Below are 71920 nucleotides of genomic sequence, written 5' to 3'. Positions count from 1 at the left end.
TGGAACCAGTTGAAGTAGGAGCTCCGTGACGCGCCCACGCTGGAATCGAACTGGTCTGCACCCAGGGCCTCCGAGCACGGCTTGTGGAAGCCCTGCGCCAGCGCTAGCAGGTAGAGCGCGGTGTAGAAGAAGCCGAGCTGAGCGGGTGACGATGACGTCGAGGGCGGCGGCGAGCAGGTGGTGGTCGTGCCATGGCAGTCGGCGGGACGAAGTTGTTGCGTTTGCAGCATGGATGATACCGTCAGCATTCCCAGGCTCTGCTCATCATGAGACATCAACATTAGTACACGGGAAGTCAAATATGCACGCGAAAACGTTACAAACGACTGTACAAATTGCAACAGCTTAAAAGTCAAAGGCAAGACATCTCTAGCCGAACCCTTAAATTAATACTTTGAGGAGTTAATCATGTCTAGCCGAACACTCAAATGGTTAACTATTCAAAAAAAAAAAAACTCACAAACCCAGCTCAACTCTCTCATTTTAAGTGGCCGCAAACGTCTCTCCTTAAAAAAAATGTTCCTTCTCCTCTGCTGTGTGTGTGACGCCTCCTCCAATTCCGGGTCGCCGAAACCCACGGCGCTCCGTTCGCCACCCTGGACTGACCGAGAAAATAAAATCTCCACCACCCCCACACCTCCGCCCGCTACGAATTTGGGTGATTCTTGGTTCATGGGACAAACTTGGGTGAATCAATTCCGTGATGACGATTGAAGCAGTCCTTGCCAGAATCAATTCATCGCGCGAAATTCTTCGGTAGTGTAAATCATAGCCATCTCCACCACACAACTATCTACCGCGCAATGGCAATGGAATCAAGGCACGTCGTGGGTATGAATATGATGCTTCAAACAGATGAGGGAGAGGAGTTTGTGCTAGTACTGACCAGCAGGTAGAGCACGCCCGCGAGCAGGACCGCCCGGTAGCGCCCGAGGCGCGAGTCGGCGGCGAGCGCGCCGACGAGCGGCAGCACCAGCACGGTCCCGGACCAGGCGTTCACGCTGGCGGCGCCGGCCGCGGTGGACATGCCCAGCGGGCCGGTCAGGTACGTGATCAGGTTGCCCTCCACGCCGATGAACCCGATGCGCTCCAAGAAGCCGACGACTGCACGCACGGCGCAGACATGATAGCTCAGACTTCACACATCAGGGGCAAGTCAACGCGGCGAATGACCGGCAAGATTACCGACGATGAAGAGCGCGGCGCGCCAGCCGCCGCGGCCGTCCCGCGGGTCCGAACTCGGGAGTGGCTGGCCTGACTCCATCGCTTCGCGCCTTGGCTACCGGCCGGAGGTGGTGCCGGTGCGTGATCTATTCAGTTTGTCCCGTCTGCGGGGCGTACCTGCTGGGCTAGATATTACAGCTGCCCATGGTCGTAGTACGTATATTTATTAGCACCATGTGGCTCGCGTGATTAAGATGGGCCTGTCTAAATCAAATCGGTAACTATTTTTGTATTATTAGAATGAAGTACAGATCAAGAAATGTTCCGCGAAGTGAAGCATGAGATGCATTTCTACGTTACAAGGTCGCGTTTGTTAGTGTAGACGTATCTCCTGGAAAAATAGAAGAAAACGAGCACCTCCAGAGCAGCGACCCCGGCCAGAGCCCAGTAGAAGTAGTCGAGGTGGGCGCGGTTGAGGTTGTCCGAGAACCAGCTCTCCCCCGTGCGCCTCGTCGCCCAGTCGATCGCCGACACGAGCACGCCGCTGGCATAGCTCCCCACGCCCATGATGCTCATGCAGAGCGCGAGCCCGACGCTCCGGAGCGCGTCGGGCACCTGGTCGTAGAAGAACTCCTCCAGCCCCACGATGGTGAACACGTTGGCGAGGCCCAGCAGCACGTACTGCGGCACCATCCACCACAGGCTCATCGGCACCGCCACCCCCGGACGGTCCACCAGGCTGGCGTCCCTGGCCTCGCGGAGGCGCGCGGCCTCCACGAGCCCCGCGACGGCCATGGCGACGGTCGCGATGGCCATGCCGGCGCCGATGCGCTGGAGCATGGTGATCCCGGAGGGGTGCTTGGTCACGCGCCTCGCGAGGGGCACGAACGCGCGGTCGTAGACCGGGACGGACGCGATGATGGCCAGGCCCACGAAGCTCTGCAGCGCCGTCGGGGGCACGACTAGGCCTGTGGTCGCGCCGATGCGCCGGTCCATGGTGCTGCCCTGCTTGGTGAACAGAGTGGACACCTGCACGATCACCATTGCGTACACGACGCTGGTCATCCATATCGGAAGCAGCTTCACCATGACCCCCTTGCCTTCCTGCTCTTTTGGCCTCAGCAAACTGCACTGGCATAAGCGTAGGTTAATCACAGTAATGACATCTCCAGCGTGGCAGCATATAATAAACACAGTTCGAACTTGCCATTCATCGTCCATGGCGGCGCTGCGACGAAAGACCATGTCTGTCCATGTACGCGCCGTAGCTGCAAACGTTCTCGTGAGCCTCGCGAGAGCACGCCGGTCGCGTGGCTGCTCGGCGACACGATACATGCCCGTGCCGAGCAAGAACAAGGACATGGACGCGAGCATCATGGCCCAGGATGCCCCGAACACGGCATCCCAGCCGACGTTGTCCTGCACGTAGCTCAGCCCGACGACGGCGACAATGAACCCCCACCACATGGCGAAGTGGAGCCAGTTGAAGAAAGAGCTGCGGGACGCGATGCTGTCCGGGGAGCTCCGGGGGAACTGGTCCGCGCCGAGGGCCTGCGCATTGGGCTTGTGGAAGCCCTGCGCCAGCGCCACCATGTAGATCGTGGCGTAGAAGAACGCCGCGCGGGAAGGGGATCCCCCAGGTTGAGGTTGACGTGGTGGCACCATGGATGACACCGTCAGCATCCCAAAGCTCTGTCCATAACGTACGTAATTTTTACTGTTTTGAGCTGCTGGTAGGTACTCCCTCTGTTCAGAAATACTTGTCATTAAAATAGATGTATCTTAAACTAAAATACATCTAGATATATCCATTTCAATGTACCTACCGTCCGGAAATACTTGTCATCAAAATGGATGAAAACCGATGTATTTATAACTAAAATACATCTAGATACATCCATGACAAGTATTTCCGGACGAAGGGAGTACAATTATTCACTGAACTGTAAGAACTGAATAACTAGGTTCAGACAATGTCGATTTCAGGACAAGCGTATGTTTTTGTCATTTTAGGCCTAAAATGTTAGGAACAGATCCAATCTCGTCATATAAAGATGCCACCCTGATCCTAAATTCCTAGTGTAAAGTTCCAATTCGACAACACAAATGATTAGCATCACAGTCGCGCATAAAAGCGACGTAGCAGTGATGTCACACGCACTGGAAATTAAGAAAACGATCCTAAACCTACGGTTCAATCCTACTCCTTATAATATTTCGAAAATGAAACAGACGGCAAATGGACGTCGTGGAGTGGAGAGAGCTAAAGGACACACAAAATGTCATAAACCGAGAGCAGGTTCACCAACCAACCACGAGGTAGAGGACGCCGGCGGCCACGATGGCCCGGTACCGGCCGATCCACGAGTCGGCGGCGAGCGCGCCGAGGAGCGGCAGCATCGACCTCTATGGATTATGAATTTTGCAGACGGAGGTCTCCATGGAGCTCGGCCCCCAAAAGCTATCTATATAAGTCATTCCAACAGAAAGGTGGGTATACCTTCAGTGTTAGCCATTGGTAAAAAATGTCACATCCATATGGGATTTTGTGAGGAAGAAGAAAATTCAAGGAGTTTGTCAAAAAAATCAGGCCACATGCCCCTTTTCCCGGTCCCGTGGCTGACAGCTTGCCTCACGTGCCTAGTCAGTACAGATTTTCTGTATACAAACACTATAAGCAAAGTATTTGCACGTCCGAGCCAAGATTTTACCACTTCGATGTATACTGTAACTTGTGAAACTAAAAGATGTAGATTAAATTGGCTCACCAGGAACGGCGGCCTAGAGCTCATATATATACTCAGCCAACTAGGGCTACTTCGGTGCCGGATATACATCAAGGTTGTTACAAGGGATATGATAAACCCTAGATACTAACAACTATCTTATCCTAACAATATTCGGTTTAACATTCCCCCTCAATCTGAACTACCTACAAGAAGATTCAGATTGTCGATTTAAAACAAATGAACTCTCGGCTAGCGGCTTTGTGAAAATGTCAGCCACTTCTTCCTTGGAGGATATAAACCGAACATCAAGTGCCTTGGCAGCAACGCGTTCTCGTACAAAATGAAAGCTCACTTCTATATGCTTTGTTCTGGCATGAAACACCGGATTTGCAGATAGATAGGTGGCTCCAAGATTGTCACACCACAGAACAGGAGCGCGTGACAAGAATACACCAAGCTCGCCAAGGACTGACTGTATCCAGATTAACTCCGCTGTTCCATTTGCAAGAGCCTTATACTCAGACTCCGTGCTTGACCGTGAGACCGCAGCTTGCTTTCTTAAACTCCAAGATACGAGCTTTGCTCCGGCGAGCTCCGGCGCCCCCGCAGCCCCCCACCAGCTCCCCTGGTTGCGGACGACGACGGGCTACGCCCCGGGGGTCTTTGCGCGACCAAACGCCGCTTGTAGCGCAAGTCCGGCGAGTCGCCGCCGCGCTATTGGTCGCCGCCGGCCAGAACTCCGGCGGGCTGACGTGGCTTTGTTAATTAGGCACTAATCCCCACCTACTGACGCTGACCAGTGGGCCCCAGGGCTTAGTCAAAGCTAATCAGCCCAGGTTTGACTCGGGGTTAATCCCAGTGTCACTGACGTGTGGACCCCACACGTCAGGTTTGACCCCAGTCAGCCGCAGTTGACTGCTAACGTCGTGTTGACGTCATGCTGGCGCAATATATATTTTCTGAAATTAAAATAATTCAGGAAATTCCAGAAATTGATTTAAACTTCAAAAATTCATATCAATTCAACCGTAGCTCAGATTAAAATAATTTATATGTGAAAAATTATCAGAAAAATGCAATATTTCCATCTCTACTAGTCTCATGCATGACAAACCAACTTATACATGCTGTTTATGGGAAAACACATTATGGCATATATAAGAGACTTAATTTAGAATTGCATTTGAGCTTTGGTTCAAATGGACTTCAAACCAAATGAGTACTAGTTGCATTAGCACAATCAGCATCACATCTTCATGCCATGTCCATGCATCAGTGTTGCATATGCTTGTGTTTTGATTGTTGGCACCGTTCCTTCTCGATAGGTCCTGCTCCGGAGACGTTCCAGAGTACCTGTCTGTGAAGCAGTGTCTTCCTTGTTGATTTACCAGGCAAGCAAACCCCCTTGTTCATTCCGATACAATCCTACTCTCTCGCTCCTGCTCTCAGTTATTGCATTAGGACAACAATGATTCACCTGCTACTTTGTGATGCGGTAGTTGAACCCATTCCTCTGCATGACCTGTCATTGCCACAGTAAATAGTTGAAACCCACTAGCATGTGTAGGAGTTGATTGAGCCATGTTGTGTTCCTACCATGCTATGCCTGCTATTGCTTAGAGTTGTGTCAGGTCTGGTTCATTGGGAATGAATTGGAGTGTTACGATATGTTCTGATGCTGAGAGTGAAGTGTGTGAACACGATTTGGTAAAGGTAGTGGTGAGAGGCCATGTAGGAGTACATGGTGGGTTGTCTCACTGGAACCGTCCTTAAGCACTGAGTTCTATGTATGTTGTCCAATGACTCGATACTACCACACATTGGAATGCTTAAGTGCCCCTCTCGACTTATTAACCAACTTGACCTCTGTCCAGGAGTCGCAACTAGTTTCTGGTGTTTGTAGGTAGTGCTATTTTTCTACCAAGTGGCACCCGGCAGGGTGGGCTTGGGACAGACTAGGCACAGGTGGCACGGTGTACCAAGTGGCACCCGGATGGTGGGCTTGGGAACCCTGCTCACATCGTTTGGGGCCGTGAGCGACACCCCGGCCGGATCTCCTTGCGGATGGAACCCGAATAGGCGATAAACCTGGATTAGAGTCTTGTGTGGTTAGTCAGGTCGTGGCCGACACCCTCGCCAGGCTTCCGCTTGAAGGTTGCCGAGATACATGACGTGTACATGGCGGTAAGTGGCGAGAGCGTGTGTGAAGAAGTACACCCCTGCAGGGTTAACATGATCTATTCGAATAGTCGGGTCCGCGGTTATGGACTTCTTGGATGCTTACATGGTACATAGACAACTTGAAGTGGATACTCTAAAAGGCTCAAGACAAGTGTGAGTGCTATGGATGGCCTTCTCGTAGGGAGACGGGGATGAATCCATAGTAGTGTATTGTGTGGTGATTAGTGGACTCGTGTACGTTGTCTCACCTCAAGAGTTTCTGGTAGTCGTAGAACAGGATAGCCACAGAGTCAAAGCTGGCTTGCTGCAACTAAACCCCACATTACCCTCTTGATACCAATGCATGTATGATAGGATCTGATGTAAGTCTTGCTGAGTACATTTGTACTCATGTTGCTTTATTTATGTTTTCGCAGCGGAGACTTCGGTCTTATTAGTGTTCTCGTGGTCTTCGACGAGTAGCTTGTACCTCAGCTACGATCTTGATCGGACGTTGTAGATAGTCAGGCTTTCAGCCTTTTTCATTTATAGATGTTTGTACTCAGACATGTAATGCTTCCGTTTGTTGCTGGAGTGCTCTGAATGTTGGGTCATGTGACCCCTGGTTGTAATAATGCTATGATGGCTCTTCTGAGCCTTTATCTATATGAGTTGTTGAGTTATGCTGTGATGCCATGTTGTACAGCACATACTTGCATGTTATGCGTACGTGTAATGTGTATTGCTATGTGTGGGATCTGACTATCTAGTTGTTTATCCTTAGTAGCCTCTCTTACCGGGAAATGTCTCCTAGTGCTTCCACTGAGCCCTGGTAGCTTGCTACTGCTCCGGAACACCTAGGCTGGCCGGCGTGTGTCCTTCTTCGATCCTGTGTCTGTCCCTTCGGGGAAATGTCACGCGATGAATATCGGAGTCCTGTTAGCCCGCTACAGCCCGGTTCACCGGAGTCCTGTTAGCCCAGTGCTATAGCCTGGATTCACTCGTTGATGACCGACACGTTCGATGCTGGGTCATGGATGCCTGTCCCTGTAAGTTAGTGCCACTTTGGGTTTACGACTAGCCATGTCAGCCCGGGCTCTTTATCATAGGGATGCTAGCGACACCATCATATACGTGTGCCAAAAGGCACAAACGGTCCCGGGCAAAGGTAAGGCGACACCCGTGGGGATACCGTGCGTGAGGCCGCAGAGTGATATGAGGTGTTACATGCTAGATCGATGTGGCATTGAGTCGGGGTCCTGACAGAGGTCCTCCTCCTGGGAGTTCAGCGCGGCCTGGTGCTGGGTTCGAGTGGCCTCGGCTGCGGCGGCCAAGTTCTCCGTCGTCTCCTGGGCCTTCTCGATGTCGGCCCGCTTCATGGTGAGCTCCACGTCGTGCTTGGCCAGCTCACCCTGGGCGACCTTCAGCTCCTCGCAATCCTGGCGGAACCAAGTCTGCATCTCGGCGATGCGCGCCCTGAGGTTCGCCTCCGCCTTGTCCACTATTGCCATCCTGGACTTGGCCTTGTCCAGGCGGGCGCGGTGGAGCGCCTGGAGCTTCCGGAAATTGGCGTCCATGGCCTAAAGAAGCCGCTCCTCCTGAGAACCATTGCCACCAGTTCTCGGTTCGTCAACAACCTCGAGCCTGGTGGCGGCAAGCACCTCCTCGTCGAACACCTCTCCCTCCACGGGCGCCCTGGAGCTCGACGACCCTGGGAGGTGGAAGAAGAGGTCGTCACTCACCCTCAGATACCTGCCGGAGCCAGAGGCAACGGAGGAGGAAGGTTGGTCATCAACCACCACCTCCTCGGCAGCGGCCTTGCCGGACTCCCCGGCGGGCCCCTTGGCAGCCTCCTCGGCAGCAATCTTCTCGGCCTCCGCTGCGGCGTCCTTGGCGACATCCTCGATGACGGTGTCGACGTCCTCTGGGTCCACCGAGGGGAAGTCTAGATACCGAGAAGGGGATGAGGCGAGGCCAAGATCAAAAAAAAGAAAACAGGGACGGGAGGCAAGTGGCTTACCCGTGCCGGGCTGGGAAGCAAAGATCCCCTCCCCGCCAATGTTTGGCACCGAGGCAAAGCCACCGGCGCCCGAGTTCGCCTCCTCCTCCTCCTCCTCCGTGTGCATGGGCTCGGTGCATGGCGCCCTTGCCAGGGACGCCCCTCGGGACGGCGTGGTCGATGGGGACGGCGTGTTGGGGGTGGCCCTCTGGCTGCTCCTACTGTTGTCCCCCTCCTGCAAACGCGGCAAGGTTAGCACCAAGGGACCGTCCCCCCAACACACGTTGATGAGGGGCGAGCGATGGACTTGCGCTGGGGGCTCTGCCGAGGGCTGATGTCTGGACTACTCAACACCACCAGCGGCGCGCCAGCAGCGCCCGTCGGGTGCCGGCCGCCCGCCGAAGCCTTGGCCCTCTTCACCCTTTGGGCTAGCATCTCCGCATCCCTGCAAAAATGAAGACGAGTCGAGATAAGTGGCACGGTCTGAGGAGGGTGGAGATGACAGAAAGGAACAATACTTACTCATCCTCCACCTTCTCCTCCTCTACTGCTTTCCTCTTCCTCCTTGGGCTGAGGGACCCGAAGTCGAAGGTGACCCATGCGTCGTCATCTGCCGGAGGAGGGGAAGCTGATGGAGTCCGAGGGTGTTTCGACGAAGAAGAGGCGGTCGCTCTCTTCTTCGCCACCGCGGCCTTCACCGACTTCTTCGCCGCCACGGCCCTCGTCTGGCGCCCGGGCCCCTCCTGGGCTTGCCGTGGTTGTACGGCCCTGCCGGGCCGAACCAGCTCGCCAGAGGTGGCCCGCCACATAACCCGCCCGCTCCCCGTGGCCGAAGGATTGACAGCCTCGGCCTCCATCTCCGGCGACTCGTCGACCACATCTTCGACGAGCGGAGCCCTGGTGCCGGCGCTGCTGGCCTTCCTAGCGGCCTCCGCCCACTGGGCGAGCTCCTTCTCCTCTGCCTCCACCGTGGCCTTGTCCTCCACGCCGCCGGTGTTGCCGGCCTCCTTGGCGAGCTCCGCCTCCATCGCCCTGGTGGTGATGTAGTCCAGCTCCGCCTGGGTGGTGTCTTGGACGAGCCGCGGCTCGGCGGCGACGTACCCCTCATGCAAGGTGTCGAAGAACTCATGCACTTGAATTTCCTCTGGCTCAACCTAGCTCGGGTCGAGACCATGCGCGTGTTGGGGAACGTAGTAATTTCAAAAAAAATCCTACGCACACGCAAGATCATGGTGATGGCATAGCAACGAGAGGGGAGAGTGTTGTCCACGTACCCTCGTAGACCGTAAGCGGAAGCGTTGTGACAACATGGTTGATGTAGTCGTACGTCTTCACGATCCGATCGATCCAAGTACCGAACGTACGGCACCTCCGAGTTCAGCACACGTTCAGCTCGATGACGATCCCCGGGCTCCGATCCAGCAAAGCTTCGGGGATGAGTTCCGTCAGTACGACGGCGTGGTGACGATGATGATGTTCTACTGGCGCAGGGCTTCGCCTAAACTCCGCGACGATATGACCGAGGTGGAATATGGTGGAGGGGGGCACCGCACACAGCTAAGGAACGATCCGTAGATCAACTTGTGTGTCTAGAGGTGCCCCCCTCCTCCGTATATAAAGAGGGAGAGGAGGAGGGGGCCGGCCAAGGGGAGAGGCGCGCCCTAGGGGGGGCAATCCTACTCCAGGTAGGTTTGGCCCCCCTTTCCTATTAGGAGTAGGAGAGGGAAGGAAGAGAGGGGAGGGAAGAAGGAAAGGGGGGCCGGCCACCCTCCCAATTTGGATTGGGCTTGGGGGGGCGGCGCCCCCTCCTTTGCTCCTTCTCCCTCCTTTCCAATAAGGCCCATATACTTACCGGGGGGTTCCGGTAACCTCCCGGAGTTCCGGTATAGTCCCAATCTCATCTGGAACCTTTCCGGTGTCCAAATATATCCGTCCAATATATCAATCTTTATGTCTCGACCATTTCGAGACTCCTCGTCATGTCCGTGATCACATCCGGAACTCCGAACAACCTTCGGTACATCAAAACTTATAAACTCATAATAAAACTGTCATCATAACGTTAAGCGTGCGGACCCTACGGGTTCGAGAACTATGTAGACATGACATTGAACTATTCTCGGTCAATAACCAATAGCGGAACCTGGATGCTCATATTGGCTCCTACATATTCTTATGAAGATCTTTATCGGTCTAACCGCATAACAACATACGTTGTTCCCTTTGTCATCGGTATGTTACTTTCCCGAGATTCGATCGTCGGTATCCAATACCTAGTTCAATCTCGTTACCGGCAAGTCCCTTTACTCGTTACGTAATGCATCATTTCGTAACTAACTCATTAGCTACATTGCTTGCAAGGCTTATAGTAATGTGCATTACCGAGTGGTCCCAGAGATACCTCTCCAACAATCGGAGTGACAAAACCTAATCTCGAAATACGCCAACCCAACGTGTACCTTTGGAGACACCTGTAGAACTCCTTTATAATCACCCAGTTACGTTGTGAAGTTTGGTAGTACCCAAAGTGTTCCTCCGGTAAACGGGAGTTGCATAATCTCATAGTTACAGGAACATGTATAAGTCATGAAGAAAGCAATAGCAATATACTAAACGATCAAGTGCTAGGCTAACGGAATGGGTCATGTCAATCACATCATTCTCCTAATGATGTGATCCCATTAATCAAATGACAACACATGTCTATGGTTAGGAAACATAACCATCTTTGATCAACGAGCAAGTCAAGTAGAGGCATACTAGTGACACTATGTTTGTCTATGTATTCAGACATGTATTATGTTTCCGGTTAATACAATTCTAGCATGAATAATAAATATTTATCATGATATAAGGAAATAAATAATAACTTTATTATTGCCTCTAGGGCATATTTCCTTCAGTCTCCCACTTGCACTAGAGTTAATAATCTAGTTCACATCGACATGTGATTTAACACTAATATTCACATATGTATGTGATTAATACCCATAGTTCACATCGTCATGTGATCAACACCCAAAGGGTTTACTAGAGTTAATAATCTAGTTCACATCGCTATGTGATTAACACCCAAAGAGTACTAAGGTATGATCATGTTTTGCTTGTGAGAGAAGCTCAATCAACGGGTCTGTCACATTCAGAGCCATATGTATTTTGCAAATATTCTATGTCTACAATGCTCTGCACAGAGCTACTCTAGCTAATTGCTCCCACTTTCAGTATGTATCCAGACTGAGACTTAGAGTCATCTAGATCAGTGTGAAAGCTTGCACCGATGTAACTCTTTACGACGGGCTCTTTTATCACCTCCATAATCGAGAAATGTTTCCTTAGTCCTCACTAAGGATATTCTTGACCAATGTCCAGTGATCTACTCCTAGATCGCTATTGTACTCCCTTGCCAAATAAAGAGCAAGGTATACAATTGGTCTGGTACATAGCATAGCATACTTCATAGAACCTATGACTGAGGCATAGGGAATGACTTTTCATTCTCTTTGTATTTTCTGCTATGGTCGGGTCTTAAGTCTTACTCAACTTCACACCTTTGCATCACAGGCAAGAACTCCTTCTTTGACTGTTCTATTTTGAACTATTTCAAAATTTTATCAAGGTATGTACTCATTGAAAAATCTTATCAAGCGTCTTGATCTATCTATATAGATCTTGACGCTCAATGTGTAAGCAGCTTCACCGAGGTCTTTCTTTGAAAAACTCTTATTCAAGTATCCTTTCATGCTATCCAGAATTTCTATATCACTTCCAATCAACAATATGTCATCCACATATAATATTAGAAATGCTACAGAGCTCCCACTCACTTTCTTGTAAATACAGGCTTCTCAAAAAGTCTGTATAAAACCATATGCTTTGATCAACTCATCAAAGCGTATATTCCAACTCCGAGAGGCTTGCACCAGTCCATAGCTGGATTGCTGGAGCTTGCACACTTTGTTAGCACCTTTAGGATTGACAAAACCTTCTGGTTGCATCATATACAATTCTTCTTAAGAAAACCATTAAGGAATGCAGTTTTTGACATCCTTTTGCCAGATTTCATAAAGTGTGGCAATTGCTAACATTATTCGGACAGACTTAAGCATCGATATGAGTGAGAAAATCTCATCGTATTCAACACCTTGAACTTGTTGAAAACCTTTTGTGACAATTCTAGCTTTGTAGATAGTAACACTATCAACGTCCGTCTTCCTCTTGAAGATCCATTTATTTTCTATGGCTTGCTGATCATCGGGCAACTCCACCAAAGTGCACACTTTGTTCTCATACATGGATCTCATCTCAGATTTCATGGCCTCAAGCCATTTCGCGGAATCTAGGCTCATCATCGCTTCCTCATAGTTCGTAGGTTTATCATGGTCTAGTAACATGACTTTCAGAATAGGATTACCGTACCACTCTGGTGCGAACCATACTCTGGAAGACCTACGAGGTTCTGTAGTAACTTGATCTGAAGTTTCATGATCATCATCATTAGCTTCTTCACTAATTGGTGTAGGAATCACTGAAACTGATTTCTGTGATGAACTACTTTCCAATTCGGGAGCAGGTACAGTTATCTCATTAAGTTCTACTTTCCTCCCACTCACTTCTTTCGAGAGAAACTCCTTCTCTAGAAAGGATCCATTCTTAGCAACGAATGTCTTGCCTTCGGATCTGTGATAGAAGGTGTACCCAACAGTTTCCTTTGGGTATTCTATGAAGACACACTTCTCCAATTTGGGTTTAAGCTTATCAGGATGAAACTTTTTCACATAAGCATCACAACCCCAAACTTTAAGAAACGACAACTTGGGTTTCTTGCAGTTTCCACAGTTCATATGGTGTCGTCTCAACGGATTTAGTTGGTGCCCTTTTTAACGTGAATGCAGTTGTCTCTAATGCATAACCCCAAAACAATAGTGGTAAATCAGTAAGAGACATCATAGATCGCACCATATCAATAAAGTGTGGTTACGACGTTCGGACACACCATAACGTTGTGGTGTTCCAGGTGGCGTGAGCTGTGAAACTATTCCACATTGTTTTAATTAAAGACCAAACTCATAACTCAAATATTCGTCTCCGCGATCAGATTGCAGAAACTTTATTTTCTTGTTACGATGATTTTTCCACTTCACTCTGAAATTCTTTGAACCTTTCAACTATTCAGACTTATGTTTCATCAAGTAGATATACCCATATCTGCTCAAATCATCTGTGAAGGTCAAAAAATAACGATACTTGCCACGAGCATCAATACTCATTGGATCGCATACATCGGTATGTATTATTTCTAATAAGTCAATAGCTCGTTCCATTGTTCCGGAGAACAGAGTTTTAGTCATCTTGCCCAATAGGCACGGTTCGCAAGCATCAAATGATTCATAACAAAGTGATTCCAAAAATCCATCTTTATGGAGTTTCTTCATGCGCTTTACACCGATATGACCCAAACGGCAGTGCCACAAAAAGTTGCACTATCATTATTAACTTTGCATCTTTTGGCTTCAACATTATGAATATGTGTATCACTACGATCGAGATCCAACAAACTATTTTCATTGGGTGTATGACCATTGAAGATTTTATTCATGTAAACAAAAAAACAATTATTCTCTGACTTTAAATGAATAACCGTATTGCAATAAACATGATCAAATCATATTCATGCTCAACGCAAACGCCAAATAACATTTATTTAGGTTTAACACTAAACCCAAAAGTATAGGGAGTGTGCGATGATGATCATATCAATCTTGGAACCACTTCCAACACACATCGTCACTTCACCCTCAACTAGTCTCTGTTTATTCTGTAACTCCTGTTTCGAGTTACTAATCTTAGCAACCGAACAAGTATCAAATACTCAGGGGCTACTATAAACACTAGTAAGGCACACATCAATAACATGTATATCAAATATACCCTTGTTCACTTTGCCATCCTTCTTATCCACCAAATATTCAGGGCATTTCCGCTTCCAGTGACCATTTCCTTTGCAGTGTTAACACTCAGTTTCAGGCTTTGGTTCAACTTTAGTCTTCTTCACGGGAGTGACAACTTGCTAGTCATTCTTCTTAAAGTTCCCTTTCTTTCCCTTTGCCCTTCTCTTGAAACTAGTGGTCTTGTCAATCATCAACACTTGATGCTCTTTCTTGATTTCTACCTTCGTCGATTTCAACATCACGAAGAGCTCGGGAATCGTTTTTGTCATCCCTTGCATACTATAGTTCATCACGAAGTTCTAGTAACTTAGTGATGGTGACTAGAGAATTCTGTCAATCACTATCTTATCTGGAAGATTAACTCCCACTTGATTCAAGCGTTTGAAGTACCCAGACAATCTGAGCACATGCTCACTAGTTGAGCGATTCTCCTCCATCTTTTAGCTATAGAACTTGTTGGAGACTTCATATCTCTCAACTCGGGTATTTGCTGGAAATATTAACTTCAACTGCTGGAACATCTCATATGGTCCATCACGTTCAAAACGTCTTTGAAGTCCCGATTCTAAACCGTTAAGCATGGTGCACTAAACTATCAAGTACTCATCATATTGAGCTAGCCAAACGTTCATAACGTCCGCATCTGCTCCTGCAATAGGTTTGTCACCTAGCGGTGCATCAAGGACATAATTCTTCTGTGCAGCAATGAGGATAAACCTCAGATCACGGATCCAATCCGCATCATTGCTACTAACATCTTTCAACACAATTTTCTCTAGGAACATATCAAAATAAACATATGAAAGCAACAACGCGAGCTATTGATCTACAACATAATTTGAAAATACTACCAGGACTAAGTTCATGATAAATTTAAGTTCAATTAATCATATTACTTAAGAACTCCCACTTAGACAGACATCTCTCTAGTCATCTAAGTGATCATGTGATCCAAATCAACCAAACCATGTCCGATCATCACGTGAGATGGAGTAGTTTCAATGGTGAACATCACTATGTTGATCATATCTGCTATATGATTCACGTTCGACCTTTCGGTCTCCGTGTTCCGAGGCCATATCTGTATATGCTAGGCTCGTCAAGTTTAACCTGAGTATTCCGCATGTGCAACTGTTTTGCACCCGTTGTATTTGAACATAGAGCCTATCACACCCGATCATCACGTGGTGTCTCAGCACGAAGAACTTTCGCAACGGTGCATACTCAGGGAGAACACTTCTTGATAATTTAGTGGGAGATCATCTTAAAATGCTACCGTCAATCAAAGCAAGATAAGATGCATAAAGGATAAACATCACATGCAATCAATATAAGTGATATGATATGGCCATCATCATCTTGTGCTTGTGATCTCCATCTTCGAAGCACCGTCGTGATCACCATCGTCACCGGCGCGACACCTTGATCTCCATCGTAGCATCGTTGTCGTTACGCCATCTATTGCTTCTACGACTATCGCTACCGCTTAGTGATAAAGTAAAGCAATTACAGGGCGTTTGCATTTCATACAATAAAGCGACAACCATATGGCTCCTGCTAGTTGCCGATAACTTCGGTTACAAAACATGATCATCTCATACAATAAAATATAGCATCACGTCTTGACCATATCACATCACAACATGCCCTGCAAAAACAAGTTAGACGTCCTCTACTTTGTTGTTGCAAATTTTACGTGGCTGCTACGGGCTGAGCAGGAACCGTTCTTACCTACGCATCAAAAACCACAACGATAGTTCGTCAAGTTAGTGTTGTTTTAACCTTCGCAAGGACCGGGCATAGCCATACTCGATTCAGCTAAAGTGAGAGAGATAGACACCCGCCAGCCACCTTTAAGCACGAGTGCTCGTAACGGTGAAACCAGTCTCGCGTAAGCGTACGCGTAATGTCGGTCCGGGCTGCTTCATCTCACAATACCGCTGAACCAAAGTATGACATGCTGGTAAGCCGTATGACTTGTATCGCCCACAACTCACTTGTGTTCTACTCGTGCATATGACATCTACGCATAAAACCAGGCTCGGATGCCACTGTTGGGGAACGTAGTAATTTTAAAAAAAATCCTACGCACACGCAAGATCATGGTGATGGCATAGCAATGAGACGGGAGAGTGTTGTCCACGTACCCTCGTAGACCATAAGCGAAGCGTTGTGACAACGCGGTTGATGTAGTCGTACGTCTTCACGGTCCGACCGATCCAAGTACCGAACGTACGGCACCTCCGAGTTCAGCACACGTTCAGCTCGATGACGATCCCCGGGCTCCGATCCAGCAAAGCTTCGGGGATGAGTTCCGTCAGCACGACGGTGTGGTGACGATGATGATTTTCTACCGGCGCAGGGCTTCGCCTAAACTCCGCGACGATATGACCGAGGTGGAATATGGTGGAGGGGGGCACCGCCCACGGCTAAGGAACGATTCGTAGATCAACTTGTGTGTCTAGAGGTGCCCCCCTCCTCCGTATATAAAGGGGGAGAGGAGGAGGGGGCCGGCCAAGGGGAGAGTCGCGCCCTAGGGGGGGCAATCCTACTCCAAGTAGGTTTGGCCCCCCTTTCCTATTAGGAGTAGGAGAGGGAAGGAAGAGAGGGGAGGTAAGAAGGAAAGCGGGGGCCAGCCCCCCTCCCAATTCAGATTGGGCTTGGGGGGGCGCCCCCTCCTTTGCTCCTTCTCCCTCCTTTCCACTAAGGCCCAATAAGGCCCATATACTTACCGGGGGGTTCCGGTAACCTCCCGGAGTTCCGGTATAGTCCCAATCTCATCCGGAACCTTTCCGGTGTCCAAATATATCCGTCCAATATATCAATCTTTATGTCTCGACCATTTCGAGACTCCTCGTCATGTCCGTGATCACATCCGGGACTCCGAACAACCTTCGGTACATCAAAACTTATAAACTCATAATAAAACTGTCATCGTAACGTTAAGCGTGCGGACCCTACGGGTTCGAGAACTATGTAGACATGACCTAGAACTATTCTCGGTCAATAACCAATAGCGGAACCTGGATGCTCATATTGGCTCCTACATATTCTTACGAAGATCTTTATCGGTCAAACCGTATAACAACATACGTTGTTCCCTTTGTCATCGGTATGTTACTTGCCCGAGATTCGATTGTCGGTATCCAATACCTAGTTCAATCTCGTTACCGGCAAGTCTCTTTACTCGTTACGTAATGCATCATTTCGTAACTAACTCATTAGCTACATTGCTTGCAAGACTTATAGTAATGTGCATTACCGAGTGGGCCCAGAGATACCTCTCCGACAATCGAAGTGACAAAACCTAATCTCGAAATACGCGAACCCAACGTGTACCTTTGGAGACACCTGTAGAACTCCTTTATAATCACCCAGTTACATTGTGACATTTGGTAGTACCCAAAGTGTTCCTCCGGTAAACGGGAGTTGCATAATCTCATAGTTACAGGAACATGTATAAGTCATGAAGAAAGCAATAGCAATATACTAAACGATCAAGTGCTAGGCTAACGGAATGGGTCATGTCAATCACATCATTCTCCTAATGATGTGATCCCATTAATCAAATGACAACACATGTCTATGGTTAGGAAACATAATCATCTTTGATCAACGAGCTAGTCAAGTAGAGGCATACTAGTGACACTATGTTTTTCTATGCATTCACACATGTATTATGTTTCCGGTTAATACAATTCTAGCATGAATAATAAACATTTATCATGATATAAGGAAATAAATAATAACTTTATTATTGCCTCTAGGGCATATTTCCTTCAGCGCGTTGAAGTCCGGCATCATGGCGATGATGTCGGACCGGCGAGAGTTGTTGCTCGGTGGGACTACTCCCGCCGGCAACTTGAACAGGGCCCCGTTGGCGACCTTGCCGGCCTTCGCGATGGACCTCGCGGCCTTGCCGGACCCCTCGACCTCGGCATCGCGGTTCACATCAAGCTGGAAGAGCCGTTGCCAGGGATGGGCATGCCTCATCACCGTGAGGTTGTGGTCGAGGCCGGGGAGGAGCCTCATGATGTCGGCGGCGTTCGTGAAAAGCCAGGCCGGCCTCCCCTTATTGTGTAGCGGAGCGATTCGGCGATGGATAAAATCAGCACCGATCATCTCAAGGGTGAGCCCTGCCTCGGTAAGGCGAAGAATCCTGTGGTGGCGACCGTGAGCTTCGCATCGTCAGCATCAACATCGCTCCAGTCGCCCGCCGAACCAGCGGCGCCTGGCGAACCCGGCAGAAATCTTGTGGATCATCCTCCTCAATCCAGGACCACCGGCTCCGCCATTCTTCCCACCTCTCCTTCTGATCGCCCTCCGGGTATGCCCACTTGGACCGTGGGATCCAGGCGACGCAACCAAAAATGGCACCCCCCGGTTCGATTCGAGGGAAGTAGTAGTGACGGAAGAGCGCCGTGTTCGGATGCACCTCGGCGAAACCCTCGCAGAGGTGCGCAAAGAGAGCCATGCACGCCACGACATTTGGAGTAAAATACAGAAGGTGGAAGCCATAGGTGTGCATGATGTCATTGAAGAAATCTGAGAAGGGGGGGGCAGAGGCCGCAAGAGAAGTAATCAACAAACAATGAATACTGATTTGGGGCGGCTTCCGCACAGTTGGCGGGGATTACGCGTGTGGCCGGATGCCCCGTCGTCTCTCACCCCGTCTTGCACCCCCACAGGGGCTTGAAGCAGTCTCGAAGCTCGAACACATCGACCGTCGAGGGGAAGTAGGTGAGCTGCGTCCGTAGCGCCGCCAACGCACTCTCCGGCGGCTCCGTCGCTCCGGCATCCTTGGCCACTCCCTTTCCCTTGGCGAATTTGGGGGCCATGGCGACTGCGAGGGGCGAGGAACGGAGTACATCAAGAGATGCAGCTACTGCGAGCGAAGGAGAAAAGCTCGAGAAAGAGGACGAAGGGGGAGGTGGTGGCTCTGAGATTGAAGAAGACGCAGGAGGGAGGGTAAAGTGAGCAGCGTGCCCACGGTTACCCCTTTTTACGCGCAAGGTGCGGGCCTCCTCCTTTCCCATTAACTGTGATGTGACGCATGATTGCGGGAACCGCATCACGCATGACCCCCACGTCACGCACGCTCCCTCCCCCCATGTCGCGCATTCAACGCGGGTCGTGGAGAAGCACAGCGGATGAAATAGTTACTGCGGTAAAAATCCGCCCCGCCTGCCCGCGCACAGTTCTGGGCCTGGCCCAACAACGCGTCGCGCTTATGTGTGACCCAGGCCCGAGGGCTCCAGTCGGTGTACAAAAGTAGGGGTTCTTGTTTTAACCTCTTTACTTGTGCACGGGCGGTCGGAGCCACGTGCCACGGCCACACTTAGAAGGGCAAGGGAGGGGAGCCGAAGAGAAGCCGAAGCCCGAGACAAACAAGGCAACGCCAAAACCAGAAACACCAAAAAGCAAGAGGGCGAGGTGGACCCCCCGGCAAGGCCCTTGCCGGGGCAGCCTCCGCGGCCCCGACAAGAGCCTTGCGGGGGCATCTTGTTCGACACCAGCAGAGTGAGCCACCCTCAAGACCAAGAGTTCCAAACACCGCCAACTACTACGTTGGAACCAAGGCTAGGGAGGCACCTCTGATATGGCATGCAGATCTTTGTCAAGATCATAAACACACAAGATCAGATGAGGACCAGAAGACGGCGACCCTCGGCAGGATCCTAGCCGAGGAGATCCACAAGACCCCTGACAAGCGCCTTGCCGGGGACGACTGCGACGCCGCGGCAAGACCCTTGCCGGGCCCCCGGCAAGGCTCTTGCCGAGGACATCAGTGGGGCCACAGCCAGACCCGCATCGACCAAGACTCCACTGCCATTCGCATGCAGCTGCCAGCCCAACCAGCTGGGCAGGCACCTGCGTGGCAACATGCGGCTTCCAGGCCAACTCAGCAAGCTCCTACATGGTGGCATGCATATCTTCGTGAAGGCTCCACCACCACTCCACCCCAGTTGCCTGCCTGTCTACATGGCGCTACATGCATCCCTGGCCTGGGCGCGTGGCGAAGCAAGGCAAGGCGGCGACGGACGGGACGGGCCTCGCCCCCATCCACGATAAAGCTAAGGGACACCTAAGTGATGCATTAAATGCATCTTGTCCTGCAATACGGGCGATAAGCTCGCGGCACTATAGACACCTCCTGTGTGCCACTGCGGCGACCCCTTTCGACTATAAAAGGAGGCCCATGGCATACTGGAGAAGGATTCGGCTCTTTGAAGGACGCAGCTACCATAGCTAGTCAAAGAGCTCAAGAACACTCTCAAATACACACCAAAGCAGGACTAGGGTATTACGCATCCTCGTGGCCCGAACCTGGGTAAACGAACCGTGTCTGGCTCCTAATCCCGCTCTTCTCACAACCCCGCGCCCCGTCAATCGTAGTAGGGATTCTTGTGATCCCATAAGTGTCGTTCTCCCCGACAGATATCTTGCAGTTTTCCATGTTGGCACAAAGCAGGATATCGCCAATATACTTCTTTTGAGACAGAATGATTCCCCCTGGCGAAGACTGCATGTGGACACCAAGAAAATAGTGCAACGGGCCAAGATCTTTAAGAGCAAAAGTGACCTGAAGGTCAGCGAGAAGCTTGGTGGTTGCAACCGGGGAGGAGCTTGCCACAATGATGTCGTCCACATAAACAAGCATGTGAAGGAAATATGCCCTAGAGGCAATAATAAAGTTATTATTTATTTCCTCATATCATGATAAATGTTTATTATTCATGCTAGAATTGTATTAACCGGAAACATGATACATGTGTGAATACATAGACAAACATATAGTCACTAGTATGCCTCTACTTGACTAGCTCATTAATCAAAGATGGTTATGTTTCCTAACCATAGACATGTGTTGTCATTTGATTAATGGGATCACATCATTAGGAGAATGATGTGATTGACATGACCCATTCCGTTAGCCTAGCACTTGATCGTTTAGTATGTTAATATTGCTTTCTTCATGACTTATACGTGTTCCTGTAACTATGAGATTATGCAACTCCCGTTTACCGGAGGAACACTTTGGGTGCTACCAAACGTCACAACGTAACTGGGTGATTATAAAGGAGTACTACAGGTGTCTCCAAAGGTACATGTTGGGTTGGCGTATTTCGAGATTAGGTTTTGTCACTCCGATTATCGGAGAGGTATCTCTGGGCCCTCTCGGTAATGCACATCACTATAAGCCTTGCAAGCAATGTGACTAATGAGTTAGTTACGGGATGATGCATTATGTAACGAGTAAAGAGACTTGCCGGTAACGAGATTGAACTAGGTATTGGATACCTACGATCGAATCTCGGGCAAGTAACATACCGATGACAAAGGGAACAAAGTATGTTGTTATGCGGTTTGACCGATAAAGATCTTCGTAGAATATGTAGGAGCCAATATGGGCATCCAGGTTCCGCTATTGGTTATTGACCAAGAATAGTTCTAGGTCATGTCTACATAGTTCTCGAACCCGTAGGGTCCGCATGCTTAAGGTTTCGATGACAGTTATATTATGAGTTTATGAGTTTTGATGTACCAAAGGAGTTCGGAGTCCCGGATGAGATCGGGGACATGACGAGGAGTCTCGAAATGGTCGAAACGTAAAGATCGATATATTGGACGACTATATTCGGAGTTCGGAAAGGTTCCGAGTGATTCGGGTATTTTTCGGAGTACCGGAGAGTTACGGGAATTCGCCGGGGAGTATATGGGCCTTATTGGGCCATACGGGAATAGAGGAGAGAGGCCGAAAGGAAGGAGGCGCGCAGCCCCCCTCTGGTCTGAATTGGACAAGGGGTGCGGCCCCCCTTTCCTTCTTCCTCTCCTCCTCTTTCCCCCTTTCTCCTACTCCAACAAGAAAGGAGGGAGTCCTACTCCCGGTGGGAGTAGGACTCCCCTTGGCGCGCCCCCTCCTAGGGCCGGCCTCCTTCCTCCCTTGCTCCTTTATATACGGGGGCAGGGGGGCACCTCGAGGCACAACAACACAAGTTGATCTATGGATCGTTCCTTAGCCGTGTGCGGTGCCTCCTTCCACCATATTCCACCTCGGTCATATCGTCGCGGAGTTTAGGCGAAGCCCTGCGCGGGTAGAACATCATCATCGTCACCACGCCGTCGTGCTGACGGAACTCATCCCCGAAGTTTTGCTGGATCGGAGCCCGGGGATCGTCATCGAGTTGAACGTGTGCTGAACTCGGAGGTGCCGTACGTTCGGTGCTTGGATCAGTCGGATCGTGAAGACGTACGACTACATCAACCGCGTTGTCATAACGCTTCCGCTTACGGTCTACGAGGGTACGTGGACAATACTCTCCCATCTCGTTGCTATGCCATCACCATGATCTTGCGTGTACGTAGGAATTTTTTTGAAATTACTACGTTCCCCAACAGTGGCATCCGAGCCTAGGTTTTATGCGTTGATGTTATATGCACGAGTAGAACACAAGTGAGTTGTGGGCGATACAAGTCATACTGCTTACCAACATGTCATACTTTGGTTCGGCGGTATTGTGAGATGAAGCGGCCCGGACCGACATTACGCGTACGCTTACGCGAGACTGGTTTCACCATTACGAGCACTCGTGCTTAAAGGTGGCTGGCGGGTGTTTGTCTCTCTCACTTTAGCTGAATCGAGTGTGGCTACGCCCGGTACTTGCGAAGGTTAAAACAGCACCAACTTGATGAACTATCGTTGTGGTTTTTATGCGTAGGTAAGAACGGTTCTTGCTAAAGCCCGTAGCAGCCACGTAAAATTTGCAACAACAAAGTAGAGGACGTCTAACTTGTTTTTGCAGGGCATGTTGTGATGTGATATGGTCAAGACGTGATGCTATATTTTATTGTATGAGATGATCATGTTTTGTAACCGAAGTTATCGGCAACTGGCAGGAGCCATATGGTTGTCGCTTTATTGTATGAAATGCAAACGCCCCGTAATTGCTTTACTTTATCTCTAAGTGGTAGCGATAGTCGTAGAAGCAATAGATGGCGTAACGACAACGATGCTACGATGGAGATCAAGGTGTCGCGCCGGTAACGATGGTGATCACAACGGTGCTTCGAAGATGGAGATCACAAGCACAAGATGATGATGGCCATATCATATCACTTATATTGATTGCATGTGATGTTTATCCTTTATGCATCTTATCTTGCTTTGATTGACGGTAGCATTTTAAGATGATCTCTTACTAATAATCAAGAAGTGTTCTCCCTGAGTATGCACCGTTGCGAAAGTTCTTCGTGCTGAGACACCACGTGATGATCGGGTGTGATAGGCTCTACGTTCAAATACAACGGGTGCAAAACAGTTGCACACGCGGAATACTCAGGTCGTACTTGACGAGCCTAGCATATACAGATGTGGCCTCGGAACACGGAGACCGAAAGGTCGAACGTGAATCATATAGTAGATATGATCAACATAGTGATGTTCACCATTGAAACTACTCCATCTCACGTGATGATCGGACATGGTTTAGTTGATTTGGATCACGTGATCACTTAGATGACTAGAGAGATGTCTGTCTAAGTGGGAGTTCTTTAGTAATATGATTAATTGAACTTAAATTTATCATGAACTTAGTACCTGATAGTTTTTTGCTTGTCTATGTTTGTTTGTAGATAGATGGCTCGTGCTATTGTTCCGTTGAATTTTAATGCGTTCCTTGAGAAAGCAAAGTTGAAAGATGATGGTAGCAATTACATGGACTGGGTCCGTAACCTAAGGATTATCCTCATTGCTGCACAGAAAAGTTACGTCCTGGAAGCACCGCTGGGTGCCAGGCCTGCTGCTGATGCAACTGACGACGTTAAGAACGTCTGGCAGAGCAAAGTTGATGACTACTCGATAGTTCAGTATGCCATGCTTTACGGCTTAGAACCGGGTCTTCAACGACGTTTTGAACGTCATGGAGCATATGAGATGTTCCAGGAGTTGAAGTTAATATTTCAAGCAAATGCCCGGATTGAGAGATATGAAGTCTCCAATAAGTTCTATAGCTGCAAGATGGAGGAGAATAGTTCTGTCAGTGAACATATACTCAAAATGTCTGGGTATAATAATCACTTGATTCAACTGGGAGTTAATCTTCCTGATGATAGTGTCATTGACAGAATTCTTCAATCACTGCCACCAACCTACAAGAGCTTTGTGATGAACTATAATATGCAAGGGATGAATAAGACTATTCCCGAGCTCTTCGCGATGCTAAAAGCCGCGGAGGTAGAAATCAAGAAGGAGCATCAAGTGTTGATGGTTAACAAGACCACCAGTTTCAAGAAAAAGGGCAAAGAGAATAAGAAGGGGAACTTCAAAAAGAACAGCAAGCAAGTTGCTGCTCAAGAGAAGAAACCCAAGTCTGGACCTAAGCCTGAAACTGAGTGCTTCTACTGCAAGCAGACTGGACACTGGAAGCAAAACTGCCCCAAGTATTTGGCGGATAAGAAGGATGGCAAAGTGAACAAAGGTATATGTGATATACATGTTATTGATGTGTACCTTACTAATGCTCGCAGTGGCACCTCGGTATTTGATACTGGTTCTGTTGCTAATATTTGCAACTCGAAACAGGGACTACGAATTAAGCGAAGATTGGCTAAGGACGAGGTGACGATGCGCGTGGGAAATGGTTCCAAAGTCGATGTGATCGCGGTCGGCACGCTACCTCTACATCTACCATCGGGATTAGTTTTAGACCTAAATAATTGTTATTTGGTGCCAGCGCTGAGCATGAACATTATATCTGGATCTTGTTTGATGTGAGACGGTAATTCATTTAAATCAGAGAATAATGGTTGTTCTATTTATATGAGTAATATCTTTTATGGGCATGCACCCTTGAAGAGTGGTCTATTTTTATTAAATCTCGATAGTAGTGATACACATATTCATAGTATTGAAACCAAAAGATGCAGAGTTGATAACGATAGTGCAACTTATTTGTGGCACTGTCGTTTAGGTCATATCGGTGTAAAGCGCATGAAGAAACTCCATTCTGATGGGCTTTTGGAATCACTTGATTATGAATCACTTGGTACTTGCGAACCGTGCCTCATGGGCAATATGACTAAAACGCCGTTCTCCGGAACTATGGAGCGAGCAACTGATTTATTGGAAATCATACATACTGATGTTTGTGGTCCAATGAATGTTGAGGCTCGCGGCAGGTATCGTTATTTTATCACCTTCACAGATGATTTGAGTAGATATGGGTATATCTACTTAATGAAACACAAGTCTGAAACATTTGAAAAGTTCAAAGAATTTCAGAGTGAAGTGGAAAATCATCGTAACAAGAAAATAAAATTTCTACGATCTGATCATGGAGGAGAATATTTGAGTTACGAGTTTGGTCTACACTTGAAACAATGCGGGATAGTTTCGCAACTCACGCCACCCGGAACACCACAATGAAATGGTGTGTCCGAACGTTGTAATCGTACTTTACTAGATATGGTGCGATCTATGATGTCTCTTACTGATTTACCGCTATCGTTTTGGGGTTGTGCTTTAGATACGGCCGCATTCACGTTAAATAGGGCACCATCAAAATCCGTTGAGACGACGCCTTATGAACTGTGGTTTGGCAAGAAACCAAAGTTGTCGTTTCTTAAAGTTTGGGGCTGCGATGCTTATGTGAAGAAACTTCAACCAGATAAGCTCGAACCCAAATCGGAGAAATGTGTCTTCATAGGATACCCAAAAGAGACTATTGGGTACACCTTCTATCACAGATCTGAGGGCAAGATTTTTGTTGCTAAAATCGGATCCTTTCTAGAGAAGGAGTTTCTCTCAAAAGAAGTGAGTGGGAGGAAAGTAGAACTTGATGAGATAACTGTACTACTCCCTTATTGGAAAGTAGTTCATCACAAGAACCAGTTCCTGTGACAACTACACCAATTGGTGAGGAAGCTAATGATATTGATCATGAAATTTCAGATCAAGTTTCTGCTGAACCTCGTAGGTCTACCAGAGTAAGATCCGCACCAGAGTGGTACGGTAATCCAATTCTGGAAGTCATGTTACTTGACCATGATGAACCTATAAACTATGAGGAAGCGATGATGAGCCCAGATTCCACAAAATGGCTAGAGGCCATGAAATCTGAGATGGGATCCATGTATGAAAACAAAGTGTGGACTTTGGTTGACTTGCCCGATGATCGGCAAGCAATTGAGAATAAATGGATCTTTAAAAAGAAGACTGACGCTGATGGTAATGTAACTATCTATAAAGCTTGACTTGTTGCGAAAGGTTTTCGACAAGTTCAAGGAGTTGACTACGATGAGACTTTCTCACCCGTAGCGATGCTTAAGTCTGTCCGAATCATGTTAGCTACTTCTGCATTTCATGATTATGAAATTTGGCAAATGGATGTCAAAACTGCATTCCTGAATGGATTTCTAGAAGAAGAGTTGTATATGATGCAGCCAGAAGGTTTTATTGATCCAAAAGGTGCTAACAAAGTGTGCAAGCTCCAGCGTTCCATTTATGGACTGGTGCAAGCATCTCGGAGTTGGAATAAACGCTTTGATAGTGTGATCAAAGCATATGGTTTTATACAGACTTTTGGAGAAGCCTGTATTTACAAGAAAGTGAGTGGGAGCTCTGTAGCATTTCTGATATTATATGTAGATGACATATTATTAATTGGAAATGATATAGAATTTCTGGATAGCATAAAGGGATACTTGAATAAAAGTTTTTCAATGAAAGACTTCGGTGAAGCTGCTTACATATTGGGCATCAAGATCTATAGAGATAGATCAAGACGCTTAATAGGACTTTCACAAAGCACATACCTTGATAAAATTTTGAAAAAGTTCAAAATGGATCAGGCAAAGAAATGGTTCTTGCCCGTACTACAAGGTGTGAAGTTGAGTCAAACTCAATGCCCGACCACAGCAGAAGATAGAGAGAAAATGAAAGATGTTCCCTATGCTTCAGCCATAGGCTCTATCATGTATGCAATGCTGTATACCAGACCTGACGTATACATAGCAATAAGCTTGGCAGGAAGGTACCAAAGTAATCCAGGAGTGGATCACTGGACATCGGTCAAGAACATCCTGAAATACCTGAAAAGGACTAAGGATATGTTTCTCGTATATGGAGGTGACAAAGAGCTAGTCGTAAATGGTTACGTCGATGCAAGCTTTGACACTGATCCGGACGATTCTAAATCACAAACCAGATACGTGTTTTTATTAAACGGTGGAGATGTAAGTTGGTGCAGTTCTAAACAAAGCGTCGTGGCGGGATCTACATGTGAAGCGGAGTACATAGCTGCTTCGGAAGCAGCAAATGAAGGAGTTCATTTCCGATCTAGGTGTCATACCTAGTGCATCGGGACCAATGAAAATCTTCTGTGACAATACTGGTGCAATTGCCTTGGCAAAGGAATCCAGATTTCACAAGAGGACCAAGCACATCAAGAGACGCTTCAATTCCATTCGGGACCAAGTCCAAGTGGGAGACATAGAGATTTGCAACATACATACGGATCTGAATGTTGCAGACCCGTTGACTAAGCCACTCTCACGAGCGAAACATGATCAACACCAAGACTCCATGGGTGTTAGAATCATTACTATGTAATCTAGATTATTGACTCTAGTGCAAGTGGGAGACTGAAGGAAATATGCCCTAGAGGCAATAATAAAGTTATTATTTATTTCCTCATATCATGATAAATGTTTATTATTCATGCTAGAATTGTATTAACCAGAAACATGATACATGTGTGAATACATAGACAAACATATAGTCACTAGTATGCCTCTACTTGACTAGCTCATTAATCAAAGATGGTTATGTTTCCTAACCATAGACATGTGTTGTCATTTGACTAATGGGATCACATCATTAGGAGAGTGATGTGATTGACATGACCCATTCCGTTAGCCTAGCACTTGATCGTTTAGTATGTTGCTATTGCTTTCTTCATGACTTATACATGTTCCTGTAACTATGAGATTATGCAACTCCCGTTTACCAGAGGAACACTTTGGATGCTACCAAACGTCATAACGTAACTGGGTGATTATAAAGGAGTACTACATGTGTCTCCAAAGGTACATGTTGGGTTGACGTATTTCGAGATTAGGTTTTATCACTCCGATTGTTGGAGAGGTATCTCTGGGCCCTCTCGGTAATGCACATCACTATAAGCCTTGCGAGCAATGTGACTAATGAGTTAGTTGTGGGATGATGCATTATGTAACGAGTAAAGAGACTTGCCGGTAACGAGATTGAACTAGGTATTGGATACCTACGATCGAATCTCGGGCAAGTAACATACCGATGACAAAGGGAACAAAGTATGTTGTTATGCGGTTTGACCGATAAAGATCTTCGTAGAATATGTAGGAGCCAATATGGGCATCCAGATTCTGCTATTGGTTATTGACCAAGAATAGTTCTAGGTCATGTCTACATAGTTCTTGAACCCGTAGGGTCCGCACGCTTAAGGTTTCGATGACAGTTATATTATGAGTTTATGAGTTTTGATGTACCGAAGGAGTTAGGAGTCCCGGATGAGATCGGGGACATGACGAGGAGTCTCGAAATGGTCGAGACGTAAAGATCGATATATTGGACGACTATATTCGGAGTTCAGAAAGGTTCCGAGTGATTCGGGTATTTTTCGGAGTACCGGAGAGTTACGGGAATTCGCCGGGGAGTATATGGGCCTTATTGGGCCATACGGGAATAGAGGAGAGAGGCCGAAAGGAAGGAGGCGCGCAGCCCCCCTCTGGTCTGAATTGGACAAGGGGTGCGGCCCCCCTTTCCTTCCTCCTCTCCTCCTCTTTCCCCCTTTCTCCTACTCCAACAAGGAAGGAGGGAGTCCTACTCCCGGTGGGAGTAGGACTCCCCTTGGCGCGCCCCCTCCTAGGGCCGGCCTCCTCCCTCCCTTGCTCCTTTATATACGGGGGCAGGGGGGCACCTCGAGGCACAACAACACAAGTTGATCTACGGATCGTTCCTTAGCCGTGTGCGGTGCCCCCTTCCACCATATTCCACCTCGGTCATATCGTCGCGGAGTTTAGACGAAGCCCTGCGCCGGTAGAACATCATCATCGTCACCACGCCGTCGTGCTGACGGAACTCATCCCCGAAGCTTTGCTGGATCGGAGCCCGGGGATCGTCATCGAGCTGAACGTGTGCTAAACTCGGAGGTGCCTACGTTCGGTGCTTGGATCGGTCGGATCGTGAAGACGTACGACTACATCAACCGCGTTGTCATAACGCTTCCGCTTACGGTCTACGAGGGTACGTGGACAATACTCTCCCATCTCGTTGCTATGCCATCACCATGATCTTGCGTGTACGTAGGATTTTTTTTTGAAATTACTACGTTCCCCAACAGCATGAATATAGTGACGCCAGCACGATTGAAAACAAAAAGTGAGGTCTCCGCCTTTGATGATGAAAAACCAAGTTGCTGCAGCCGAGAACTCAACCGAGAATACCACGCTCGAGGAGCCTGTTTGAGACCATAACTAGCCTTCTGGAGTTTGCATAGGTGTTGAGGGGCAGAAGGATCAACAAAACCAGGGGGTTGCCGCATGTATACTTCCTCTTGGAGAATGCCATGAAGAAATGCATTTTGAACATCCAGCTAACGCAAACACCAACCACAAGAGACTGCACTGGATAGAACTAGTCAAACGGTCACAGGCTTGACAACCGGACTGAACGTATCATCATAGTCCAAACCATACCGCTATTTGAACCCTTTTGCGACAAGGCGCGCCTTATGACGATCCACCAAGCCATCTGATTTATGCTTGAGCTTGAAAACCCATTTGCAGTCAATGACATTAACACGAGATGGAGGAGGGACTAAAGTTCAAGTACCATTCTGATGTAATGCGTCAAGCTCAAGTTTCATGGCGCGACATGGCGCGACACCACTCTGGAGATGTCACCGCCTCACGATGATTAGTAGGCTCCCGGGTCGCTAGAAAAGCACGGCTAGACGGGTCATATGTGACTGTGCCATCCTTGCGCTGCAGAAGAGTGCGAGTGTTGTCGCGAGTGCGCGTCACCATTGCATGCACTGGAGTAGCGGATCCAGATGCCACAGACGATCCAAAGGGGGCGCATGCAGCCGTACGGGCGGGAGAATCCGCCTGGGATCCCACGTCGCGGTCTGTCACAGCAGTGGCCGACAGATCCGTCTCGAATCCCAAACCGCAGGTGGAGTCAGGCGGCGACCCCACAGTAGGTTCCTGCCCTGAAGAGGCCATTCGGGCCGACCCATCCGTAGGTCCTACCACGACCTAAGGAGACGGCCCAGAGGCGGGTCCCGCCAGGTCGGAGGATACGCGTGCATGGGGAACAAGAGACTATCCAAATGGACCGGTTTTATCGGGCCGACACAATAGCCCGTGTGCCCGGCCCGTCATGGGCCGGCACGGCACGTAGCTTAGTGGGTCGTGCCTGGCATGTGGCCCGGCTAGGGCCGTGCCTGGGCTGCCATGCCTAGCACGCGTGCCAGCCCGGCACGGCACAACTACCCTGGTGCTACGTATTTCTACTGCTACGAACACCTACCAAAGACAGGGAGCCAGGACAAGGGAGATGTGCGTGCCTGCGATCCCTTATCCATGCATCGATGTTGACTCTGGCACGAGCGGACTGGCACACTGTGGAGCTGCACATGGTCACGGGCGGCCAGCCAATGACTCATTTTTTTATTTCAGTGATGCCAACGAGGTAGCGATCCATAGCCAACGGGGCAACGATCGATGTTTTTTTAAGAAAAAAAGAAAATAGCCAACGATCAATGTAGGTTGCGCCTATACCTGAACATGCCTACTCGGGCCAGCTCTGTCGGCGTGCTAGATGGGCCGCCGTGCCAGCCCATGTAGCAAGGGGGCCGTGCCTGGGCCAGAGAGGCCAGCACGGGTGCCGGCCCGGCCCGGCACAATTACTTAGCGTGCCTGGACGGGCCGTGTCGTGCCTGGTCCGTTTAACCCAGGTTGGGCCGTGCCATGCCTGGCCGGTCCATTTGGCCAGGTATACAGGAGACGCTGGCGAGGAGGCGGGCCGCCCATTCGCAGACGCCACGTGGACCACTGGACGCGTGGGCTCACCCCGGTCGCGTTCGTCGGTCGCATGGGAGGGCGCGGAGGGCACCACATGGCCCAGTGGAGACGTGGGCTCGCCCCGGTCACTGTCGCCAGGTGCGCGGGAGGGCGCGTCGCTGTTGCCTGAGGGCGAGTGATCCGAGGGAGGATCTGCTCCGGATCCAGCGCCCGGATCCGCCTGGGATCCCGCACTTGGGATTTTCTGTGGCGACGAGGATCCGGCATCCATGTTAGTGCGTGAAATAGACTTGACATAACTCAGGTGATCACGCGGAATTAGAAGGATGGCATTTTCTGAAACGCGCGGTGGAATAGGAGTATTTTGGGCAGTGGCAAATGGAAAAATAGTCTCGTCAGAAACTACGTCACGTGAAATATAAACCCGGGCTGTGGGCAAGTGAAGACACTTGTAGCCCTTGTGACGGAGTAGCCATCAAACACACATTGTTGAGATCGAAAGGCGAGTTTGTGAGCGTTGTATGGCCTGAGGTTGGGCCAACAGGCAGAACCAAAGGTGCGAAGGGAATTGTAGTCGGGTTTGGCATGGAATTGTTTTTCCATAGGGCTTATGCTTCCTATGACACGGCTAGGAAGGCGATTAATAAGATAACAGGCAAAGAGGTGTGCCTCATCCCAGAACCGCAAAGGCATAGGTGCATGTGATAAGAGAGAAAGACCCATGTCAACAATGTGACGGTGTTTTCGCTCGGCAGAACCATTTGTTGGTGTGTGTGTGGGCAAGATACGTGATGTGTGATGCCAAGTTGACGGAAAAAAGTATTGCTAAGTTTCTCGTATTCCCCACCCCAGTCAGATTGAACGCATATGAGTTTGCGAGATAGTAAACGTTCAACATGGGCAAGAAAATCTCGAAAAACATCAAACACATCACATTTTTGTTTAAGAAGATAGATCCACAGAAATTTACTATAATCATCGATAAATGAAACATAGTACTGAAACCCGCCAGAGGAAGTCTTGGCAGGTCCCCACAAATATGAGAAAACAAGTTTAATGGAAACGAGGAAACACTTGAAGATCTAGGAAAAGGTAACTGATGTGCTTTGCCTTGTTGACAAGCATTACACACATGCGTCAAAGACCGACTAGAAGAGGACAATTTATTGGATGCCAAAACATGCTGAATGACTTGTGTGGATGGGTGGCCGAGCCTAGCATGCCAATCTTCAGCATAGAGCCGAACCAAAGGTAGAGCACGAAAGGGTGAGGGCCGAATAGGGTAGAGTCCATTTTCACAGCTACCTTGAAGAAGGACCCTCTTGGTGATCAAATCCTTCATAAGAAAATGAGAAGGGTAATATTTTAGATAAGCATGATTATCAATGGCAAGACGATTAACAGAGAGAAGATTTTTATAGGCATCAGGAACATGTAAGATGTTGCGAAGTTTGAGGTTTGCAGAAGGAGTAGGAAGGATTTCATGACCACGATGAGCTATGTGCAAACCTGAGCCGTAGGTGGTATGAATGCAGTCCCGCCCCAGGTACTTCTCCTTTATTGTGAGGCGATCCAGATCCGAGGTGATGTGGTCGGACGCCCCCATGTCAGTGAACCAGGTCAGGTCACCGAGGATAGACGGCGGAGAGGCAGCCGCCAGGCCTGCCATCTTGGAGTGTTGGGGTTGAAAAGCATGATTATAACGCTGCCCACATTCCCAAGCATAGTGCCCGGAGCCACGGCAGAGTTGGCATTGGACGCGGGTGTCAGCACCACCCCCATAGTCACCACGGTCACCACCACCGCGGTTGCCGCTGTAGTCACCCTGCTGTCGATTGCCGCCGCGGTCACCGCGATTGCCACCGCGGTTGTTGTTGCCTTAGTCATCACGGTCACCTTGATTACCACGGCCCTTGCCACGATAATTGCCACGGTTGCCACCGCGGTTGTTGTTGTTGTCGTTCTTGTCGCGGGTGACATAGTTGACAGAAGAGCCGCCGACGTGAAGATGAAGGTGAGCAGCGTGATACTCGCGGTGACGCTCGAAGGAGAGGGCGTGGGAGTAGAGCTCCCCCAGAGTCATCTCATCGATCCGGGTAGTGACAACAGTAATGAGGGGCTCATAGTCGCTGTCCAGACCGGTGACAGCGGTCATGATGTCGTCGTCCCGCATGGGACGCCCAACAGCCGCCAGCTGATCGGCGTAGGAGCGGATCTTGGCGAAGTAATCCACCATGGAGAGTTTGTCCTTGTGGAAGTTGGCCATGTCGAGCTTGATCTACACAACACTAGCATGGCAGTGGGCAGGATACATCTCCTCAAGGTGCGCCCAGATGGCGCGAGAGGTGTCAAAGCGAATAACCTGCTGGAGGACATCGTCCGTGAGAGAGGAGAGCAGGTAGATAAGGACAATCTGTTCCTGACGGTAACAGACAGCATACTCGGGATTGAGCGCATGTTCCCCTTGTCATCGGGTGGAAGGAGCCGAGGAGGAGTGGAAGAGGTGCCATCGATGTAGCCGGTGACATTGCTGATGCGGAGAGGAGGAAGAATCTGTACTTTCCACAAGAGGTAGATGGAGGTGGTGTGTTTGGCCGTGATGAGATCGGGAGAGGGAGGTGGAACGGAAGAGGTGGAGGGCGCCGAGAGAGAAGCCGTCAGAGCAAGGGAGGTCATGGCCGAGGAAGTCATGGCGCCAGCAGAAGGAGAACCCATCAAGCAGCTATGCGAGAGGGCCTGATACCATGTGAAACTAGAAGATGTAGATTAGATTGGCTCACCAAGAACGGCGGCCTAGAGCTCATATATATACTCAGCCAACTAAGGCTATGGTGGTGCTGGATATACATCAAGATTGTTACAAGGGATATGATAAACCCTAGATACTAACAACTATCTTATCCTAACAATATTCGGTTTAACATAGCTTTTAACACCAAAGTAACCATTTACCCCACTAGTGTAATTGAGTATTTTTTTAAAAAACTTGATAGGCTCCTAACGAAGGATACATGCTATTAGGCGTCGGTGGGAAAATGCCAAATATTCATGAAACTGATGGAGGACGTACAGATCATTACTCATTGATTCATTGGTCGGGTTTGTTTCGATAGACATACTGTTTTGCAAAGTACAAGAACACGACCACCTCTAAAGCGCCGAGGCCAGCCAGGATCCAGTAGAAGTAATCAAGGTGCGCACGGTTGAGGTTGTCGGAGAACCAGCTGTCTCTCCCGCCCCTAGTCGTGGCCCAGTCGATCGCCCACACGAGCATGCCGCTGGCGTAGCTCCCCGCGCCGAAGATGCCCAGGCACAGGGCCAGCCCCACGCTGCGGAGCGCGTCAGGCACCTGGTTGTAGAAGAACTCCTCCAGCCCGATGTAGCTGAACACCTCCGCGAGGCAGATAAGGACGTACTGCGGCACCAGCCAGCATAGGCTCATTGGCACCGCCACGTCCGGCTGGTCGAGCAGGCCCGCGTCCTTGGTCACGCGGAGGCGCTTGGTTTCCACGAGCGCCGCGACGACCATGTTGATGCAGGTCGTGACCATCCCGGCGCCGATGCGCTGGAGCATGGTGATTCCACCGGGGTGCCCGGTGAGGTGCCTCACAAAGGGTACAATGGCACGGTCGTAGATAGGGACCAGGACGATGAAGGTGAAGCTGATGCAGCACTGCAGCGCCGCGGGTGGCACGACGAGGCCCGCCGCCCCGCCTAGACGCCGGTCCATCGTGCTGCCCTGCTTGGTGAACAGGGTAGTGATCTGCGAGATGCACGCCGCAAACACTATGCTTGACACCCAGATAGGAAGCAGCTTAACGAGGAATCCGTCCTGATTTGTCTCCAAAAGCCTGCACAAGCAGAAACATCCGTCATTTCTCAATGTGATGCCATCTCCCACTCAATAAGTCAATTTGCACTCGTGCGTGCTCACCGTTGGGTGTCAATGGTGGCACCAGTTCGAGAAAAGACGAACTTCTCGGTGAGCCGCCCAAAGGAACTGCCATCTACCGGCTGCTCTACCCGGTACGTCCCTTGCCGAGCAAGAAGACAGTGAGGTACACCACCATGATGGCCCAACACGCACCAAACCCTACGGTCCAGCTGACATTCTCTTCCACGTAGGTGACCGCGGTCGCCGCGATGGCATAGCCCCACGAGATAGAGAAGTGGAACCAGTTGAAGTAGGAGCTCCGGGACGCGCCCACGCTGGAATTGAACTGGTCTGCACCCATGGCCTCCGAGCACGGCTTGTGGAAACCCTGCGCTAGCGCTAGCAGGTAGAGTGCGGTGTAGAAGAAGCCGAGCTGAGCAGGTGACGCTGATGTCGAGGGCGGTGGCGAGCAGGTGGTAGTTGTGCCATGGCAGTCCACGGGACGAAGTTGTCGCGTTTGCAGCATGGATGAGACCGTCAGCATTCCCAGGCTCTGCTCATCATCAACAAAGTAACGGGATGTCAAATGTTTTTTTAGAAAAAAAATACATCTGGGTGATGCATGCAGCCATTTTATTAATTACTCACAAAGACTTCACAAATTAATACTCCCTCCATTCTAAAATAAAGTACATCCTCGGTTCCCGTGCTTCAACTTTGACCATAAATTTAATCAACGAGATCGACTGCGGCGGGAACAAAAGTTATACCAATGAATTCGTATTCAAAAGAAGTTTTCAATTATATATTTTTTGCTCGCGTCACAGTCGGTCTCGTTGGTTAAATTTATGGTCAAAGTTGAACCTCGAGAAGCGCGGGCGCAGTATATTTTGGAACTGAAGCCACCATCTTGTCAATATCTGTCGCTACACCTATCCGCTTGATGAAGGGTTACCGAATGTCCGAGCCGAATACCAAACAGACATCACATCAAAGCCTAACATCTAAAGCCGGATGTCCTAGTCAAGCCAATGTCAGGACAGTCACACATCGGTCCGACGCACTCTCACAGGCCGCTGTCATCATCTTCCACCGATCTATCTCTGGAGCAGGTACTGATGCACCAACCTTACTAAGCCTGCCGTCGACGCCACCACGGCGCCAGACAACGCCACCGTCTTGCACATATCCATCTTCACGCGCCCGTCGCCGAAACTCCGCGGCGCCATGCCGCCGGGATCCGCCGTCGGCCTTGCGGTAGATGTAACACCGCTCCTCCTCTTGTCCCCTCCAGCCAACACTTCCTTCAAAACGATGCCCCAGGAGGGAGAATGACACTGAAGGCGCCGTCATCGTCCGATCCGGTAGGCCCAGATCTAGGGTTTCCCCCGGAACATCTCGATCGAGTTGACGTGACCTGCAACAACGATGCCCCGAGAAGGAAACAACGCCAGAGACGCCGCCATCGTCCGCCAAGACCGTAGTCAGGCGCGGTTTTCACTTGAAGCCACGTCGTCCGATCTCGCGGGTGGCTGGAACCGGGCGGAGCTTCGCCATGAAGACGTATGCCGCCACCGGTTCTCCGGTGGAGATCCTCCATCCCCTCACCGGAGCCCTCATCGCGTCGTTGACCATCCACATGAAGAGTTGACGACGAATCTGGGTGAAGATTCGCGGCCGCCACCATGCTCACGATCGCCGGAGAGCTCGGATCCCGCGGATCATGGAGGGTAGCACGTCCGCCGCCCTGGCCACTGCATGCAACTCCCTCCCGGCCACGGCCCGGCCGCACCAGGAGATTGCCCCCGCGTCCAGATCCCGGTTCCTTCGGTGATGGGCCCACCGCCACCGCTGCCTACGCCGGCGACAACAGCGGATGGGGAAGCAGCGGCGCGAGCGTTCGCCCCGTCAAATGTGCACACGAAAATGTTGCAAATGTGTGTATCGTCATTAACATGTGGGACCCATGTCCAACTCAGCTTACTGCACACAAGCACGCCACGTCAGTCCGACCGATGGGCCCAACTTGTTTTTTTTTGAAACAAGGCAAAAGATTTGCCATTTTCATTGATTAAGGAGAAGAGAGTTGCCCGGTTAATTAGAGGAAAACCGGGCGAAAACCTAGATACAGACCCCATAAGGGGCACACACGGATGACCTGGCCACAACAACGCCAAACAGTCGACCCCAACGTCGAGGACATGGCAGCTCTGATTTTGCTGACGAGCATCACAGGAGAAAGTTGCAAGCCTCGCACCGACCTAGACCAATGCAACACCCTGAGAGCGCCGCACGCTGAAAACCGCCCTCATGGAGTCATCGTTGCCGCAGCGGCCTCGCCTCCCGCAACTCCGACTTCTCTGTCACAGCCAGAAACCAGCATGGGCACACCCATTGGCGCACCGGACCTTCGACATCAAAAGGACAAGCCGCGACTCAGGCTCTGCTCGCCATCATCATCGTTGCCACATGCTTCGCAACGCCACACCAACCTCACCGCCGGCCGGGCACCTGCCGACCGCGATGTCGTGCACGTCCAGCCTGCAGGAAGCACAAAAGGGACCAAGATCTCCAAGATAGCGCCCTCAAGAGGGAAAACGACGTTGAGACGACGCCGCCGCCTGATCCAACCAGGATCCTGACTTTCGCTCGGAGATCTTGACCCGAGAGATGAGGATGCACAACTCACCACGACGGCGCCTCCAAGGAAGAAAGCGACGCCCACGAGCGCCGCCGCCGCCGGCCAGCTAGCACCGGCCAAGCTTTCGCCCGGATCAGCAACACCACCACTCCCACGCGGTCGACCGACGCCAACCAGCACCTCCACTGACTCGCACACCCCCTCCACAGCAACCGCGCCATCGCCACGCAGGGACCACCACCATGCCTCGCTGCCGAGCCAATCGAGCTGCCCAGACATGAGACGAGCCTCCCTCCACCAAGCACACCGCGGCCGCCGCGTCGCCCGCGCGAACTCCACGGCCGCCGACACATCAACCACCGTCCCGGGGCCGCCGCCCCGGAGTCCAACATCGCCACGCCAGGCCCGGGGATAGGAGGTCGCCCCGCCGTGTCGCAGCCACCGCACCACGCAGTCACCGCATCGTAGCAGGAAACCACCACTGGCAGGCCGAATCCGACCACGCCCGGCCAGATCCGGCCGCAGCCAGCCCTCCCGTGGACCACCAATACTCCACCGAGGCTCCCGCGCCACCACGCCGAGCGGAGCCGAAGACCATGACGGGGAGCAACCTTGGGCTGCAGGGGCCAGCCCGGAGCAGCGGAGCAGCGCCGCCCCCGCTCTCGAAGACAACGACCGAGAGGTCCCGCCGCCGCTGCACCGCCAGGGCTTTGCCCGGCGACGCCTCCGGCGGCGGCGAGAGGAGAAGGAGGCGCAGGGGGGCCTGCTCGAGCTTGCAGGGGCGCTCCGGTGCGGCCCGGCGCGGCCGCACGGGAGCGGGACAGGGAGAGGGGAAGGGCCCGACTCAAACTCCGCGGGGAGAGAGAGCCGGTGAAGACGGCGCCGGGCTTCGGGATGGATGGAGAGAGGACGCCGAGAGGGTCCCGGATCTGTGCTTGGCTGGGCCGGAGGTGGCCGGAGGAGGGTGTTAGACTGTATTTACATGTGTATATTGTAACGTTGTATACCACCTCATTATATATATATATGTGATAGGCCACCCCTAGAGGGTTGTGCCGGTTCCCCTCAAAGCCTATTGTCTTACATGGTATCACGCTAGGTTACGTCCGCTTCCGCCTAAAAACCCTAAACCGCCGCCGCGCCCGCCGTCGCCGTCGCCCGACTGCTATGACGTCCGCCGCTGCGTCCGGCTCCACCGCCACCGGTTTTCTGCCGGCCTCCCTCGCGGCACTTCTCTTGAGGCCGCTGGATGCCGCCTCCCTTCAGGCGCCGATCGGGACACGGAGCGTCGGCTCCCTCTTCGCGCTCCCGCCGGCTGCTACTTCGCCCGGGCAGGCGCTTGTGGCCCACACCGCCGCCGCCCCGTCAACCGCGGCTGTCGCGCCCTCGGCCACTGCGCCGCTGGTGGGAGAGGACGTCGCGCTGGCAGGCTTCGCGGCGTCAACCGCGGCCATCGCGCCCTCTGTCACCGCGCCGGCTGCCCCTCTGACTGTCTCCACGGTGGTCTCACCTCAGCCAGTCTCCTCGATGGGATCGCAGCCGCCGCCGCCGTTTCACTTCGGCCATCTCATCACCATCAAGTTGTCGTCGGACAATTACATCTTCTGGCGCGCGCAGGTTCTTCCGCTTCTTGGGAGTCACTATCTGCTTGGCTATGTCGACGGCTCTCTCCCTTGCCCTCCTGCGCTGGTTGACAGCGTGCACGGTCCGGTCTATAATCCGGCTCACCGTGTCTGGACAGGGCAGGATCAGGCGAACCTCTCCTCCATCCAGGGGTCGCTCTCTCCGGCCGTTGCTGGGCTTGTTGTCTTCGCCAAGACGTCCCACGAGGCATGGACTATTCTTGAGCGCTCGTTTGCGGCACAGTCGCAGGCTCGTGTATCTGGGCTCCGTCGCCAACTTGGGGAGTGTCAGAAGCTTGACTCCACCGCCACTGAGTTCTACAACAAAGTCAAGAGTCTCGCCGACACGCTGGCCTCCATTGGACAGCCCCTCACCGACTCCGAGTTCAACTCGTTTATTGTCAATGGTCTTGATGAGGAGTATGACGCCCTAGTCGAGATCATCAATGAGAGAGGCAACTCCACGCCCATGCCAGCACACGAGGTCTTTTCACGCCTCCTGCTTACTGAGCAACGAGTCGAGACGCGCCGATCCAGGGGTAACAGCGCCCTCTCGGCAAACGCCGCCACCAAGGGTGGTCGCTCCTCTGCTTCATCCAGGGCTCCTTCGGGGCAGTCACCACCACCCGCCTCGGCCCCTCCTCCTACTGCGACGCTACCAGGGGCCGGCGGTCCACGTGTGTGCCAGCTTTGTGGTCGCGATGGGCACTGGGCCTCGAAGTGTCACAAGCGCTTCCAGCGGGGTTTTCTTGGTCTCGGCAATGACGGGAAGGATACACGCAACTTTGCTCGTCAGGTCGCCATGGCTGATCGTCCGCCGCCGCAGAAGCCACAGGGACACACTCAGTCCTACTCCATTGATCCCCACTGGTACATGGACTCTGGGGCGACAGAGCACCTGACCAGTGAGATGGGGAAGCTTCACACTCGTGAACCCTACCATGGCTCCGACAAGATCCACACCGCCAATGGAGCAGGTATGCACATCTCTCATATTGGTCAAGCATCACTTCTCACTAGACATGCCAATAGGAGTCTTCAACTTCGCAATGTTCTTCGAGTTCCATCTGTGACACGTAATGTTCTTTCAGTTCCTAAACTCACTCGTGATAATAATGTCCTTTGTGAATTTCATCCTTTTGATCTTTTTATTAAGGATCGGGGCACGAGGGACATTCTTCTTAGTGGGCGGCTCTGCCAAGGTCTCTATCGTCTGGAGCATCCTGGCGTCGCTCGCGTCTTCAGTGGAGTTCGGGTATCTCCATCACAGTGGCATGCTCGTCTTGGTCACCCGGCCACACCTATTGTCCGGCATGTTTTGCGTCGTCATGAGCTTCCTAGTGTGTCTAGTAATAAAGATGTAGCAGTGTGTGATGCTTGTCAGCAGGGGAAGAGTCATCAACTTCCTTTTTCGGAGTCCAGTCGTGAGGTGAAACATCCTTTAGAACTTGTGTTTTCAGATGTATGGGGTCCTGCTCAGACTTCTGTTAGTGGTCATAATTACTATATCATTTTTGTTGATGCTTACAGCCGCTTTACCTGGCTTTATCTTATCAAACGTAAATCTGATGTGTTTGACATTTTTGTTCAGTTCCAAAAACATGTTGAACGCCTTCTCAAGCACAAAATTGTTCATGTTCAGTCGGACTGGGGTGGCGAGTATCGCAACCTCAACTCCTTCTTTCAGTCGCTTGGGATCACTCACCGTTTAGCATGTCCACATACACATCAGCAGAATGGTTCAGTAGAACGTAAGCATCGTCACATTGTTGAAGCTGGTCTGACTCTTTTGGCCCATGCATCTGTTCTGTTTCGTTTTTGGGGTGATGCTTTCACCACTGCATGTTTTCTCATCAATCGTACTCCCACTCGTGTTTTGAATATGAAGACTCCCATTGAAGTTCTCCTTAATGAACAACCGGACTACACCTTTCTCAAGGTGTTTGGGTGTGCTTGCTGGCCCCATCTCCGTCCATATAACAAGCGTAAGCTCGAGTTTCGTTCCAAGAAGTGTGTTTTTCTTGGTTATAGCTCTCTTCATAAAGGATACAAATGTCTTCATGTGCCCACTAATCGTGTCTACATCTCTCGGGATGTTGTGTTTGATGAGCATGTTTTTCCCTTTGCCAAACTCCCTGTGTCCACTACCGAGCCACCTGTCATGCATTCATCCTCTGTTGCTTCTGACCAATTTGATGATGTTGCATATTCTCCTCTATTGTTGCCTAACCATGGTGCAGGCACTGGTCGTGGGGCTCGTTTGGAGATTCTGGAAGTGCCATCTTCCTCTTTGTCTCCATCGCCTTCATCCTCGGCACCTTCTGTTGTGCATGAGGAGCACATGGCGCCCCTGCATGGCCTCGGTTTCCGTGCTCATGCACGGCCGATCGACGTCCTGGCCCGGTCGCCTCTGGCTTCTGGGCTGCCTTCGCCATCGTCGCGCCCTGCAACCCCGCCGACTGGGCCGGCCTCCTCGGTCCCCGTCTCGCCCAGGGCATCGGGGCAGTCATCACCAGGCCTGGCCTCGCCCGCCCCTGCCTCGCCCAGGGTGTCTGGGCCCTTCTCATCAGGGCCGGCCTCGCCTGCTCTCGCCTCGCCAAGGCCGTCTGGGCCGGTGTCACCGGAGCTGGCCTCGCCCACTCTCGGTTCGCCCATGGCCTCTGAGCCCCTGTCGTCGGGCCAGTCTTCGCCATGCAGCCCGGAGTCGTCTGTCCCGAGCTCGCCTGAGGTGATTCCTGCATCTCCGGCGACCGTCACGTCTCCGTCACCTTCGCCTCCGCCGGCTCCTGCTGCTGCTCTACGTCCACATACGCGCAGTCGGAGTGGCATTTTTCAGCCTAAGCAACGTCACGATGGCACAGTTGCTTGGTTAGCGGTGTGCATGTCTGCTGCTCTCGCAGATCCATCCTCTGAGCCACGCACGTATCAAGCTGCTATGCGCATTCCTCATTGGAGAGAGGCCATGGAGCAGGAGTATCAAGCGCTTCTTCGCAATCAGACATGGACTCTTGTTCCTCCACAATCACGGGTAAATGTCATTGATTCCAAATGGGGTTTCAAAGTGAAGAGGCATTCTGATGGGTCCATTGAGCGCTATAAGGCTCGTCTGGTTGCTCGTGGTTTTCGACAGCATTTTGGACTTGACTATGAAGACACCTTCAGTCCAGTGGTCAAGCCTACTACCATCAGACTTCTTCTCTCTCTGGCTGTTACTCGAGGTTGGTTTCTTCGTCAGCTTGATGTTCAAAATGCTTTTCTTCATGGTGTCTTGGCGGAGGAGGTTTACATGCGCCAGCCTCCGGGTTTCTCTGATCCGGATCGCCCTGATCATCTCTGTCGTCTGTCCAAGGCAATTTATGGTCTGAAGCAGGCTCCTCGTGCTTGGCATGCTCGTCTTGCAATGGCTCTTCGTGCTCATGGTTTTGCATCATCAACTGCTGACTCCTCATTATTTCTTCTTCAAAGGCCTGAGGTTACTATGTACTTGTTGGTCTATGTAGATGATATCATTTTGGTCAGCTCCTCTCAGTCGGCTGCTACTGCGCTTGTTCGCTCACTTGGTGCTGATTTTGCGGTCAAGGACCTTGGGAAGCTTCATTACTTTCTTGGTGTGGAGGTTACTTCTCGTGCTGCTGGCCTTGTTATGACGCAGAAGAAGTACTCTCTGGATTTGTTGCAGCGAGCTGGGATGCTTAAGTGCAAACCGACGACTACACCCATGTCTACCACTGATAAGCTCAATGCTGTTGATGGTGTGCTTCTTTCTTCTTCTGATGCGACAGAGTACAAGAGTATTGTTGGTGGGCTCCAGTACTTGACGATCACGCGACCAGACATTTCCTATGCTGTTAACCGAGTCTGCCAGTATCTGCAGTCACCCCGTGACACTCATTGGTCTGCTGTTAAGCGGATTTTGCGCTATATTCGTTTCACGGTGGCTCATGGTTTGCATATTCGGCCGTCTGACTCTGGTTGTCTTTCAGCATATTCTGATGCAGACTGGGCTGGCAATCCGGATGACAGGCGATCCACGGGGGGTTATGCTGTCTTCTTTGGCTCTAACCTGATTGCCTGGAGTGCTCGGAAACAGGCTACTGTCTCGTGTAGCAGTACTGAGGCTGAGTATAAGGCTGTGGCCAATGCCACATCAGAGATCATCTGGGTACAGTCCTTGCTTCAGGAGTTAAGTATACCCCAATCACAGCCTCCTGTTCTTTGGTGTGATAACATCGGTGCTACATACCTTTCTGCAAATCCGGTATTCCATGCCCGAACGAAACACATTGAAGTTGACTATCACTTTGTGCGTGAACGTGTCTCTCAGAAGCAACTACAGATCAAGTTTATTTCTTCCAAGGATCAACTTGCTGACATCTTCACCAAGCCATTGCCTTTGCCACAGTTTGAGACTTGCAGGCGCAATCTTACCTTTCTAGATTCATTAGAAAGTGGCTAAGATTGAGGGAGGGTGTTAGACTGTATTTACATGTGTATATTGTAACGTTGTATACCACCTCATTATATATATATGTGATAGGCCACCCCTAGAGGGTTGTGCCGGTTCCCCCCAAAGCCTATTGTCTTACAGAGGGAGATCAGCCGGCGGCGGCGGCGGTCCTGCACGAGCGCGAGCGCGAGCGCGAGAGCTACCTAGCGCGAGGCGGCGTGAGCACTTTGAGCCCTACTAATTAACAGTGGCCCCTATGGGCCCAACTTGTCATTTTGCTATTTTCGCGTGTTTATCGAACAATCGGTGCTTTGCGTTAGTCGTTAGGCATAGAGTTGGTGGTTCCTCATGCCCAACCTCAGAAATTGTATCGACCTGTTAACCTAGCTCCAACATGATGGTTTTGGCATAAATAACTCGACATCGCACTACTTGCGCTGGTGCTGGTGGCAGTGGACTGAGACGTCAAAGGTCGAACTGATGTATTTAGTGTTACTAGAACTTGTCCTATTTTTTCTGTCGGGCTACTATTGGTCTCAGATTGACTAGCAGCCTCGTCACATGGATGGCTGCTGATCTGTCCATCCCCTTCCGATTGCACAGGTCTGGATTCTGAAATCTCAAGGAGATCATCGATCCAGATTTTTGTTGTTGTTATATCATTGTATGTATGACGCGCCAGTGAATCAATTCCGTGACGGGGATTGAACCAGACCTCGCCGGAATCAAATTCATAGCCACCTCCACCACACAACTATCTACCGCGCATTGGGCATGGAATCAAATTCATAGCCACCTCCACCACACAACTATCTACCGCACATTGGGAATGGAATCAAGGCACGACACGCATACGATGCTCGGAACAGAGGAGGGGGCGAAGTTTGTGCTAGTACTGACCAGCAGGTAGAGCACGCCGGCGATCAGGACCGCTCGGTACCGCCCGAGGCGCGAGTCGGCGGCTACCGCACCGACGAGCGGCAGCACCAGCACGGTCCCGGACCAGGCGTTCACGACGGCGGCGCCGGCCGCGGTTGACATGCCCAGCAGGCCGGTCAGGTACGTGATCAGGTTGCCCCCCACGCCGATGAACCCGATGCGCTCCAAGAAGCCGACGACTGCACGCACGGCGCAGACTGTCAGCGTCCAAGAGGAGCGCTAAGAGGAGGTTCAAACAAAGGTCCGGCCCAAGAGGCAGCCTCGCTTGCCCGCGCAGCTGGCTGGGCCTGAGTGGGCCTGAGCCACGGCAATACTTATACCTGTATCCAGGATGATTCGAGTTGGCGATGGCATAACGGCTAGCGGTAGCGTGTGGTGTGTGTGTGCTCCTGCGTGAGCCAAACCTTATCCCCCCTGTAATCCCTCCTCTGCAATTCGAATTCCATGGCAATGGCCTAAACACAAACCCTAGACCTCACAATCTGGTATCAGAGCCGTCCCTAGTCCTGGAGTTTCCAGTCCACCACCACCACACACGATTCGCCGACCGCCGCCGCGCCGAGGCCATGGAGAGAATTCCGCCGGAGACCAAGGCCATCTACGAACTCCTCCGGGCTGACTTCGACGCAGCCTTCTCCAAGAGCTTGGCGGAGCGCAGTGAGGAGATGTCCGCCGCCCTCGCCAAGCTCGACAGCAAGCTGAACCAGCTCTCGGGCCGCATCGACGATGTCAAGCTCACCATCGGTGTCGATCTCGACGAACTCCACGGAGAGATTGGGGTGGACCGAAGCACCACGGCGTGCCATACCACCCCTTCGTCACCGCAAGGAACAACAGTGTCGCCCAAGGCCGTGCCGAGCAGCGGATCGGGAGGATCCGAGAATTTCCACGGCGAAGCAGATCACCGAGGAACAATTCCGAAGTATGTGCCCCCTCCCGCCCGAGGTATGCAGTCAGAACCCAACCCGTTGAGGCAAATCATTCAGGCCCCGGAATTTTTTCGTCCGCTCCAGTCTGATGCTGTGGGATTTGGCCCTCGAATTGAGCTGCCATGTTTCGATGGATCCAATCCCAAGCTCTGGCAATCGTGCTGCGAAGATTATTTCAGATTGTGGAACACTCCTCAGAATCAATGGGTGTTGTTTACATCTGCGTAGTTCGAAGGCACAGCTGCACGCTGGCTAGAACCAATCCAGCGTCGTGCCCCTCATGTCAATTGGACTGAATTCTACAATCTTCTGCACTCCAGGTTTGGTAGAAACAAGCACCAGAACCTATTGCGCCAGATGTTCAACATCAGACAGACTAGTTTGGTTGAGGAATATGTCGAGCGATTCGCCGAATTATATGATCAGTTGACTGCCTATGAGACTAATCCAAATATTGTGCATTACGTCACCAGATTCATGGAAGGATTAACTCCATCAGTTCGTTTGTTGGTTGGGATTCAGCAACCTAAAGACCTCGATTCAGCATATGCACTAGCCTTGCTGTCAGAAGAATTGGGTGAACATACAACATACCAGAACAATGCAAACCATGGGAGTAAACGCCAGAATTACCCTAGCTCTCAATCTTCAGTAAGCAAGATACTGGAGGACAAGAAATCAACAGATCAAGCTCGTACTGGTCCAACTGAAGATAGATGGGCTGCTCTGCGTGCTTACAGAAAATCTAAGGGGAGCGATGGGCTCGTGACCATCATTGCAAGCAAGAGATTCAGTTGCATGTGGTACAAGAAATGCTGGATTATGTTCAGAACATGCCTTCCGATGTGAGTGACTCTGAAGACACATCTGTTGGTGAAGCCAATGCTATCTGTTTGTCTGCAGCTACTTTGGGAGATAACTCAGATCCAACAGTGTCAACCATGAAATTGAAGGTGTACTTGCAAGGACAGCCGTTAGTATTTCTGGTCGATTCAGGCAGCACATATTCATTTCTTGATTGCACAGTAGCAACTTCAATGCAAGGCATAACTTCTATGCCAGTTTACCTGGTTAAAAGTGGCTAATGGCAGTACAGTTCCATGCTCTCAACAGTTATTGAATGGCAAGTGGTCTTGTGCTGGTCATGAATTTGTCAGTAACTTCAGAGTTTTTCCCTTGGGATCTTACCATGGTATTCTGGGTTTAGATTGGCTGGCTACTCACAGTCCAATGCAGGTCGACTGGGCTGCTCATTGGCTATCCTTCCAATATTAAAACCAGCAAGTCACACTATTGGGTCAAGATGATGTGCCTCAGGTCTATGCTTTGGTGGAACTGTCAGCCTTGCTAGTGACTGAAAATACAGCTGTATCTGAACTACCTCCTGAGATACAAGCACTCCTAACCAAGTATGATCTTGTACTTGAAGCTCCTTCTGGTTTTCCTCCAAGGAGAAAGTATGATCACAAAATTCCTTTAGTCCCTGGAGCTTAACCAGTGTCTAGTAGGCCTTATAGACTGCCTCCTGCTTTGAAAGATGAAATGGAAAAGCAAGTGAAAGAAATGTTAGATGCTAGAATTATAAGACCCGGCACTAGTGCCTTTTCTTCTCCAGTGATATTAGTGTAGAAGAAGGACAAAACATGGAGACATGTCTATGATTATAGGAAACTGAATGCTATCATAGTCAAGAGCAAGTATCCAATTCCTGTCATTCATGAGTTGTTGGATGAGTTAGCTGGGGCTTGTTGGTTTTCCAAACTGGATCATAGAGCAGGATACCATCAGATCAGACTAGCCCCAGGGGAAGAGCATAAAACAACATTTCAAACTCATTTGGGGCATTTTGAGTTTCTGGTATTATCTTTTGGCCTTACTGGGGGACCAAATACATTCAACTTTGCTTTGTATGATACATTGTCACCCTGTGTCAGGAAGTTTGTGTTGCTTTTCTTTGATGATATCCTAGTGTTCAGTGCTTCTTATGCACTGCACTTGCAGCACCTAGAGGAAGTGTTGAAGCTGTTGTTACAACATCAGTGGCAAGTAAAGCTGTCCAAATGTGCTTGTGCACAATCTCAAATTAGTTACTTTGGGCATGTTATTAGTGGCCAGGGAGTAGCTACTGATCCTTCAAAAATAACTACTGTCCAGAGTTGGCCAGTACCTGTGTCTGCTAAAGAAGTGAGAGGGTTTCTAGGTATTGCTGGTTATTACAGAAAGTTCATAGCTCACTATGGCGTGATTAGCAAACCACTCACTAATATTCTCAAGAAAGGAGTCCCATTCCATTGGACACACAATGAACAACAAGCTTTTGTGCTTCTGAAACAAGCTTTGACATCAACCCTAGTGCTGGCTCTACCTGGTTTCTCCAAGAAATTTATTGTGGAAACAGATGCCTGTGATGTAGGAATTGGGGCAGTACTTATGCAAGAAGGCCACTGTCGGTGTCAAAACCGGCGGATCTCGGGTAGGGGGTCCCGAACTGTGCGTCTAGGCGGATGGTAACAGGACACAAGGGACACGATGTTTTACCCAGGTTCAGGCCCTCTTGATGGAGGTAAAACCCTACGTCCTGCTTGATTGATATTGATATTGTGGATGTTTACAAGAGTGGATCTACCACGAGATCAAGGAGGCTAAACCCTAGAAGCTAGCCTATGGTATGATTGTAATGGTTGTTGTTGTGTCCTACGGACCAGAGCCATCCGGTTTATATAGACACCGGAGAGGGCTAGGGTTACATAGAGTCGGTCACAATGGTAGGAGATCTACATATCCGTATCGCCAAGCTTGCCTTCCACGCCAAGGAAAGTCCCATCTGGACACGGGACAAAGTCTTCAATCTTGTATCTTCATAGTCTTGGAGTCCGGTCGATGATGATAGTCCGGCCGATGATAGTTCGGTTGATGATGGTAGTCCGGCTATCCGGACACCCCCCAATCCAGGACTCCCTCAGTAGCCCCCGAACCAGGCTACAATGACGATAAGTCCAGCGTGTGTATAGTCTTCGGCGTTGCAAGGCGGATTCTCCTTCAAGTTCCATGTACCTGCCGAACAGTGTCCGGCTTCCTCATCAATGTTGCGTGTCTTGGCTTCCACGCCCAATAATGGTCTTCTTCCACGCATCGCGCGAATGCGAAAAGCCAGGGTGTCTTTTATGTTTTACCCCCTAGTTGTGCGAATAATCTGCCTATAAGAGAGGCAAGAATCCAGATCCAAATCACCATCTTCCTCCCGCGAATACTCATCGGAGCGCTTTCGACCAAGAATCCATTCCATCATGGACCGTCGACGCGGCTCCTCTTCTCGCGCTCCTAGTCCTTTGCCGGGAGATTGGAGGAGATGCTCTGTTTCGCACAACGAGCTGGTGAAGCTCCAAGCGGGGGGATATCTCCCTCCGGCCTTCATGGTTCCGGTTCGAGCCGGGCTGGCCACCTACAAAGGTGGGAAGCAGGCGGAGGCTACCCCAAGTCCCAACAAAGGGGAGCGGGTATGCTTCGTCCCCTATCTGATAAGGGGGCTCAGATTTCCTGTACGTCCATTCCTCTGCGGGCTGCTGGAGTTCTACGGACTCCAGCTTCATCACCTCACGCCCGCCTCAATCCTGCATATTGCGGGTTACTTAGCTCTTTGCGAGCTGTTCCTGGGCGTCGAGCCCCATTTCGCACTGTAGAAGAGGTTGTTCTGTCTTGTGCCCCGCTCTCACGAGGGGTCCATATATCAAGTGGGCGGCGCCGAAATATGGCGCATTGCCGGGACCGGATATCCATCCGGAACCCCTAAGAAGGCGTCCGAAGACTGGCCTTCCGAATGGTTTTATATAGAAGACGCTCCGCTGCCGGACCCTGTTCGGATCGGCCTCCCGGAGTTCAGCAATGCTCCTCTGAAGAAACGCCTTAGTTGGCGTCCGCAGAGCCCCCAACTGGAGGAAGACAAGAGCGTCCATCATTTGATGGGCCGAATAAGGTTACTGGCCCATTCCGGGTTGACCATGATTGGAGTCATGGCAACATGCATTATGCGGGGGTGCAGCCACTACAATACAGGGGCCACCCCATGTGGGATTTCAACGGGGAGGACGATGCCACCCGTCACGGACGCCAAGGGCCCGATTCGGTCGAAGACCTCGTGACGATCCTGACCGGCCTGTATAAGGGGGAGAAGGAGGATTTCCTTCGGACAAACCCGTTAAATGGGTTCTCCATGAATAATCCCTGGCCTTGGGTAAGCGAACATTCTGCGTGCCCGACCCATGCTTTTTGAAACTTAAGTTTCTTATCTTGTGTTCTTCTTTCGACGCAGGAGCTGCGCCGGATCGTGAAGGACATGCTAAGTCCAGCTCCGCAACCCGAGGATCCAGAGAGATCCTGGGATCCGGCCTCCGAAGTGGATCCGGACATAATGGTGGAGCTAATAGACGGGGTGTTCCACCAGCTCAGCATGGACAATGCTTTAGTTGCCATCACGGCCGACTATCCCGGACTATATCCGGCTTCCCAGGTGATTGCGACCGAAGTCCTGACACCGTCGTTTCTTCCTTGCTTATTTCTGACCACCGTATATGATGGCGTTGTGCAGGAGGCGCCCCTAGGGCGAGAAGCCGAGCCCGCGGTGGCTGACCAGCAAAGGTCAGTCCGGACCAGTAGGCGGAAGAGGAGCGCGGCGCGGATTGAAATGTCACCGCAAAGGTATAGCTCACAATTCGTTATTTAGAGCAACGTTCCTAGGAAGCGTTTGAGTGCTCATGACATTTATAGGAGGAAGAGCGCCCGCCGGACTGCGGGCGTAGAGATTGCCAATCCGGCCTCTACCAGCCAAGCTCCAGCTCCTGGTCCGGAGGGGGAGGCGAGCGCAAGGCACGAGCCGGATGCTCCTCCAACGGAGGATGCCAACAGACTGTCCGCCACCAAGTCTGAGGTGGAGAGTGCCATGAACCATAGGCGCCGCCGGACAGTATTTCGTGACGCGTGCTTCTCCCCTGAGGCGTTGGATGCCTTTAACGCAGGGGACGCGCACCTCCGTGCCGCTCAAGATGGTTTGACCAGAGCCACGGAGCAGTATGTAAAAGACATACGGGTAAGAGAATTTAATAGTTATATATGCCAGTAGCCCCCGAGACTTAAAATAGTTATATTAACTGATTTAAGGATCATATGAAACGCAGGGTCTTACCGAGAAGAATACCCAACTGTCTCAGGAGCTGCAAGAGTGTAAGGCTCAACTTGAGGCCGCACTCGCTGCCGCAGGAGGAAACACAGGGACCTCTCCTGGTAACACATTATTTAAAAAGATAAGTAGTGTTTGGCATGTGCGCAAGTCTGATAATGACGTTGCAGGTGCTGCCGGACAAGATCCGGACAGGCAAGAACTTCTGCGCCAGCTGAAGGCCGGCGAGAGGGTGCTGCATAAGGTGTAGCATGAAAGGAACAAGCTTCAGGATGCCCATGCCCGGCTTGGAGAAGATCTGAAAGGCATTCGGGCCGAGCTGTCTGGCTCCGTTAAGGAGAATCAGCGGCTTCGTCGCGGCATCTATAGTAAGTGCTTGAGCGAACTTCTTTGAAAAGAAGAGTTCGGCGAGGAAGTCAATTGACAAAATATGTCTGTAGGTATACTCACAGGTCGCCCTGCAGAGGAGATGCCCGTATCAACGGGTGATCAACTTCCCGAATTGTTGCAACTGATCGAACGAGTTCGGCAGGCAATGAGCGGCGTCATCCAGGCTTTATGGCCAGCCTTTTCCTTACCCGAGGGTCTCGGGGAGCTTGCGGAGAAGCTTCAGGGAGTGCGGCAGCGCTTCCATTTATGGAAGATTTTGGCCTGCCGCCAAGGTGCCAGGGAGGCCTGGGCCATGGTAAAGACGTGGTACAAGAAGGCGGATCCCAACCACATGGCGGAGGTCGGACCTGTGGGGCCCGATGGGAAGGAGATACTTGTAAGTTTAGTATACGGCCAAGTAGAGTTGGCCGCTAAGTTTTCCCAACAGGACTATAAATTAGACAGCCTGTTAGACGGGATTGAGGAAGAATACAGTCAGTCAATTTGACAATGTATTATAAAATGACATGTAAAATGCCTTCTAGCCGGATTGTAGATTGTTTGTCTTTGCCGACCTTTTCGCTTCGACCTCGGGACCCTAGAGTCCGGAGTGTGTCCGAATACCTTCTCGGTTATGAAACAACCGGGGTATGCATGGAGACCAGGCGTAAGGGTCATTAGTGCTTTATCAGACAAGTGCCCAACTAGTTATGTTATATTACATGGTTAGTAAGAAACATCTTCCAGGGAGAATAGTTCCGTTAAGGGTTCCTTTCCTCTGGGGGTGGCATGCCCTAAAGTGCATGTCCGGACTGCGAAAAAAGCAGAAAAACATCTGGGGGCAGATAAATAAGTAGGTAAAATCATCTTTCAAGTCATCGACCAAATATTCCCTTAAGAACGCTAGCTTTCAGCTTCACCTAGTCTGAGATACACATCCGGCTGACCCGGCAGTAACAATCGCAGAGGTGCTCCCTTTACCTCCTAGCCGAACAATCGGGAACGTAGGGGTAAGCACAGGAGCCAGGCAACCCAGCTTGGCCAAAACTTAAGTCATATCGATGCATATAATGGCGAATAAAAGGTACATGTGGAAGCTTGACACATGTGCTGGGCATAAAGCCCTTATAATTTAAGCATCTGGTAAAGAAGCCCCCAGGTATAATGAGTGCGGATGGCACATCAAGTGTGTGCGAACAATATGCAAGTAGGCCCTTAAGGGCTTTTTGATAGGAGATTAAGAGAAGAAAGAGAAATAAAAGACAGCTGAAGTATAAAAAATTTGAGCAGGGGAAGAGGACGAACTCTTAGTCCGGCGCTAGGCATAGAATCTTCGGAGGTGGGTTGCGTTCCATGGGTTCGGCTCGAGTCGGTTATCCGATGCATTTCGTAGATGGTACGCTCCGCCGGTCAGGACTTGATCGATAATGAAGGGCCCCTCCCATTTGGGCTTGAGCTTGTCCTTTTTCTTGTCCGGCAGGCGTAGAACTAGTTCGCCAACATTTTAAGTCTTGGCCCGTACTTCTCTGCTTTGATATCTTCGAGCCTGTTGCTGATAGAATGTGGAACGAGCTTTGGCGACGTCGCGTTCTTCCTCCAATGCGTCCAAGCTGTCCTGCCGATCCAGCTCGGCTTCTCTTTCTTCATACATGCGCACTCGAGGTGAGTCATGAATAATGTCGCAGGGCAGAACTGCCTCTGCGCCGTACACCATAAAAAATGGTGTGAATCCGGTAGTACGGTTGGGCGTTGTCCGCAGCCCCCAGAGTACGGAGTCGAGCTCCTCTACCTAGTGCGTGTCTGATTTCGTAAGGGACCGCACTAATCTGGGTTTAATGCCGCTCATTATTAGACCATTTGCTCGTTCCACTTGACCGTTGGTTTGAGGATGATAGACTGAAGCGTAATCGAGCTTAATGCCCATATTTTTGCACCATGATTTAACCTCGTCGGCCGTAAAATTTGTGCCGTTATCGGTGATGATGCTGTGGGGGACACCGTAATGGTGTACTACTCCGGATATGAAGTCTATCACTGGTCCGGACTCTGCCGTTTTAACTGGCTTGGCCTCTATCCATTTGGTGAATTTATCCACCATGACCAATAGGTATCGTTGCTTGTGGGTTCCCCCTTTAAGTGGTCCAACCATGTCAAGCCCCCAGACCGCGAACGGCCAGGTAATGGGTATAGTTTTGAGGGCGGTGGCTGGCATATGGCTCTGATTGGCAAAGAGCTGACAGCCGACGCATCTTTGGACTAAGTCCTGAGCATCTTCCCGGGCGGTTGGCCAATAAAATCCTGTACGGAATGCCTTTCCTACAATAGCCCGAGCTGCAGCGTGGTGTCCGCCTAGTCCGGCGTGAATTTCAGCCAGGAGGTCTCGCCCTTCTTCTTCGGAGATACACCTTTGAAGGACTCCGGTTGTGTTTTTTTTATAAAGTTCTCCCTTGTGGACCTTGTAGGCTTTAGATCGCCGAACTATGTAGCGGGCCTCATTTTGGTCTTCGGGAAGTTCCTGCCTAAGTAAGTAGGCTAGGAATGGTTTTGTCCACGGGGCGATTACGACCATTATGTCGTGGGCTGAAGGTGTTATTTTAGCGGCGGAATCGCCGTTTATGTCAAATTGCTCTGTGTCGGTTTGTGTGGCTGCTTCCGGTTTGTTATTTCCGGACTCCTCTTCCCATAGTATGGATGGCTTGAACAGCCGTTCCAGGAAGATGTTTGGAGGGACAGCGTCACGTTTTGCGTCGATGCGTGCCAATACGTCGGTCGCTTGGTTATTATCCCTGGCTACGTGATGGAATTCGAGTCCGTCGAACCGAGCTGACATTTTTAGGACAGCGTTGTGATATGCTGCCATTTTCGGATCCTTGGCATCAAAGTCTCCATTTATTTGGGATATTGCGAGGTTTGAATCCCCGCGCACCTCTAGGCGTTGAATGCCCATGGAGATTGCCATCCGGAGACCGTGTAAAAGGGCCTCTTATTCGGCTGCGTTGTTGGAGTCCGTGTACATTATTTGAAGTACGTATTGGACTGTGTCACCGGTCGGGGACGTCAATACGACGCCAGCCCCCAGTCCGGCCATCATTTTAGAGCCGTCGAAGTGCATAATCCAATTGGAGTATGCGCCGTACTCTTTAGGGAGTTCGGCTTCGGTCCATTCAGCGACAAAGTCAGCCAAAACTTGTGACTTTATAGCTCGCCGAGGTTTGTAAGTTATATCGAATGGTAAGAGCTCAACGGCCCATTTTGCAATCCTGCCCGTTGCGTCGCGGTTGTTTATAATGTCGTTAAGTGGTACTTCGGAGGCCACTGTTATCAAACACTCTTGAAAGTAGTGTCGGAGCTTCCGGGATGCCATGAACACCGCATACACTATCTTCTGATAGTGCGGGTAACGGGACTTGCAGGGAGTTAACACAGTGGATACGTAGTACACCGGTTTTTGAAGTGGGAATTTATGCTCTTCTGTCTCTCGTTCGACGACGGGTACCGCGCTTACAACTTGATGTGTTGCTGCGATGTATAACAACATTGGTTCGCCCAGGTTGGGCGCAGCCAGGACCGGATTCGTTGCCAATATGGCCTTTATTTCTTCGAGTCCGGCGGTGGCAGCATCCGTCCACTCGAAGTGTTCGGTGTGCCTGAGGAGGCGATATAGGGGCAATGCCTTTTCTCCTAAGCGGGAGATAAAGCGGCTAAGGGCCGCCACGCATCCAGTCAATTTCTGGATCTGTTTTAGGTTTTTTGGAATATCCAGCTGTGATAGAGCTCGGATCTTGGCCGGATTTGCTTCAATTCCTCTGCCGGATACAATGAAGCCCAGGAGCTTTCCGGCTGGTACGCCGAAAACGCATTTTTCCGGATTCAGCTTAATATCATATGCTCGGAGGTTGTCAAATGTGACCCTCAAGTCGTCTACTAGAGTTTCGACGTGTTTAGTTTTGACGACTACATCGTCTACGTATGCGTCTACTGTTTTGCCGATCTGGGTAGCCAGACATGTCTGAATCATGCGTTGATATGTTGCGCCGGTGTTTTTAAGTCCGAAGGGCATCGTGTTGAAGCAGAATGGTCCATATGGAGTAATGAATGCCGTTGCGGCTTGATCTGCTTCCGCCATCTTGATTTGGTGATAGCCGGAGTATGCGTCTAGGAAGCACAATGAATCGTGCCCTGTAGTGGCATCGATGATTTGGTCGATGCGGGGGAGGGGGAAGGGATCCTTTGGGCAGGCTTTATTTAGGTCTTTGAAATCGACACATAGGCACCAGGATTTGTCCTTCTTTGTTACCATTACCAGGTTTGCTAGCCAATCCGGATGTTTGATGTCTCTGATGAATCCGGCTTCCAATAGTTTGGCTAGCTCTTCTCCCATTGCCTATCTTTTGGGTTCGGAAAATCTTCGAAGAGCCTGTTTGACTGGCTTGAATCCTTTTAGGATGTTTAGGCTGTGTTCTGCCAATCTGCGTGGGATTCCAGGCATATCCGAGGGGTGCCAGGCAAAAATGTTCCAATTTTCCCGAAGGAATTCTCGCAGTGTGGCGTCTACATTAGGGTTCAATTGTGCCCCGATGGAGGCCGTCTTTGTCGGGTCCGTTGGGTGGACCTGGAATTTTATTATTTCATCTGCTGGTTTAAAGGAGGTGGACTTGGATCTCTTATCGAGTATCACATCGTCCCTGTTCACCGTAGAGCGCAGCGCGGTGAGTTCCTCTGCCGCTAGGGCTTCGGATAGTGCCTCTAAGGCTAATGCGGCTGTCTTATTTTCGGCGCGGAGTGCTATGTCCGAATCACTAACGAGAGTGATTATTCCGCCGGGCCCAGGCATTTTGAGCTTCATGTACCCGTAATGGGGTACGGCTTGAAAAATTGTGAATGCCACTCGTCCTAATATAGCGTGATATCCGCTGTTGAACGGGGCCACTTGGAACGTGACTTCTTCGGATATGTAATTGTCCGGTGAGCCGAATACCACATCGAGTGTGATTTTTCCTGTGCAGCGCACCTCCCGGCTAGGGATTATTCCTCTAAAGGTTGTGCTGCTTCGCTCAATACGGCTCCAGTCTATTTCCATTTTTTGAAGGGTTTCCTCGTCGATGAGGTTTAATCCGCTGCCGCCATCCATGAGGACTTTTGTAAGTCGAAAGCCATCCACTATTGGACTAAGTACCAGTGCGGCTGGAGCTCGGGCTCTTCAGAATTTAGGTTCGTCGCTGGCGTTGAAGGTGATGGCTATGTCGCTCCATGGATTGGTTGTTGCTACTTGGTAGACTTCGGCGAGGCTGCGGATTGTTCGTTTCCGCATATTATTTGATGCGAAAGTCTCGAAGACTGTTGATACCGTACCGATGTTGTTGGAGTGGTTTTCCGGGGCTAGAAGCTCCTCTCCACTTTTGGCCACCTGCCATAATATCCAACATGCTCGAAGGCTATGTGTAGGGACGGCGCCTTCTGTACTGTGAATTTTACAGGGTCCGCTAAGCCATCCCTCCAGTACGGTTCCGTGCCCTTTATGGGGTTTTTGCTTTCTGGTTTTTGTATCTGGTGCCTGAGTGTAATGCACCCTTTTGTTGCGGACTAGGGTTGTATTCGGGGCCGGATTGTCCCAAAACTTATTTTCGGTTGTCCGGAAACTCTCCATCGCACAGTACTTTCGTACTATGGACGCCAGGTCGGTGAAGCGTGTAATCTCATGACGGCTGACGGCGTTCAAGATCCCCTCGTCCGTGCAATTATTGCAAAAAATTGAGATTGCGTTTTCCTCTCGGCAGTCCTTTATCCTGTCCATAACCAGGAGGAATCTGACCCAGTAGTGATGTACTGTCTCAGCGGGCTCTTGCCGGATTAGATATAGATCGCATATGTCTGGGCGGGTGGGTGGAATTAAGTCCGGAACCCTACCCATCTCAAGGCTCGAAGGCCGAGAAGTTTCCAAATTTGGAAGCTTGGATTGCTGGACGTTGTCCAACGAGTCTAGTCCGATGCCTGACTTTAAGTTCAGTGCTTGGTCGAAGTCCGTCCCTCCGCGGGAATCCGGCATGGGGGGTTCGGGAGCCCGGACATGACTAGTTTTCAATACAGGAGAAGAGTCGCCGCATTGTTCCTCTACCACTGCAACATGGTGGGTGACCTGGGGAGAGTTAATCTCTCAGATCGGTTTTAAGCCCAATCTGATTGTAGTCTGTAGCGACTCCCAGGGCGGCGATGCGATCCAAGAGCTCGTTTACGGACGAGATCTCTATTGGATCCAGCCGCTCGGCGAATTCCGAGCTGATGTGAAGATTGCTTTTGACGACTTGAGAGGTCATTGTCGAAGCGGTGGCCGGACAGGCGGTCATAAGAAAACCACCTAGCCGGATAGTTTGGCCGGCGGCCAAGGCTCCTTTGGCGAAAATACCGTCCTTGGAGACGGGAGGAGGCATCCTTCCTATCGGTGACGACACAGAGGAACTCTCAATGAAAGCACGAATGTCGGTGTCAAAACCGGCGGATCTCGGGTAGGGGGTCCTGAACTGTGCGTCTAGGCGGATGGTAACAGGAGACAAGGGACACGATGTTTTACCCAGGTTCGGGCCCTCTTGATGGAGGTAAAACCCTACGTCCTGCTTGATTGATATTGATATTGTGGATGTTTACAAGAGTGGATCTACCATGAGATCAAGGAGGCTAAACCCTAGAAGCTAGCCTATGGTATGATTGTAATGGTTGTTGTTGTGTCCTACGGACCAGAGCCATCCGGTTTATATAGACACCGGAGAGGGATAGGGTTACATAGAGTCGGTTACAATGGTAGGAGATCTACATATCCGTATCGCCAAGCTTGCCTTCCACGCCAAGGAAAGTCCCATCCGGACACGGGACGAAGTCTTCAATCTTGTATCTTCATAGTCTTGGAGTCCGGTCGATGATGATAGTCCGGCCGATGATAGTTCGGCTGATGATGGTAGTCTGGCTATCCGGACACCCCCCCCCCAATCCAGGACTCCCTCAGCCACCCAATTGCTTATGTGAGTAAAGCTCTTGGACCCAGAAACCAGACACTTTCAGTTTATGAAAAGGAATATTTGGCTATCCTCCTAGCAGTGGAACACTGGCGTCAGTATTTGCAGTTGTCTGAGTTCACCATCAGAACTGATCAGCGAAGCTTAGCCTGCCTGTCAGAGCAACGTTTGCACACTAGATGTCAGCAAAAAGCTCTCACCAAATTGCTTGGGCTACAGTACTCCATTGAATACAAAAAAGGGGTTGAAAATAGTGCGGCTGACTCACTTTCCAGACGACCTGCAACTGCTGGGGATGTTCTGCCAGAACTGCAACTGATTTCCTCTACTCAGCCCGCTTGGTTAGTAGATGTGCTGAAGAGTTATGAGCAAGATCCAGTTGCTGTGGAACTTCTACAACAACTGTCCACGCCTCCTAACTCTCACAGCAAATTTTCTCTCAAAGCTGGAGTTATCAGACAGGGCAAATGTGTTTGGCTAGGTAGTGACTCAACACTGCACAACAAGATTTGTGTTGCTTTTCATAACAGTCCATTGGGAGGACACTCTGGATTTCCAGTCACTTATAAACGAATCAGACAGCTGTTCAGATGGAAGGGGATGCGAAGTTTCATAAAAGCTCATGTTCAAAGCTGCATAGTATGCCAGCAGGCCAAACTCGAGAGAGTTCCTTCGCCTGGTTTACTGCAACCACTGCCAATTCCTTCCCTGCCTTGGGAGATGGTAACCATGGACTTTGTTGAAGGATTACCTACATCTGGCCGTTACAACTGTTTGTTGGTGATCATTGACAAGCTTTCCAAGTACAGCCACTTTGTTCCATTGCATCACCCGTTCTCTGCTGAAACTATAGCTGAAGCCTTTCTGAATTCAGTCTACAAGTTGCATGGAATGCCTCGCTCTATCGTTTCAGACCGTGATTGCATTTTCACTAGCAAGTTTTGGAGTGGGCTCTTTCAGAAATCTGGGGTTCAGCTTCGCATGAGGTCGGCTCGCCATCCTCAATCTGATGGGCAGACGGAGCGCGTCAACCAGCAAGTAGAATGCTTCCTGAGATGCTTTGTCAGTGGACATCCGTCGCACTGGGCTAAATGGATTCCGGTTTGTGAATTCTGGTATAACACAAACTGGCATTCAGCTACTGGAAAAACTCCATTTGAGATTATCTATGGGCATGAACCGCGCCATTTTGGGCTATCGGCTGAAGGCACGATCCAGTCTGACGGTTTGCAATAGTGGCTCAAAGATCGTATGGTGGTCATGGATTCAGTCAAACAACATTTGCTCCGTGCCCAGCAGCGGATGAAACAGCAAGCCGATAAGCACCGTTCTGAACGCTCGTTTGAGGTTGGAGAACAAGTTTTCCTTAAGCTTCAACCCTACCTTCAGTCGTCTGTGGCTTCGCGAGCAAATCACAAGCTGGCATTCAAGTTTTATGGACCTTTTGAAATCGTGGAACGTATCGGCGAAGTGGCTTATCGTCTACGTCTTCCTGATACAAGCAAAGTGCATCCTGTCTTTCATGTGTCGCTGCTCAAGAAGGTGATCAAACCACAAGACCAGGTGCTCTCACATCTTCCTTCTCCAGATGATCAGTTTCAGGTGCCGGAGCAAGTACTGCAGCAGCGGGTGATTCGTCGTGGCTCTGACTCCATCGTCCAAGTTCTGGTCAAGTGGAGTTCGTCTCCGCTGGATATGGCTACGTGGGAAGATAAAGTCACTCTACAGCAGCGCTTCCCTCGAGCGTCGGCTTGGGGACAAGCCGGTTTTAACAGGGGAGGGATTGTCAGCGTCCAAGAGAAGGTTCAAACAGAGGACCGGCCCAAGAGGCAGCCTCGCTTGCCCGCGCGGCTGGCTGGGCCTGAGTGGGCCTGAGCACGACAATACTTATACTTGTATCCAGGATGATTCGAGTTGGCGATGGCATAACGGCTAGCGGTAGCGTGTGGTGTGTGTGTGCTCATGCGTGAGCCAAACCTTATCCCCCTGTAATCCTTCCTCTGCAATTCGAATTCCATGGTGATGGCCTAAACACAAACCCTAGACCTCACACAGACATGATAGCTCAGACTTCACACATCAGAAGAGGCAGGTCAACGCGGTGAATGATCGGCGAGATTACCGACGATGAAGAGGGCGGCGCGCCAGCCGCCGCGGCCGTCGCGTGGGTCCGAACTTGGGAGCGGCCGGCCTGACTCCATCTCTTCGCGCCTTGGCCTCCGGCCGGAGGTGGTGCCGGTGCGTGATCTATTCAGTTTGTGCCGTCTACCGGGCGTACCTAGCCAGAGATTGCAGCTGATCTTGGTAGTAGTAGCATGTGGCCCACGTGATTGAGAAGGGGCCTGTCAAGATCGAGTTAATATCTTATTTGTATTATTGTGAGTGTAGATCAAGACATGTTCCCAGATCGATTTGGAAATGAAGTACGAGATGTGGATCGATACGATTGTTTCTCCAATTTTCACCCAGTCTACATTACAAGCTCGCATTTTTTTGTGTACACGTATCGCTTGGAAAAATAGAGAAAAACCAGCACCTCCAGAGCAGCGACCCCGGCCAGAGCCCAGTAGAAGTAGTCGAGGTGCGCACGGTTGAGGTTGTCCGAGAACCAGCTCTCCCCCGTGCGCCTCGTCGCCCAGTCGATCGCCGAGACGAGCATACCGCTACCGTAGTTCCCCACGCCCATGATGCTCATGCAGAGCGCGAGCCCGACGCTTCGGAGGGCGTCGGGCACCTGGTCGTAGAAGAACTCCTCCAGGCCCACCATTGTGAACACATTAGCGAGGCCGAGCAACACGTACTGTGGCACCATCCACCACAGGCTCATCGGCACCGTCACCCCCGGACTGTCGACCAGGCCGGCGTCCCTCGCCGCGCGGAGGCGCGCGGCTTCCACGAGCGCCGCGACGGCCATGGCGACGGACGCGATGGCCATGCCGGCGCCGATGCGCTGGAGCATGGTGATCCCGGAGGGGTGCTTGGTGACGCGCCGAGCGAGGGGCACGAAGGCGCGGTCATAGACAGGGACGGAGGCGATGATGGTGAGGCCGACGAAGCTCTGCAGCGCCGCCGGGGGCACGACTAGGCCTGTGGTCGCGCCGATGCGCCGGTCCATGGTGCTGCCCTGCTTGGTGAACAGAGTGGACACCTGCACGATCACCATTGCGTACACGACGCTGGTCATCCATATCGGAAGCAGCTTCACCATGACCCCCTTGCCTTCCTGCTCTTTTGGCGTCAGTAAACTGCACTGGCATAAGCGTAGGTTAATTACAGTAATGACATATGCAGCATGGCAGCATATACTAAATGCAGATCGAACTTACCATTCATCGTCCATGGCGGCGTCTCTGCGACGAAAGACAATGTCTGTCCATGCACGCACCGTGGCTGCAAGCGTTTTCGTGAGCCGCGCGAGAGCATGGCGGCCGCGTGGCTGCTCGGCGACACGGTACATGCTCGTGCCGAGCAAAAACAAGGACATGGACACAAGCATCATTGCCCAGCACGCGCCGAACCCGGCAGCCCAGCCGACGTTGTCCTGCACGTAGCTTAGCGCGACGACGGCGACGATGAAGCCCCAGGACATGGAGAAGTGGAGCCAGTTGAAGAAAGAGCTCCGGGACGCGATGCTGTCGGGGGAGCTCCGGGGGAACTGGTCCGCGCCGAGGGCCTGCGCGTTGGGCTTGTGGAAGCCCTGCGCCAGCGCCACCACGTAGATCGTGGCGTAGAAGAACGCCGCGCGGGAAGGGGACGCCGCCGGCGATACTGCTGGTTGAGGTTGACGTGGTGGTAGTGGTACCATGGATGACACCGTCAGCATCCCAAAGCTCTGTTCATAACGTAGTTTTTACTATTTTGAGCTGCTGGCATGTACAATTATTCACTGAACTGTATTGAATTACTAGGTTCAGATGGTATCGATTTCTCATAGCAGGAGGGTGACATAGGCTGCCGGCTGAAGTGAGACGATGCTAATTTTGCCATGGAACAGTTTTGGAATAGTGTATGGTTTTGTCACTTCCGAACTACACTAAAATGTTTAGAAGAGAAGGATGCTTTTTTTTTTGGAAATGGGGAAGAGAAGGATACGGATCACATAAAGATGCCACCGTGATCATATGTTCCTACCACGACAGGTCAGGTACTAAACAGGTCCAATTGGACGACACAAATGATTAACATCTTGATGTCACAAGCACAAAAGGAAACGATCGTAAACCTACCGTTCCAACCTAGTATAATATTTGAAAAATGAAACAGACGGCAAATGGACGTCGTGGAGGCAACTAAAAAACAGACAAAACGTCAAAAACTGAGAGCGGGTTCACCAACCAACCACGAGGTAGAGCACGCCGGCGGCCACGATGGCCCGGTACCGGCCGATCCACGAGTCGGCGGCGAGCGCGCCAAGGAGCGGCAGCATCGACGCCGTCCCGGCCCAGGCGTTCACGCCGGCCGCGGCCGCCGCGGTGGACAGACCCAGCGGGCCGGTGAGGTACATGATCAGGTTGCCCTGCACGCCGTAGAAGCCGACGCGCTCCACGAACTCCACCGCTGCAGGGCCATGGCGGGCGCGGGGGAACAGCTAGCCGTGGTCAGTGCTGGAACCGCGCGTCGGCGCGGGAGTTTGCGTGTTTGAGAGCCGGATGCAGATGAAGACGTACCTATGAGGAAGAGCGCGGCTGGCCATCCGCCGCGGCCGCCGGGCTTGCTGGTGGTTGACGGCTCACCCGGGGGCAGGAGCGCGCCGGAGTCCATTCCTTCCCCGTCTAGAAGGGAGTTCTGCGAAGTGCTACGTTTGGCGGGCCTAGGGAATGTGTAAGTGTAAACACACTCCTGCCGGCCTATGGAAACGTTAACAGAGTTGCTCCTCCTGCTTGCATCATGTATTAGCCTTCAGTAGAAGTACTACCAGTTAACCTTTTACTTTCCTTAAAAATTTATCCTTTAATTTTAATTTCGCAAATGGATCAGGTTTTTTTAAGAATACGCTAATGACATATCATATTTTTATTTAATAGAAGGGAGCAAAGTATGACTACAAAAAGACTGAGCATGATGCGGACAAAGGCTCGATGTTGGCGTACAAACGGATATGGAGTATGTGAGCTCGAGCTCACATGCTCTCGGATGAACTGTAAAATTGATGACAGCAAAAATAACAAATTCGATGCTCTCGGATGTTGATTTTGTTTTTTTCCTGACACATCCACAAGTGTGATTCCATCACGAAAATTTACACGCATGTAGAGAAATTATCAATGTTTCATGACAAAAAGATTTAGAATTTTATGAATATTTTTACTATTTTCTCAGAATTTACCGTTTATTCGGGAGCATATGAGCTCGAGCTCACAATAACACTTTCGGCATAGAAACCTATGAGACAAGAACCTACTCTCTCCTAAAACGATTTTTTTAGAGTACGCAATCGCGTACCTTAGCTTTATATAAGGCAGAAATGTGCACAAGAATGTGATACAAAGAGCCCAGGCGCCACACACTAGGCCACCCTCCGGCCCGAAGACTCCACTCCTAGCACTAAACTCGACTACTCACAAAATACATTGACTCCGGTACCTCCCGCCCTAACCCAAGTTTGTAGCTCATCGAACACTTGAGAGGTGAAAGTTGCTACGGTAGACACTTCTCTCCTAGGGCCGAAGACCATTCCGTTGCGATGCTTCCAAAGGTGCCAACAAACAATCATGATAAGTGAGTCGAACCCCTTTCTGTTCTCCTTCAGCATCTTCTTGCGGGTCTCCATCCACCAAGATATAATGGAGTCGTTGGTTGTAGGCACGAGCATGATGTTGATGCTGGCTCTCAAGAAGCAGCAGTGCCAGACTTGCCGAGCGAAGACACAGCGGAGCAAGATGTGGTCCACCGAGTCTTCCTCCTGATCACAAAATGTAGCAAGGTGAGATTTGGTCTTGCAGTCCGTGACGCAGGCGCCGATCTGCAATCCATAGTCTGTAATGAGTGGCCAGCCACATGAATAGGCGCCCAACATTTTCAAATTGCCATAGCTGGTGCAAAACGGATGCTTCCCTGCCACATCATCTCATAGGCTGATTTAAGCCTCCTGCTCCTACACCAACAAATGAGCCCACGATGCCTCGCTAGCTCTTGCTTGGGTGCCCCTATATGTTGATGGCCAGTTCTGGGTGCGGCCCTTTAAAATACTTGCTTGTACGTATTTCTATTTTTAAATATTTATTTCACTACTTTTATGCATATATAAGAATGTAGTTATTCAAAAGTGTTCCACATGTGAAAAGGGTGTTCATGTGAAAATGGATGCACAATATTATGAAATTAAATGTTTAAGTATTTTTTCTTAAATGTTCATACGTATTTTGGGTGGCGTACTAGCGAGACGATAACGACCTCATATTGCATTGTTGAATGATGTATATGTCGTAAGGCACACGCAATGTGCTTTCGTGTGTGAAACGATTCATCCAAGTTCAGTTAAGGAAAGATCCCTTCCGACTTTTTTTAATAAGATTCGGAGTTCTCTAGGATGCGTAATATTGTCAGACTAAATAAAGGACGAACAATTCATTCATGTTGGCCTAGGAAGAAACCTCTTCCGAGTTATTTAAATGAGATTCAGAGTTCTCTTGGGTGCGTAATAATATTATCAGGCTAAAGAAAAGTTGAATGATTCATTCAGGTTCAGTTAAGAAAAGATCCCTTTCGAGTTTTAAAATATTAATCATGTATAAAAAATATTTCGGGTGTAGGAAAATGTAGAATATATATAAAAAATAGACATCAAAACATATATTTTAAAATATTAATCATGTATTAAAAATGGTAAAGGTGTATAAAAACGTTTGAAAAATGTAAACATCAAGACATTGTTTTATTTTTTTAAGTCTTGTTTCTTATTGGCACAGCGGCCCGGCGCAAGCGGAAGTTCAATGACGTTTGACTTCAGACAAAATTTGTACTGTTTGACTTCACACAAAAATTGTACTATCTGACTTCACAAAATTTTATTCTGTTTGACTTACAAAATTTATACACCTTTCTTATGCCCATATCCATATGGGAAGTTCAATGACGTTTTAAAAAAAAAGTCGAATGATTCATTCAGGTTCGAAAAGATTCCTTGAGAGTTATTTTACGAGATTCAGTGTTCTCTTGAATGCACTATATTGTCAGGTTAAAAAGTTGGATGCTTCATTCGGGTTCAGTTAAGAAAAGACCCCTTCCAAGTTTTTTTTAATGAGATTCAGAGTTCTTTGGGATGCATAATATTGTCAGACTAAATAAAGGATGATTGGTTCATTCTGTTCGGTTAAAAAAAGACACCTTCAGAGTTTTTTTTACGAGATTCAGAGTTCTCTGGGATGCACTCTATTATCAGGCTTAATGATATCAAATGATCCATCCAGGTTCAGTTAGGAAAAGATCTTTTCCGAGTTTTTTTATTTTTATGATATTCATAGTTCTTTGGGATGCATAATATTTATTGTCAGACTAAATAAAGGACGAATGCTTCATTCATGTTCGCTTAAGAAAAGATCTCTTCCAAGTTATTTTATGTGATTCAGAGTTCTCTTGGATGCATAATATTGTCAGACAAAGAAACGTCGAGTGGTTCATCCAGGTTCAGTTAAGAAAAGATCCCTTATGAGTTTTTTTTTTATGAGATTCAGAGTTCTCTGGGACGCATAATATTGTTAGGGCTAAAGAAAAGTCGAATGATTCATTCAGGTTCAATTAAGAAAAGATCCCTTTCGAGTTTTCTCTAATGAAATTCAGAGTTCCCTTGGATAGTTGGATGCACAAATATTGGCAGGCTAGAGAAAATTTCAACCCCAAAATTTATGACAATCTACCTCGCACTCTATAACAATCTGAAAATTTTGCACTTTTTTTCGACTCTCTGAAAATTTCGCACTTAGTAATTACTTACACCTCTGGCGTAGTAGTACTAACCAGAATTAACAAGTTACACCAATGTAGCATCAGCATCAGCTCCCCTGTAATCGCCATTGCCCTCGCCCTCGCCGCTCTTCTTCTTGTAGACGTAAGCTCGCGAGAAGAAGAAGAAGGCGAGCAGCTCGACGACGCAGAGCCCGGCGAGCAGCCAGTAGAAGTAGTCGAGGTGCGCGCGGTTGAGGTTGTTGGAGAACCAGCTGGCGCCGCGCCTCGCCGTGGCCCTGTCGATTGCGGAGATGAGGAAGCTGCTGAGGAGGTGGCCCACCCCGAAGATGCTGAGGAAGAGCGCGAGGCCGAGGCTGCGCACGGCGTCGGGGACCTGGTCGTAGAAGAACTCCTGGAGGCCGATCATGGCGAACACGTCGGAGACGCCGATGAGGACGTACTGCGGCACCATCCACCAGAGCGTCATGGGCAGGTGAGTTGCCTTGGGGGCGTCCAGCAGGCCGGCGTCCCTGGCGACGGCGAGGCGCTTCATCTCCACGAGCGCCGAGAGCACGACGGCGACGAGGGAGAGGGAGAGGCCGGCGCCGACCCTCTGCAGCATGGTGATGCCCGTGGGCCGCCCCGTGTAGCGGCGCGCGAGCGGCACGAAGAGGCGGTCGTACGCCGGGATGAAGGCCACGATGCTGACGCTGATGAAGGTCTGCAGCGCCGCCGGCGGCACCTTGAAGTTGGGGCCGATCCGGCGGTCCAGCGTGGCCGCCTGCTTGGTGAAGAAGGTGGAGGTCTGGGAGAAGATGATGGCGTAGATTATGCAGGACGCCCAGATGGGCAGCAGGCGGAAGACGCTCCTCACCTCCTCCACGAGGTCGTCATCGGAGTTCTTATTGCCCTCGACCTTGCCGCTCGCCGGGCTGCACCAACGGTCACTCACGTTCACGTCAGAGTGATGCACAATATATACGTACATGAGCAATAACCATGAACGCTATGGTACATACTTGGTGCGGTGCTTTGATCTCCAGCTCTTGATGAGCACCAGGAGCGCCTTGCCGACGCGGGCCACGGGGCTGGGCTCCTTGCTGGTGTAGTAGCGGTAGGACGGAGTGCCAATGAGGAAGACGGCGAGGGAGACGAGGATGACGAGGCAGGGGATGCCGAAGCCGAGGCCCCAGCCGACGTTGTCCTGGACGTAGCTGGAGACCATGGTGGTGACGGCGGTGCCGGCGCACATGCCGAAATACCACCAGTTGAAGAAGGAGCTCCGCGCCACGTTCTCCTTGGGGTCCTTCTCGTCGAACTGGTCCGCCGCGAACGCCTGCGCGCACGGCTTGTGCGCGCCCTCGCCCAGCGCCACCAGGTAGAGCGCGACGTAGAAGACGGCCACGTGCCCGCCGGAGCGGAAGATGTGGAACGCCGACGACAGCGACAGCGTGCCCATGCTCTGGATTTGAATCGAACGCAAGAGTCAGGCAGAGTTGGAGATCAATCCCATCTAAACTAGTGCTTGTCATGGACTCTTGTGGTTGGATTGGAGTCGGGAGTTGGGACTGACTTACCACGACGAAGAGGATGGAAGCGAGGACGATGGCCCGGTAGCGGCCGAGCCAGGCGTCGGCGACGCAGGCCACCGGCAGCGGCAGCATCTGAGAGACGCCCTTCCACGCGTCGATGGACGCGGCCGCGCGCGCCATGGGCTGGCCCAGCGGCCCCGTGAGGTACGTGATGAGGTTCGCCGCCACGCCCTTGTACGCGAACCGCTCGGCGATCTCCATTGCTGCATGCGAACAAAACAGTGGCAAGAAACAAACAGACCTACCGGTCAGAACCCGGGCACCGAACAGGCTCGGCGGTCACGTGCAAGTACAGGAGATCGGCGCGCGCGCGCACGTACCCATGACGAACACCGAGGACTTCCAGCCGCCGGTGGCGGCGCGGGAGGCCGGCCGGCCGCGGTAGTCGACGGCGCCAGCGACGGCGTCCCCCATGGCGGCGGTTGCTTCCGAGTGTGCGTAGACGAGCAGGCTCCGGTGAGACATGGTGTATGTATGTCAGCCCGCCGCTTTATGTAGGCTGATCGATCGGGACGTGGTGCCAGTGCCAGGCGTCGCGTGCAAGGCGAGACGTGTAGTACATCTGATCGCGGACAGTGCCCAAATCGATGAACAGCATTTATGATCCGATTTTTGCCGAAAGGCGCCCCTCCTTTCTCCGGATATTTTTGTTATTATTTGGTCCAAATTTAGGGCAGACGCCGTAGGTTCCTGTGTATCCCAGCTCCCAAATTACCATCCATTCCTTTCAAATTTCATCCCCGTTCTTCAAATTTCACGAGATTTTACGTCCTGCCTTCTAGTAGTGATAGTACGAATTTATGTCCTGCCTTGTTTGACGCGAGGCGTGGCGCGCCCGTGCGCGCCCGCCAGCGCCATGCGAAGGCCACGAGCGCGGAGATTCCCGGCACGCGCGAGCTGGGTGCGCGGGGGTCCTGCTGGATCGGATGGTCGGCTGAGATTTACCCAGCTCGAAAGGGGTGGGCACGTACGCAAGTGCACCGTACGCACCTTCCGTTTCCCCGATTCCAAACCGATGGTAACTAGCAGCTGCCATAGGAGGCGCTTGCTTGCTTCTGACTTGTGACAACTTTTAAGGAAAAGCAACGGACACAAACTGTTGGCAATCGGATCACGGTGTGGCCTCCGCCGGGAATGTTATACTCCACCACGATTCGTGTGTGGCTAGCTAGAAAATGACCTCGGCCTGCTCGAGGTCCCCGGCCTGAAATTTTAGTGAGAAATACGGGACAGAGGGCACATGATCGATGTGCACATTCCCGGTTCCTAGTTCCCACACACTTGCTCCATATGAGAATACCGGAGACTTTGCGCGCCCACCGAGTCGTGGTGATCAACATCAGCTGATCTTCCTTCCTGGGTCTTGAATGGTCGTTCAGCACAGCACGCCTGAAAGTAGGAGGAATCTAGCTTTTGGTTTAGCATCCAATGGTTACGCAACTGGCTAGTAGCTCAATACAAGCCGATCGATGTCACTCACCCTCTGCCGCAGCTGCTTGTCAGCAATGCCGGCCTGCCTAGCTAGCTAGAACCCTACACCCCTGCCTTCATCGGCGTTTTTTCTTTTCTTTTTTTTTAAAAAAAACTTTCAATCTATTCATCTTCAACCATGGTAGTACAACGTACATTAGAAATAATAAAAATTACATCCAGAACCGTAGATCATCTAGCGACAACTACAAGCACTGAAGCGAGCCGAAGACGCGCCGCTGTCATTGCCCCTCCCTCGACAGAGCCGGGCAAACATTGTTGTAGTAGACAGTCAGGAAGTCGTTGTGCTAAGGCCCCATGGAACCAACGCACCAGAACAGCAACCGCCGCAGATGAAGAGTGTAGATCAAAAGGATCCAACCTGAAGACACACGAACGAAGACGAACGATGAACAGATCCGAGCAAATCCACCAAAGACAGATCCGCCGGAGACACACCTCTACACGCCCACCGATGATGCTACACACATCACCGGAATGGGGACTAGACGGGGAGACCTTTATTCCATCTTCAGGGAGCCGCCGCCGTCTCGTCTTCCTGAGCAGGACACAACCCTAACAAAACTCGAAAAAAGATATAAAAGCGGAGCCCTCCCACCGGCAAGGGCCGAGATCCACTCCGCCTCTATGGCTCTAAGGCCACCGGAGACGGGACGGACCGGCGCCGGCGCCGGTGGGAGGCAAAGAACCCTAGTTTTTCTTTCTTGTATTGGAGATTCAATGGCGTGCGAGAAAGCAAGAGATATTTATGCATGCATATCTTAGATCATGTCGCCGATTATATATGTATCTTCTGTGCTTATCACGTGCTAAGAGCTGCAGAAGTTTGTTCTTTTTCGAATGTTAGTGGAGAAGTTTGCTCTATATCCACCCGTTCGGGAACGCCGGCACTGCACGCTTTTGATCAGGATCAGTCCTCCACAGAGGACAGATACACTGCACATTTTGGCGCGCATGCGTGCGTGCTTTTGCACATCGCCTCTGCTTTTATATTCGTATATGTTCGGTTCTTAATCTTGAATCGCAACTGCCTCATCAAACATGATTAGGCTAAAAGTGTCAAGTGCTCTCAAAGCTACAACTACAATATAAGGCACACATATGTAATATTCTTTCATGGAATCATAGTCATTAGATGTTTGGATTTGTGTAATAGATGTAGTACAACTTTGCTTTTTCAAGCACGAACGTACCACTCCCTATTATATAGATTTGTGTATCCTTGTCTCAACTACACATAGGACCGTAGGGGCAGTGGCGGAGCTTAGTGGAGAGCAACCTGGGCCATCGCCCCCCCCCCCCCAGCCCATGAGAAAGCTAGCATATATCCCCTAGTATTCGGCCAATATGTCCAGTTAAAATCAGCCTAAAGTCATGTTTCTTGCTCCTCCAGCCCATTTGCCCGTCCACAGAATCGGCCCAAGCTCCGCCACTGCGTAGGGGCATAATGTTGCATAAGAGTGGACAATTCTTTCATTGTTGATATCGTGCATATGCCTTGACAGTTCCAACGCATTTTTTCCTTTCGAAAAGAATGTTGAAACCCCGACCTCTGCATCATGATGACGCAACACACCCATTGTTATTAATTATTAAACAAAGTACAACAAAGGCATCCTCAATAGAACCATTACAAGAAAGTATGAATAAAACGCCTACGACTCAAGTGTTGATAGATGCAGCATTTGCGATGATCTCTCTTGTTCTTTTGATATAGCACCATGTAGGTGTAGAGTTTGGTATCTCAGGTGAAGGAGTTTATTTCCCTGATGCAAAAATGTTAGGCAATATATGTAGCGACGATGCTTTGGAGGGTTCTTTTGTTGTAACATCCTGTAGGTGCAGTTGAAGTGCCTCTAGATGTAGGAGTAGTGTTTCCTGATGCATATGTTAGGCATAGAAAAAGTTAAGTTTGTATGAAACTTGTTTTGTGTGTTGTGACTCCATTTTCGTAATGAAAATGAGGGCCGTGTGGCCCCTCTGATCGAAGAAAAAAAAGAAAAAAAAAGCCTATGACTAGGTCGACTTCTTTCTCATCAGCTCCTTCAAAAAGGGGTAGATGTCCGTCAAGTGAGCCTCGGGACAAGGATTTTCATCCTAGTTGCCCAAACCAACCACTTAAGACCAGTACATCAAATAACAACGACAACACCTTCAACAAGGCAATGACGCAAGTTCATATGTTGAGCCTGACCAATAAAGGCCAGAACATAAGTTTTCACCAGGAGATGAAGTGGTGTTCCAAACATCATCTTGAAAACGGATATTTTGAAAGTCACCCTAGCCAGTACTCCAGCATGGTTGCTCTAGTAGATGGGTGGGACATTTCCAACACATAGCGCTCATTAATCTCTATGACCCTCCGCCGGGGAGGCCGTTGAAGATGTTGTTGTTTTGGTTTTCTTCTCTGGCATGACACTGTTCTGCGCCTTTCTTTTTCTCATGTTGAGGGATATAAGCTGGGGGGTGGAGAACGAATGTCAGGACCCCGATCCTAAGTCACATTGATCTAGCATGTAACAAATTATATCACTTTGCGGCCTCACGCACGGTATTCCCACGGGTGCCACCTTACCTGGCCCGGGACCATCTGTGCCATTTGGCTCACATATATGATAGTGTCGCTAGAATCCGTATGACAAAGAACCCGGGCCGACATGACTAGTCATAAACCCAAAGAGGCACTAACTTACAGGGACAGGCATACATGACCCACCAACAAACGTCTCGGTCATCAGCGAGTGAATCCGGGCTGTAGCAGCTGGGCTAACAGGACTCCGGAGAATGCAGGCTATAGCAGGCTAACAGGACTCCGGTAGACACCGCATGACATTTCCCTGTAGGGACAGACACATGAACAAAGAAGGACACATGCCGGCCAGCCTAAG

General features: G+C 50.6%; 2 protein-coding genes and 2 pseudogenes across 2 annotated transcripts in view; all 4 read right to left on the bottom strand.

Moving 5' to 3' along the window:
• Positions 1 to 1342, bottom strand: part of LOC119277758 (protein NRT1/ PTR FAMILY 5.10-like) — a 2452-nt gene extending 1110 nt beyond the window's left edge. The window contains exons 1-3 of the mRNA XM_037559080.1: positions 1186 to 1342; positions 887 to 1104; positions 1 to 257 (exon numbers count right to left, since the gene is read on the bottom strand). The exon at positions 1 to 257 is cut by the window's left edge and continues 237 nt beyond it. Coding sequence (XP_037414977.1) covers positions 1 to 257; positions 887 to 1104; positions 1186 to 1264 — 554 coding nt within the window. The 5' untranslated portion in view covers positions 1265 to 1342. The remainder of the gene's footprint in view (positions 258 to 886; positions 1105 to 1185) is intronic.
• Positions 1343 to 1427: 85 nt separating this feature from the next.
• LOC119279775 (protein NRT1/ PTR FAMILY 5.10-like) lies at positions 1428 to 8909 on the bottom strand. The gene is made up of 6 exons (XM_037560901.1): positions 8575 to 8909; positions 8400 to 8497; positions 7856 to 7998; positions 3478 to 3570; positions 2372 to 2856; positions 1428 to 2290 (listed from the first exon to the last, which is right to left on the bottom strand). Exons 1-6 carry the CDS (start codon positions 8907 to 8909, stop codon positions 1516 to 1518), a joined length of 1929 nt encoding a protein of 642 aa, XP_037416798.1. The 3' UTR covers positions 1428 to 1515.
• Positions 8910 to 34152: 25243 nt separating this feature from the next.
• Positions 34153 to 60295, bottom strand: LOC119277759 (annotated as a pseudogene).
• Positions 60296 to 60481: 186 nt separating this feature from the next.
• On the bottom strand, positions 60482 to 68120 carry LOC119277761 (annotated as a pseudogene).
• Positions 68121 to 71920: the final 3800 nt, after the last annotated feature.

The sequence above is a fragment of the Triticum dicoccoides genome, chromosome 3B (genome assembly GCF_002162155.2).
Source record: "Triticum dicoccoides isolate Atlit2015 ecotype Zavitan chromosome 3B, WEW_v2.0, whole genome shotgun sequence".
In the NCBI taxonomy this organism is placed as follows: domain Eukaryota; kingdom Viridiplantae; phylum Streptophyta; class Magnoliopsida; order Poales; family Poaceae; genus Triticum; species Triticum dicoccoides.
The sequence above is the reverse complement of the archived record's forward strand: the minus strand, read 5'-3'. Positions and strand labels throughout refer to the sequence as shown.

Bases quoted from the DNA above. Each gene is read 5' to 3' on its own strand.
- LOC119279775 (XM_037560901.1), bottom strand. From the start codon at position 8,909: ATGGAGGCCGAGGCTGTCAATCCTTCGGCCACGGGGAGCGGGCGGGTT. The intron at 3,571-7,855 runs GTGGTGGTTGAT...CATAATCCATAG, and splicing joins GCAAGGCCGCTGCCGAGGAG to AGGTCGATGCTGCCGCTCCT. The intron at 2,291-2,371 runs GCAAGTTCGAAC...ATGCCAGTGCAG, and splicing joins GCCGCCATGGACGATGAATG to TTTGCTGAGGCCAAAAGAGC.